Genomic DNA, 72,089 nt, shown 5'->3' on the forward strand with positions numbered 1-72,089 from the left:
TTGTTGTGACAATGCAACAGAAGGAAGCGAATCCAGGTCATTGCGTCACTGTCAAGTTCAAAACTTTCAATGGATCCGATATATGCTGTTTGACGTATGCTTGTTTGAGCATTGTATCAACAACGTAATTTATGTCGGTCTATGTCAATACATTTCCATCCAACGTATAGATAAAATTGCTAGCAGTACGATGAAACTGTCACGATCCGAAAACTCAGACACATAGATATGCTGTATTGTGTTAACGAGGGTTAACTTGGACGGATCCGATCTTTAACCAAACGCTGTATACACCTCGCGAATGATTAATATTCGGACCTTTCATTATTGTCACACAATTTAGATACACGTTAGTGATTGTTATGAATGATCTTCAGAGAATAACAACACGAGTTAATAGGGTGGATAAAATGATCGATAATGAGAAATATCGATAACAGGAAAAGTATTACTAATTTTGATATGAAAATAGTGTCTTAGATAATTTCGTATGTTAACTTTGTAACAGAAAACTGTTTTAATTTTCTCACATACTTTACAGAATTAGGACTTTAGTCATGATCTGCTTCTAACTTATGTCCAGGACGCTGTTTCGTTAATAATCCATACAAAACCATATGTAAGACTTTCATTTCTTTGAGATATTTTTGTCTCTTGTTCAAAGTTACGTTTTCGATATTATAGATAACAGATCGATAAGTTGTTAAATATCATCAATCTCTATGATCTATAACCTATAGTCAGTTTTTCACCTTACTACATACGTTTTCACTACTACAGTAAAAGCCGGATTGGGTAGATGCCGGTGTTCACAGCTTCCACTGTAACTTGTGGAACCTGCTAATCAGGAATGTTGATTTTCTGATTTTATGTTTATCGTCATATTACGACCTCAATGATATACGGGGCGGTGGGGTAGCCTAGTGGTTAAAGCGTTCGCTCGTCACGTCGAAGACCCGGGTTCGATTCCCCACATGGGTACAATGTGTGAGGCCCATTTTCTGGTGTCTCCCACCGTGATATTGCTGGAATATTGCTAAAAGCTGCGAAAAACCAAACTCACTCACTCACTCACTCAATGATATACTGATATATGTACCATCGCCATGTCATAGAGATTCATATTTTCTCTCGCTGACCTTTTGACAATTGTCCTGTTCACCATGGTGTAGATGACTGCTCATAATGTCAATCACTGGTTGTTGCTCGTCTGATTCAACTGTTCAAAGAACGTCATATATATACTAGAATACTGATATGTGGAATTGAATAACAAACACAAGCACACCATAAATCTTCCTCCTTGTGACTCAGACCTAGATAGTTTGCCTCATCATTCTTTCCAAGAATTATTCAATTCTCTTCAAAATGTAAAATTCATAAAGCTCGGATTCATATGTAACACGTGCCCGCCACAAACCAGGACACTGCTTGACTGTGATTCGATGAACATGTCACATGACCACATTCAGCTGTACATTAACTTAGCTGAGCCCCGTCTCATATCACGAGTGGTCGACGCGTAGAGGAAGGACACATTTCAGGCGGACAGTCAAAGTTCGTTACCAGGAGTTTGTTACTGAGTTCAAAACAGACAGTGAGGAGCAATTCGACTCGTGAATTCATACAATGAACAATTGGACACGTTCATAATCTTGAAAGGTGACTATAAATCTTTAACTTGAGTATTAGGTGCAGTAAACAGTGAGCTCTCACAAAGACCTTTTAAGAATACACTTTGCAGAATGATAACTTACTTGATTATGAAATAGGGTTATTCATATTAACAAAACCAAATATACTGCATTTGCAGCAGTAGTTACGTCAAAAATGTGCAAGCTGTTTTTTCCTTGTATGGGTTGTAACTATTTTTAACCTGGGCTTTCCAGCTTTTTAGATACCCGGGTGGGCATTTCTTCCTGGTACAAATGAGTACATTCGGATCAGTGTATAACTGTGGTATGTGCATAAAATATCAAGGCAGATTCCCGTCGCCTAATAGCTTTCTCCCCGCTGCTACTTAACGTTAAAAGCATAGGGTACATAACAAAATCTGCCCAAACTATTTAATGTCATTTTGAGATGAGCTTTTCAGCGAGTTATCACTATATCATAAAAGCTTTATTTTCATAAAGCTCGGACCGTGTGAGATAGCCTTACTTTGCAACACGTAGACAAGTTCGAACATGTCTTGAAAGAAATATAACACATGTCGTTATGACATGGTGTGCCGAATGAGGTGTAAACAGGGTAGACAGGATATTGTTTCATGCGACAAAATGATACTGGTATCGATACAGTAAGGTTCATAGCACAATTAAACACTGTATTCATCGTAAAACTGGGATTCCTAATTCATGTGTAGGAAACTTGCCATGATGGTGTATTCAATATTTCAACATATCCGCATGCATTCTATACGAATAAGAGAATATTTTCACATATTTGCATAAATTCAAAATCATCGGCTTTAGCCTAATGTTGGACACGGTCTAGAGCTTTCAGAAAAGTTTAAAGGACATGCACAGGTTCATTCCACACTGACCAGATATGATATGTGGTTATTGATGACAGTACATGCTAATTTCATTGTATGAATTGATTGCTTTATCCATCCATCTGAGAGAATACACACAGAGAGCATTCACCTTTACTGGTTAAATCAATTCATGGTAACCTGTTATTTGTTGGAGATTAAACGAGTGTTCATTTTCCTCAAACCTAAACCAAACATCTTGGCCACACAACCTTGTTTTGACTTCGACATTCTGAAATGCTGATTCAATCCGAGCAGATATTTTGATTCAAATATGAAAATAACCAGATCCACAAGATCACAACAGGGACGAATGAACAAAAGTATTTTGAACTCAAGTAATTGTTGTGGTAACAGTTCACATTAGTCTTCCTAAATTCTCAACCATATGTCAATGGTTATCATTTATACATGGTATTCAAGACGTCTGAGTGAGTGAGTTTAGTTTTACGCCGCACTCAGCAATATTCCAGCTATATGGCGGCGGTCTTTAAATAAGCGAGTCTGGACCAGACAATGCAGTGATCAACAGCATGAGCATCGATCTATCGATCTATCAAATGACAGGGAACCGATGACATGTGTCAATCAAGTCAGCGAGCCTGATCACCCGATCCCGTTTGTCGCCCCTTACAAGTATAGTCGCTTTTTATAGCAAGCATGGGCTACTGAAGGTCTATTCTACCCCGGACCTTCACGGGTCCAGAACATCGGAACAGTAACGCAGAAAATGACAAATAGACATACACACTGATCCAAATCTTACCTAAATCTCTCCCATGGTTTACCGTGGTGTCTAAAAACTCGGATCAGTTACGTCTCCTTATTCGATAGGTACCAAATACCCATGAGAATTGTCAGGTGAGAGTCACTTCAACTTATCCACCAAACGAATGGGCACAGTATGTTGTGATATAAAAAACTCAGATCGGTTGTCATACAGATCGGTTAGCCCACGCTTTTTAGTTTGAGGCGAACAGAATGGGTGCGACTGGATATTGCAAAATCACGTGATGTCACGACTATACTGTTGCCTTCTATTTCACAGCTTGTTTCTCTGTCAACAGTTCTTCACATTTTAGAAACAGTATCGCGAATTTAGTTCTCGCCATGTCAGACAAGTTAATTGGATAGAGAAAATATATGAATGGTAAAAAAAAACAAATTCATAAAGCTCAGATACTGATGGTTTCACGTTTTCCTTGTACACTATGACATATTGCTTGACTGTGATTGGATGATACAAGTCACGTGTCCCCAATCGGGTATATAGGGAGAACCCATTTAGGTAGCTTGACAGACATGATGACACCTTCAAGAAGTTCCTTACTGTATACCACGTTGGTGCCTTAGAGAAATTAGGCTTTGAGTGTTCATAATTTAAGTGAATGGATTAACGCATGTGTCTTTTAACCGTTCTGGAAATGTGAGTAGTTTAGCATGAATGTGTAGCACTTGTAGCAAATATTCACTGAAATCAAACGAATCTGTTTAATGCATATTGACTTTATTCTCTGAATGAAAACAAATTTGATGTTGAAATCACATTGGTTCCACTTTCAAACCCATACCATATTCCTTTTAAGGCGATAGTGTTAAAATTATTACTTAGCGCGAGTTGTACCAAAGTATAGCTTGGTTGTCCAGGTCTATGCGCGTCATTGTGCGCATTGCTTCCTTAAGCTAGGATATTGGAAGAAACTATAACTCAATATTAATGACATATTTTTCCTAAAAATTGGAACTTGTTAGGTATGACTAGTTTGAAAGTTAAAGACAAACAAGATTATGCTTGAATATTGTATGACAGCTGTTCACGAAATAGTCCAATCAAGCCACTATACAAGAGACATATGGGTTTCTAACAGATAAATCTTTTATCTGTTGAAGAATTTGCATGGTTGGCAAGATAAGATTTGAAAGATAACACGAATGTATAAATTTTGTCCACCGTTTCAATGTTTAGAAGTCATTCATAACATTGGGATCATGAGCATGTTACTAGGTATCTGTTGAGGTTATCAAATCTATACAGAGTTCATTTATATTTCACAACTTCTTTGAGTGCATACATTACTTGTACATTACTCGCTTTGTCAGATTTGTTATATAGATACGGGAATGAATATATGGTAATCGATTCCTTTTCCAAACACAAATCATAAAGATCGGACACTGACTGTAGCACGTAGTCCTTGTACACTATGATATCATGTTTGACTGTGATTGGATGACACAAGTCACATGTCCCCAGCCGGGCACGTATAGAGTACATGGTTGACTTTGCTGTCATGGCGGCGTCCATTACATGACATGAACAAGGCGTTCCGTACTGTATACTTCCCTGATGCCTCAGAATTAGGCTCTGTGAGTTCATAAAGTGATTGGATTTTTGGATGTAACCGTTCTTGAAATGTGAGTTGTTGAACATAAATTTGTAGCAGATTTTCACTGATATCAAACAAATGTACTTTAATGCATGTTCACTTTATAACAGGACGGGGGAAAACGTCAAGTTGAAATCACTCTTGTTTCCACTTTTAAAAAAATCTCACAGCATACCCTATATTCGTGGCGATTGTACCAAAAGCACTCATGCTATTACTTCCTTGTATGAGTTGTATCATTCTATTCATAGCTTGGGTTGTCGAGGTCTATTCATAGCGCATTCCTTCCTCCTTATGGAAACTATCGGACCCATGGCATTACACAGTTGAGATAACTCCTCGTTGGCGTGACCAGTTTTGATGTTTAAGGCAAACTAGAAACACAGAGGTTTCAAACTGATAATTCTTTTATGTGTTAATATTTTGCTTGGTTGGCAAGATAAGATTTGAAAGATAACACAAATATATAAACTTTTTTCCACCAGTTCAATGTTTCGAATCAATTCATAACATTCGGATCGGTTAAGACAAGTCCATTTGGATCATTAGAATGTGACTGGATATCTGTTGACTTTATCACATCTATATAGAGCACGTAGTCCTTGTACACTATGACATCATGCTTGACTGTGATTGGATGACACAAGTCACATGTCCCCAATCGGGTACATATGGAGGACACACTTCACTTTGCTGTAATGACAGTGTTCATAATGATATGAACAAGAAGTTCCTTACGGTGTTCAGCCGGGGTACTTGAGAGTAATTAGGGTCAGTGAGGTCCTAATAAGAATGGACTAGCGGATGGGTTTTGTAACCGACCTGGAGATGTGAGTACTTGAACCTAAATGTTAGCATATGCAGGGAATATTCACTGTTATCGGACGGATCTCATTACATTGCATCTTGACCTTATGAGAGAGAAAACGAGAGGAAACTCCATGTTGAAATCGCTACTCCTATTTGTGAGTATACATGGTTGGACTTTTCTTACATGATGTGTATCGTTTCATAACTTAGCTTTTATTTCATATCTAGGTTGTATATTGCATGTCAGGTGATCTCAGTTTTAAACCTTACCCAGAATAAAGTAACGTTCGTCTGATTTCTACAGCAATTGGATCAGAGCTGATAGAGATAGATTAATTCCTCTGAAGTTGAAATCACATTGTTTTCATTTACAAACTGATTACTCACTCTTCTCGTGATAGTCATAAAACAACATGCACGACATTGTTCTTTATCTTGCACAGAGACAGTGTTCATTATGACACCTTCACGCGTTGGTGCCTCGGAGTAAATAGGCTCTCTGAGTTCATAAAGTGAATGGATTATTAATGGATAGGCCCTTTAATCGATCTTGAAATGTGAGCAGTAGCAAAGAAATTTGTTTTAAATCATGTTGACTGTGTGACAGGACGAGAGTTAACTTGAAGTAGAAATCATATTGCTCCTATTTACAAACCCATGCCATGCTCCTTGGTGATGATGGTCTAAAAAGTATTCATGCTGTTACTTATTAGTGTTAGTTGGGACTAATTATAGCATGATTTTCCAGGTCTATTCATATCACAGTGCGCGTTGCTTCCTTAACCCATGTTTGTTGGAAAGTGTCGGATCGATGATATTACACAGCTCCCCTTTGGGGTCAATCGAGTCCCCTACACACCTTGTATATTTAATCTTTGAGCGACAGTTTTTCAGGCTGCACGCCCTATGTATTCAATAATCAATTTTAGGTGTTTGTTTAATGTAACTACTCATCCTGTAAACGACCTACCAAACCTTAAAGGAGAATAATAGAGAATTTCTGTAATATTCTGGGTGAAAGATAAATTCACATTTAGCTCAGGAGAAAAAAGGTGGTGAAATGGATTTGCACGTGATCATGTTATCATTCTGTTGTGGTCGAGCATATGTCTACAAGGTTCGCTTCAATTTTCCGAACTTATGCAGGAGTGAACATTTCCTGTACATTTCATGTTCAAATGAACTTTGTTATGAAATGCTATTAAGGCTATATTTAAGAAATGTAATACATAGCAAGGTATATAGTTGATGGGTGCTTTGACGCAAATGTCCGTTTATGGTACTTTCAAGATATGTGATACAGTTTTGGAATCGATAAAGATTACTTTAAGCCCGTGTCATTATTATCAGGAGCGTTCAGCCATTCTATATGCCTGTGGCCTGTGACTTTCCTGTGGCCAGGTCCAAACTATAATCTCTATTATGTTTATACTTCTTCCCTTTAACACCCTCAAGCAAACTAACACATGTATACAGATGTATTGTCCCCTCATCTAACACCGTTCCTTTAGATATGTTTGTAACAATTTATTCCTTTCAAAATAAGGGAATTCATAAAGCCTCGATACCAAGGTCACTACGACTTTGTTGTAAACCATGGCTTAGGGCCAGAAAATGGTTCCCAAACCTCGGATCTGTTAAGCCAGTATGACGTACCAGCCACATAGCCGTACTTTGATGTAATATTTAGTTTCCTGAATACATCTTTCGAATAGATACACGATGGTCCCTAGTATGGCGATCTAACTTCAATTGTTGGCCAGGAATAGCCCGTTTTTATGCTGTTTTGTCCTCTATAGTTGAACTGTTTCAGATTTAATTGCTAGTTTTAAAATCGATATCTGTCATACACTATTGGTTTTACTGTTCTTCGTCAACAAGGTTTTCGTTATTAATTCTCTTGATATACAATGTAATTATTAATTGTTCTCGTCACGATATTGCTGCAATATTGCCGATAAATATTTACTCACTCACTCGCTGAAACAAATGCAACTTGCATGCTAGCCGATGAAAATAAATAACGCCAGATTTGTGGAGAAAGTGAGTATGACAGCAAACTGCATATCTCGTGATAATACCTTATCAGTTATTGAACTCGGATCAGTAAAGTGGACAGAGATTATTTTATAGCATGAACCAGCATATATTGTAAATATAAATTTCCTCGACATACATATCAAACAAATAAGGAGCGTGTGTTATCAAAAGAAAAACGCATAACATTAGGACCTGTTAAAATAAGCGTATTGTCCTACAATACCGGGTGTGTGTGGTTGAACATTGCATATCACGTGATCTCATAATTCTGTCAGGGTAAATCAAATTAATATAGGGGTCTCTTCTGTTTCACAAATTGTTTGTGTGTCCACGTGTCTTTTACATTTTCGAAATGATGTCACGAATATATTTTCCATATTGCCAGATATGGTAATCGACTCCTTTCGAATTCAAAATATCAATTCATAAAACACGGATACTGAACACGCCTATGACATAATGCTTGACGGTGATTGGATGATCACATGACCCAAGTTAGACATATATGGATATCCTTATGACATTGGGCACCTGCACAGACAGTGTTCCTTATGATAGCACCATGAAGTTCCTTACTGCCAACGCTTCGAAATAACAGAGGTTATACGAGTTCATAAATGAATGGATTAACCGATGGGAGTCGCGCTCGATATGTGAGTAAATGCACAGAACTTGTCGCGAACATTCTTTATTATCATACGGATCATTTTTCTTTGTATGTTGACTTTTAAGACATAATAGCATCAAACGTGAAGTTGAAATTACCGGTGATTCTATTAACAAACTTGTATCATACTGCTTGATTCTCCAGATAGTTTTACAGTTATGCTTGCTATTGTTTCAAAGTGTAGGTTTTCCACATCAGTGCATGTACATGTGTAGTCCTTTAGACAACTCCCAGCTGGTTTCAATCCAGTCTTCATTCATAGCTGTTTTTTGCATGTTGTGTCAATGATACCTAGGTCAACTACACACTAAAATGAGCTGAGTACTCAAAATATCACATTCACATATATAAATGACGATATTCCGTCAGCTCCATTTTGCAGATGCACGTTCAGTTTTGATATCCATCGCATAAAGAGTTTAACAAAAATGCATATTTGGCAAATCATATCAACAAATTAAATAATAAATCAAATATGCAGTCAGATCATGTTGGATATGATATCAGTGATTTCTATACGACACGGTTATAGATGTTATTGCTACAGATATTCTCACATCTCTATAACAAAATCTATTTCAGCAAAACCAGTGATCATTTTTAAAGTATAAACTTCAATACAGCTTGTTAACTAAATGTACCACAACATTGCCATAAACAATGCTTTACAAGAATGGATTGTCACATTAAGGTGTAACTGAGGACACACCACAATTAATAGGGAAATCCAAGAACAATTATTACTTTCAGTGTTCAAAACAAACAAAAACCATACTGTACCAAAATCAGTCCTTGCCTGATTCCCAGTACAAAGAGGAACAAATCAACTGTACCTTGGCAGTCGAGTCAAATTTGATTGGGAATGCGTATTGCGAAGTGTCTTGTAGTGTGGATTGCAAACTTCAAACAAGATCTCAGTCGGAACCTACTTTGGTGAGTGACCTGGATAATAATGACAATCTTACCTACAAATACCTTCTCACATATATGAGAATTTTCTGCAGAAAACAGAGTGGAATGTTCAGTTAGGAGCAGGTATCTGTCAAAATGTGATGATTCCAGGGATTCACGAAAAGGCAAGCGTACCCTGCCTCACTGATCTCACTCGTTATAAACACATGCCAAGGCTGGTCAGTTTTTCACATGTAGAAAAATGTAGAACACCTGACACAGGTCTAAATAAGCAAATGAATTGCCTTTTCTTCACTTATGATTCAACTATTCATTTCTTGTCCACAATAAACGTTTTGAAAACCTTACTGAGTCCTTGAATGCTATAACTTTGACCACACAAGCAACAGTGTAAATCTCAAAGACTTGAGCTGTTGGAATATTCCTCGACATGAAAGGTAAATCTCCTTTTTATGCAGCCTTTTGATCTGAGTGCATTCAGCACTCGATATACAGTAAAGTTTAACATGTGTTTGTAATTCACATGTTGCGACTGAATAGTCATAGATCAGCAATGTCAAACACGTGTTGGTGTTACAGACAAAACTGAATTGCTAAACACATATTGCCAATGAACCAGTTCATCCGCCCTGGATACTACCTGTAACATATGGCATGCTAGGATCGGGTCAGCCTGCCCCGGTTTTATATGAATTTGCAAATTACGCCGTCTCCGTCAAGTGTTACAAACACTTAGAGGGTAGGGGGCACGAGAAGAAGTTTATTTCAGTTTGTAGGCCACTGACCCATGTACAAAAACAATGTGTATGATACTTTGCATAATGACAATAGGCAGACATTTGTGTTGTCATTATAAAGCAGATCAACATTTAAGTGCTGATTTGATAAATTTAGCACAATTCAATAAAAGTAACTTGTCATTAGAAATTATTATCTTTATGAGTTTACAAGAATTATTCCATTGAAGTAAATATGATTTTTGAAGCGTTGCATACGTATCACATTCAAATAGGAAGTGGAACCCATCTTCGTTTCTATTACTATTGCAAATCCTACAAATGACATCAGAGTTCATAGTTTTTTCCCACTTAATATTACATCGTAACGGTAATGCATTGAATCTTAACAAATATAAACATCTTCTTAAGTCTCTTACATTAATTCTTAAAATATGATTGTCAAACGGCAATGATGATAAAGTGAGTGAGTGAGTGAGTTTAGTTTTACCCCGCACTCAGCAACATTCCAGTTATATGGCGGCGGTCTCTAAATAATAGAGTCTGGACTAGACTATCCAGTGATCAACAACATGAGCATCGATCTTCCCAATTCGGAACCCGATGACATGTGTCACCCAAGTCAGCAAGTCTGACCACTCCATCTCGTCAGTCGCCTCGTACAAGCACAGTCGCCTTTTTATGGCAAGCATGGGTTGCTGAAGGCCTATTCTACCCCGGGACCTTCACGGGTCCAATGATGATAGAATATATTTAAAATATACAAGACTGGATGATTCCAAGACATAGCTACTAATATATTCATTTGAACAATCAATTAATCTCTGTTTAAATAATGTTAAAAATAATGGCACATTTCCGATATCTTGGGAAAGCCAAACATTACCAAATCCATATTCATTTAAGAGCTTTCGTTTTTGAGAAACCCACGTAATCCTACCAACAGAAACCAGTCTAAGTATATAACTATAACATTGTTTGGGATAATGATCATTAGACATTCTTAATAGTTTACACCAAAATGTAACACATCTAAGATGATAATCTACATTCATACTACATCTTCCATATTCAGCTGATGCAGCATTATTGATATATGTTTACCTACCCCTAAAATAAATTTACAACCGTTGTTATGAAATTTTGAACAACACTTCTCTCCTAAAATCCCACACCTCTGTCCCGTACAACAGTATCGGTTGTATTTTACAGTCAAACAATTTAAATAACACATGGATGGGAATACATAGTAGTTCTAAAATTATGTTGTAATTGTTTTATAAGTAATAAGGCTTTACTGGCTTTTGCCCCAAGCATCTTAGTGCAAACAATCCAACACAGCCTAGTAGAAAACATGATACCGAGATAACTATAATATGTAGCCGTTTTCAGTTGTATGCCATCAAAAACATTTTTCATAATTACGAAGGTATCCCCTATTTCGAAACGCTCATATCGCTGCAGGGGGCATGTATATGTAAAGTAGCTTGGACCAGTATTTTTGCATTATGGCAACCTACATCCGAAGTTTAAAATTCAAATTAAAATTCTTCATATTTTCAATTATGTATGGTAAAGACAAGAAAAGAGACAACTGGCTTCTTTACCACTGCAGTAAAAAGAGTAAAATATGCAGCTTGAAATGTGGATACTACCTTACGCTGTAAGCTTCTGAATAAAACAGACTCCATCACACTTATATACAGATCGTCACCTCTCTGAAAAAGCGTACCCTACCGGACAAGGATGGGCGTAACCATAGAAACCTGGAGAGCCCGGATTGGACTATACAGCCAACCCAACAAGAGCCATAAGACAGACACCACTCAGGTCATGGCAGCAGGAGGGGGAAGCTTCTCGTGTCGACCGCGGCACGTTCTCCTAGTCATCGGGCTTCTGTTGCTTCTCAGTGGAAACATAGAAATGAACCCAGGGCCATCATCAAGACGACAGCAGGATCTGCAGCAGATGATTCCCTCGAAGTATGCATGATCTATCAAATACATCAAAGCGACAGAACGCATGTCACATCCATAATAAATATCTGCAGATTCAGTTATGACAACTTTGTGAGGAACTTCATTCGGGAATAATCCACATTCCTGTTTATCAGAAATAGATGGGTTTATCGAAGAGTCACATGACCTGAATAAACGGGCAAGGTGTCGAAACATCTAGATGATCAGTTTATGTAGTATTTAGAAAATTGTAACTACAGACACATGAAACCATTTCTGATTATGTATTTAGGTTCATGATAATGATGTGTTAGGAAGATGCAATGCTTGTTTGCTTGAAACTGAGATACATTTCAGCCGACCGTATACCAACAAAGACGAACCATTCACCACCACGGAAGTGCTTGGCATCCTCCGAAATCCTGACTTCAGCAGAGTCACCACCCAACCTCCCGTAAAACCCAGGGCAGGACAGGTCTTTCTCTATCACTTCACTGATGTCAACAAACGAGGTATGATCTTTATAACCGTGTCATTTGTTTTTTTCACACTGTCAATTTGAAAATGCCACACTGATTTTTAACATATGAGGGGCGGTTGGGTAGGCCAGCCACGGGTGAAAGAGAAGACCACCACACATGGGTGCAATGTGTGACGCCCATGTCTGATGTCCTTCGCCTTGATAATGCTAGACTATTGCTGAAACTGACGACGTAAACCTAAACTCACCAACTCATTTAACGTGTGATTCATTGTCTAGTTTAAAAATGGGTTTAAACACTAAATCCTCTTTTACAGATGTGATCTCTGTGACGTGGGTTTCTTGTAACACTGTGGTCATTATTTATAAACACGTTCAATTTCTAAAGGATAATTTGTTTCTAATCAAAATATGTTTACCTTCTGGAAACAATGTCCAGTATTCCATTACATTCTGCAGTTTTGCATTTCTTACCTGTCCTTGTGAAAAGAAAATTAATGTAATTCTCCCTCTCACATAAATAAGAAAATTACTTAAGCTGTAAGATTAATGTTCACGCAGATGACTGGAGATGTGACCAATACCACTTCCACCACGATGCCACACGAGAACAACCCAAGGCAGATCCAAAGTTCAAGAAGTTGTTCTTTGTTATAAAGACCAGGGCAGGCAAGGACAAGAGGTTTAAGAAGCAAGCCTACATCCTTTTAGGAGAAGACAATCATCTTGTGCTATTTCAGTACATTGGAGATGAGAGAGTTGCTGAAGATCTTCCTCATGGCAACTCCAAGAATGCATCCGTTCCATACATTCGACTTTGCCCATCTGTAATCAGAGCCATCAAAGATGTTTCCAGTAATTTCACAGACACTTTAACTTCTTTGAATCGACAAGCTGCTAGTTCGGATATTCCAGAAGTATATAAACCACGATCACGTCTTCAAGCCATGAATACCAGATACAGAGGGCAAAAAGACTGCATAAAGGAAGGTCACCCCAACAGGTTGGACAAAACTGGAGAGCCCACCCTATGCAATCTTGTAGTTGCTTCAAAGAACGACACTGAAGTGGACCACAAAATAGGCCCCGAGAAAGGGAAAAGGAAAAAACCGAAAAGGCTAAAGAATCTACAACGCATAGGCTGTAAGCCAACAGTTCGAGCATCATCTCATTCTCCTGACAATGAAGACAATCTGGGCTCAGCAGAAGACAGTCATGTTCTTCCAGTAAGAAAGATACAGACACCTTTAGACTTTGGTTTAGAATACAACACAGCATTATCTGCTGTAGGTGCTGATAACAAACTAACTTTACAATCAGAGACATCAGATCATCTTCATCCTTTGACGGGTGATGGAGCAAACGTACTACAGACTATACGCAGAGAAGACACAGACCAAGAAGCATCAGAGGCTGTTGATTTCCTTGAAACCATTCTCCAAGATCAACGTATTACGTCCAGCAGTTCTATCACACATGATGATCTCTTGCAGACGGTTAGGGAAAACGGTTTGGTGTGTTCCCCTTCCAGGGATGGTACCTGTCAAATCACTTGTCAAGACAAACAGCCAAATTCAGACACCGCAGTACAGACACCAGGAGATGTCAAATTGGCTGAAACTGCACCAGGTCCTCCCGCGCTTGCGAATGTCAGCTGTGAAAACACACAACCTGTGTCACTCGAAGAATTCATTCACGCCACTGTCAAAGATGGCAGGCTTGTGAAGATTATTCAACTACTCCTCCAAATTCAGAGTACATGGAATGTACATCAGCAGCAATCCTATGAGCAACACAAAGCCGATGAACATCGATCATCAGCATCTACTCATGGGTCATCTGGGAACTCCTGTATCAAAGATAGTTGCTCACAGTGGTTTTCATCGTCTCTACCTATTACAGCTTCCACACTTATCACACAAGTGAGGAATCTATGGATGGCTGATTTCAATATGACCACTGACCTTCTTCTCAAAACTGAAAATGTTTCCTCAATTTGTCAACAAAACACAAACTCATGTCACCTACTTCCTTTACTTGCATCATTAGTGTTAGGAGCATTTAAAATGCAAGCAGACGTTGTTCAAATTATGGAAACTCTCAAGGAACGACCAGGTCATTTAAATCCTGTGGGCAACGATAGCAGTGTTGAGGTATCAAAACATGTACGCCTCAAAATTGGCAGATATACAGTGACTGGACAGGACTTTATAAAGCTGAACGAATCATCATGGCTTGACGATAGCGTAAGTTCTTTCTTGACTTGAAACCATTTTCCATCAAATTCATAAAAGCAGTTCAACTCAGTTTGCTGAGAAATGATTTTCATAACAATAACTTGACGTTGAGATTGTGCTTAATATTAGCCAGACAGAAATAGTTTTGCCTACATTAATCTTGGGTGAAAAATGTGATGGTTAATGTAAGATTTCATGTGGATGTATTTGATATCACTGTGTGCAGAGTTAAACAACAGTACGCATTATGTTTATAATCATCACATTCGTTACCAGCTTATGCAGGTATTTCAGAATAACCTTTCCAAGGATTGCAGTCCTCGATCTATCTAATACTGGACCAACTTAATTTCATGCAAAACTACAAAACTGTCATCTTTACTATTCTTAACACCTTTCCTCTTTCTCAGTAGTGATTTCAACTGTAAATGCTATCTGATTAAACTGTTTAATATGTATATTTTGCTGCTCAGTTCTAATATCACCGTAACTGGAGTTTAATGTCACTAAGTCTTACATTACGTACGTTGCAGATTGATATCGACTCGTTGCTTCAAGAACCCCAATCAAGCAGGATTCTTCAAGGCCCTACGCTTTCGCTACCCTTAATTCACATGAATAAACAATACAAAATCCTTATACATGAAATTTAACATTTTTCAGGTGATCCATGCCTTCCTGCATGTGTTGGAAGAACGATTCTCTAAAGAGGGCACGAAAGTATTTATCTTCGAATGTTTCCTTGCTAAATTATGGGAAAAGAAGAATTATGGAGAGTGGCTGTATAAAGAGGTAGGCACGGAGCAATCACTGTTTATTGTACAGTAAGTTGCTCGCATATGGCTAACATAACCATGTCTTGAAACTGTTTTAATGTCAATTATCCGATGTACCATGGCTGCTTACACTCGTCCACTAGTCTAATGACTATGTTGTATGATAGTATATGCTGTCTGTATATTTCCTGGCTGTAGCCACCGTGACTATATATAACACATTTTGTTAATAATTTCAGGTGCCTCTGATGGAGTATACGTGGATTCTGATGCCGATATGTCGACACAGTCACTGGATACTGCTTGCTGCGAACATAAAGAATGGGGATGTGTGCGTGATTAACTCAAAACCCTCAGACAGTACACAGAGAGAAATTCTTCAACACTGGAAGTAAGAACCGCCAGATGTTTAGAACAATACTGTGTGTGCGTTAGGACATGGGTCGATATAACTTCAGCGCTTGAAACTGACATACTTTAAGAGCATGCTTGAAAACCTAATTATTTTGATATCATTTAGAGGATGGGTGGACTGAGGATGGAATGTTCTTATATTTCCAATAATTTCGGAGGGTAAGACACGTGTCTTATCATGTCATCTCAGCATATCCACATAAGCACCATGCGAGCAAATTAGTGTCAAAATGCAACTTTATTAAATTATACATCATTGATCGAAAGGTTCCGTAGGTTACTCCTCTTAATACAGATGATGTCCTTTCTGCTTAGCATTCAAGGTTCATTTCCACTATTGAACCTTGAAGGTCCCGGAGTAGAATAGGCCTTCAGCAACCCATGCTTGACATAAAAGGCGACTCTTCTTATCGTGAGAGGCGACTAACGGGATCGGATGGTCAGTCTCGCTGACTTGGTTGACACATGTCATCGGTTCCCACTTGCGCAGATCGATGTTCACGTTGTTGGTCACTGGATTCTCTGGTTCAGACCCGATTATTTACAGACCACCACCATATAGCTGGAACATTGCCGAGTGCGGCGTAAAACTAAACTCACTCATTCACTCATTTCCGCTACAGTAGGCATTACAACGTAGAGTGAATGTTACATTTTAGCCTCGTCATGTGCATAGTGACCTGGTTCAACATTAGCCAAAAGAGCAAATTCAAAAAAAGAAAGGGTCTCAGATATAAAGAAGACTGAACCTTAAGAGCTCCTTGAAGTACGAATTAAGATGAGGTTGTGATACCTTTCAGTTGTATTACAATCGTTCTTCTTGTTAACCTCATTTTCATGATCATTTGAGATTAGACTTCAGTATCAATGTATTGATCAATGTTTTCAGACAGACTTTATGCAGAAAACCTTTACGGATTTGGTTACAGGGCGTACATGGAATGTAGAACTCGAGAAACGAAAGAGAATCTTTCTGTCTGGAGGGAAGCCCATGGTCCTGTCTTCCCACAAACTGACGGCAGCAGCTGTGGTGTGTTTATTCTTATGGTAAGTGAGTGAAGCACGTATTTTTTATGAAGTAACCCCTCACATAAATGTAAAAGAATTTATTCTACTCATTTTAGTTAACTATGAGGAAGAAGCAAGAGATTCTCAGCAACATGATATGAATAAAGATGTTTCAAGGGTATTAATGTTCCTTGCAGGCTGCGGAGGCGCTGCTGTCAGGTGTCTGTCCTGCTATTATGAGGAACTGTCACGTATCTGGATATCGGGAGTATGTTAAACAACAACTTCTAGATGCAGCAGACGTAGAGACGAACGACATTGAAGAAAACAGCATCCCCTCTTCCGAGGAGGTTAAAATCGTAGAGATCCCCAGTCCCAGCAAACAAGACGTTGAAGCGCAGGATGTTCTGGAGAGGACATCGACACAAACATCTGCCATCGACTTCCACAAGCAAAGTGTCAACTGTGAAGAACTATTGAGAGATATGTCTAACGTGGAAGTGGAACCGTCGACTGATATTGCAGAAGAACGTTTAGATAAACGCGGAGGTATGGTTGACAACACCAACATTATTGTAACAGATGGTAGTCACAACAATGAAGACAGGAGATCAGTGGAGATTATATCAACAGGTCACATGGTGTCCTCTTATCCGGATGATACGTCAGGTAAGGGAGATAAGTCCTTTCACGCTATTACAGAATCTGTGATTGTTCATTTCACGGCTAATTTTGTTCGCTATACAACTTTAATTAATTCCTTATATGAGAACTCTCACACACTCACCCGCTCTCTCACACACTCACTCTCCCTCATTTTATCTCTCACACACACACTCTCTCTCTCACTCACACACTCTCTCTCACACACACTCTCTCTCTCACACACACACGCACTTACTCTCACCCACTCGCTCTCGCTCACACACACACACTCTAACTCACACTAACTCACTACTTTCCCGCGCACGCGCACGCGCACATACACACACACACTCTCTTTCTCTCACCCCCTCTCTCTCTCTCTCTCTCTCACTCTCTCACACTCCCTCTCTCTCTCCCCCACTCGCAAGATAGATTAATACTCAAACTCCCTCTTCAGACCAGCAGTTAACAGCATTAAAATTAAAGATAAATTATTGCACAAACCTACTCTCACTGCCCTCTCACTTTGTACTATGAAGTTAATACCTTCTACTCCCAGCAGCAGTAACGTTCACACCAGCATCAGCAGCCACCTTTTCGTTTTGACAACGTTCACAGATTATTCCTACTGTCTTCTATTCACATTAGCAGATTGACTCTTCTGTTTTGACAACTCACAAGTTGTTCCAGACTGACCCTCACGTTCACACATTCTTAACGAATTGTGGTCCCTGAATGTGGTTCTTACGTAATAGACAGAGGGAATACTCTGGGAATACACCCACCCACTCAAAATCACTCACTCACTCTCTCTCTCTCACACACACACACACAAACACACACACTCACTCACTCTCACCTTCACACACATCCTCTCTCTCTCACACACACACACTATCAAACACACACTATCACACACACTATCACACATACAGAATCACTGACTCACACTCACACTTAAGTGGAGTTCAACGGCGACAGTATTTATTATCTATTTTGAACCGAACGCCATCATTCTCTGTATCACATATCCATCATGTGATCACTTATTTCATACAAATGTCAGTATATATATTTCTCACCTGCCTTTCATTCTGAGACGTGTATGGCACTTTTTATTACAGTATTTTGTTTCAAAACAAATAACGTTCACTTAGCTTACATTATCTCATTGATATATTTCAGCTTCATAATATGCGTTTATGTTTACACTCAATGTTTCAGCGTTTGCACAGACCTGCCATAATGGTCCTATATTTTCAGGATTGTGTACCTTTCATTTTAGACCTGTCTTGGCACTTTTCGTTATATCAGCATTCTTTTCCAAACATTTAACATTAATTTAGTTTCAGATATGAAGTATTTTATTGATGTATACTCTCAAAAAAAACACGCATATACGAACTTCAGCTTTATTTTCATGTTTATTTTGAAATATCATGTAGGCTTTATACGTCAATGGAATATAGCGAAATTGCACACTGAGAATGTAGATTTGTCCGTCTTTGGCACCAACTCGAGGAAAGTCAGTTTAAGTGCTACATGGAGACTTGTGGTGGTATGAAATATATACGAAGTGTGACCACAGTGGGCATCCAAAACTGGACGGCATGGCCTCGGCATCAAACGAATAAGTCTCAGAATCTCATGTTGCTCAATCGCAGTCCACTCTGCCTGTAGTGCCTGTGCGAGCTGCTGAATTGTCTGGGGCTGAGGGTTACGGCGTCACACCCGTCTGTCCAGGACATCCCACATATGTTCAATCGGGGTTTAGTCCATGGGAGCACAGTGACGTTGGGCCTGGCATCGTCCTTTTGAAACAACTCCCTCTGACGATCAAGGATTTTGTCACAGTACCGTTGAGCTGTTAGGTTGCCCTGGATCATCACCAAATCACTTCTCATACGGCAGATGATTGCGTCGTTCCAATAGAAATCTTGATTCATCACTGAACCAGATTCTAGGCCAATTCGGCAGGTTCCGGGCCTGAAAGTTGGTGCACCATTGAACTCGAAGTAGACGATGTTGGTGTCGAAGTACAGGACCAAAATATGGTCTTCTGACACGTAAACCAGCCTATATCAACCTGTTCCTGATGGTTCGCGCAGAACGTCATCAATAATGTTCCAAATACAGTGAATAATGGACAGACAGCATCAAACTTTTATACCCATCATTGAGACTATCTGATCCTTACTTTTCACGTGCATTACATGTGAATTGTGTATTCTATGGCACTTCACTCCGAAATTGAAAACCATGCTGTTAAATACGGGTACTTTATTGATGGTGCGTTTTGTTGTGATGTTTCAAGACATAAACACTACAGAACTCATAAACAGAGCAAACCCATCTGTAAACTGAATCACGTTTTAATGCATTGCTACATGAAATTGCGATTTTCATTATGCGTTTATTTATGAGGAGAGTATAGTCAAGCTTCATATATGTTGGTTTTTTCCGATATGTGAACCAAATGTACTCATGATTCAATATTCGTCATAATACCTTTATTTTATTTCAGGATTGTGTCCAGAAGACTTACGCTCATATTGTGAAGACCTATTCCGAAATCAAAAGTCTTCCTTTGTAGCCTTGACACTTGTTTGCATCATGAACGGACGGCTATCCTTAACGGCTCTTGATGACCAAGAAAATACTTCCCCACTGAAAGAATATCTCAGTTGGGGCTGTCAGCTATGTAGCTGTGAGGCAACTACAAACACTGAAATAAGGAATGCGTTCCTTGGATTAGAAAAGTTTGTCTCGATATCAGAACAGAACACACTTGTCATACTTAGGAATACAGGCATACAACGAACACTAACTACAGTGATTGCAGATCACCTTCAAGAATACATTGACATTATCGATCTGAAATTCATCTACCTTCATATCAGGGTACATGAACAAGATGGGGGGTTCTATGTGTGTCTAAAGAGGAAAATGGTTGAGGGTTTGGCAAGACGATTTGCAAAAGAGGTTTTGCAAAGTAATCTAGCGTTAGTGTTGTCTCACGATTCTTTTGGCTATTTTCATTTCAATTTGTTGTTCTTGACAGCAGTTAAAAATCAGTTAAAATCTAATGATATCCAAAACATTTTGGAAAATACAGACAGAACGTTTGGGGGAACATTCATCCATTGGATGTGCTTTGGGAGCAATGCTGAACTGTTCAAGTCACTGTCGTTCTGCTTAACAGCTAACCAAAAGGCGGCTTGTCTCACACCATGTTGTATTTCTGGTAATTCCAGCATTGTGCAGTTACTCTGCATAGAGACCGACTTAACTCACCGTCTGAAGAATCCTAAAAGTGAACTGACCCTACCGGGCATTGCACACAATATGGAAAGCTCTCTGACAATTATTGAGTCATATGACACCCATGCCTTACCTCCCCTCCACCTCTCCAGTCTTTACGGACATGCTGGCGTTGTGTCTTATCTCCTGGAGAGTGGATTTGATGTCAATGCACAGTTAGTCGAAAACTCCGGAACCAACAAACCGTTCCTACCAGGGAGTACTGCTGTTTTAGCTGCTGCATCTAAAGGGAATATAGATGTTGTGGAATGTCTGATACAGCATGGTGCAGATCTAAATCTCCACGATGTCATGTTCAACGCACCAATACACTCTGCTTGTAGATCAGGTAACCGCGATCTCATGGCACTGATTGCAAGACAATGCTGCATCTCAGAAGGGGATGCAGAAGGAAATACGCCCCTGCATATTGCTTGTGAGCGAGGGGAATCAGATAATGTATCCATGCTGTTGGCGAGAGGAGCTGACTGCACAATGCTGAATTACAAGAATGAAATGCCACTGGATATAGTTTGTAAGGAGGGATTTCTTGACGTCGCTAAGGTGATATTGAGTCAAAGAGGTTATCCTCTCCCTTACGATGGGTCTGATACACCCTTACATAAAGCGTGTAAAGCGGGGTTTACCGATATCATTGCGTTACTGTTGCAGTATGATGCTGATAGGTCTGTTACTGTGGATGGCCAACACCCCCTTTTCATTGCTGCATATTCAAACAATGTTGATGTGGTTAGGATACTGGTAAATATAAGCTCGGCAAAAGTTGTCATGTGTGATTCCAATATTGTATCAGAATGTGTAAGACATGGACATGTTAGAACGGTAAAACTTCTGCTGGAGAAAGGGGCTAGTATCACTGGTACCGACAGATATGGGTATTCACCACTAGCTACAGCTTGTTTCAGAGGACATCTAGAGATAGTTAAGCTGCTGCTGGAGAAAGGGGCTAGTGTGTCTGGTACCGACATGGATGGGTATTCACCACTAGGTAGAGCTTGTTTCAAAGGACATCTAGAGTTAGTTAAGCTGCTGCTGGAGAAAGGGGCTAGTGTCACTGATACCGACATGGATGGGCATTCACCACTAGCTACAGCTTGTTTCAATGGACATCTAGAGTTAGTTAAGCTGCTGCTGGAGAAAGGGGCTAGTGTCACTGATACCGACATGGATGGGGATTCACCACTAGCTACAGCTTGTTACAGAGGACATCTAGAGATAGTTAAGCTGCTGCTGGAGAAAGGGGCTAGTGTGACTGGTACCGACATGGATGGGGATTCACCACTAGCTACAGCTTGTGAAAATGGACATCTAGAGTTAGTTAAGCTGCTGCTGGAGAAAGGGGCTAGTGTCACTGATACCGACATAGATGGATATTCACCACTAGCTACAGCTTGTTTCAATGGACATCTAGAGACAGTTAAGCTGCTGCTGGAGAAAGGGGCTAGTGTCACTGGTACCGACATGGATGGGGATTCATCACTAGGTAGCGCTTGTGAAAGTGGACATCTAGAGTTAGTTAAGCTGCTGCTGGAGAAAGGGGCTAGTGTCACTGATACCGACATGGATGGGTATTCACCACTAGCTACAGCTTGTTACAGAGGACATCTAGAGATAGTTAAGCTGCTGCTGGAGAAAGGGGCTAGTGTCACTGATACCGAATTAGATGGGGATTCACCACTAGCCATAGCTTGTAAATATCGACATCTAGAGATAGTTCAACTGTTGCTGGAGAAAGGGGCTAGTGCCACTGGTACCGACAGATATGGGTATTCACTGCTAGCTACAGCTTGTAAATATGGATATCTAGAGATAGTTAAGCTGCTGCTGGAGAAAGGGGCTAGTGTCACTGGTACCAACATGGATGGGTATTCACTGCTAGCTACAGCTTGTAAATATGGATATCTAGAGTTAGTTAAGCTGCTGCTGGAGAAAGGGGCTAGTGTGACTGGTACCGACATGGATGGGCATTCACCACTAGCTACAGCTTGTGAAAATGGACATCTAGAGATAGTTAAGCTGCTGCTGGAGAAAGGGGCTAGTGTCACCGGTACCGACATAAATGGGTATTCACCACTAGGTAGAGCTTGTGAAAGTGGATATCTAGAGTTAGTTAAGCTGCTGCTGGAGAAAGGGGTTATCGTCACTGGTACCGACATGGATGGGGATTCATCACTAGGTAGAGCTTGTTTCAATGGACATCTAGAGATAGTTAAGCTGCTGCTGGAGAAAGGGGCTAGTGTCACTGGTACCGACATGGATGGGGATTCACCACTAGGTAGAGCTTGTGGAAATGGACATCTAGAGATAGTTCAGCTGCTGCTGGAGAAAGGGGCTAGTGTCACTGGTACCGACATGGATGGGGATTCACCACTAGGTAGAGCTTGTGGAAATGGACATCTAGAGATAGTTAAGCTGCTGCTAGAGAAAGGGGCTAGTGTCACTGGTACCGACATGGATGGGGATTCACCACTAGGTAGAGCTTGTGGAAATGGACATCTAGAGATAGTTCAACTGTTGCTGGAGAAAGGGGCTAGTGTCACTGGTACCGACATGGATAGGGATTCACCACTAGCTACAGCTTGTAAATATGGATATCTAGAGACAGTTCAGCTGCTGCTAGAGAAAGGGGCTAATGTCACTGGTACCGACATGGATGGGGATTCACCACTAGGTAGAGCTTGTGGAAATGGACATCTAGAGATAGTTCAGCTGTTGCTGGAGAATGGGGCTAGTGTCACTGGTACCGACAGATATGGGTATTCACTGCTAGCTACAGCTTGTAAATATGGACATCTAGAGATAGTTAAGCTGTTGCTGAAGAAAACAGGTACTGTGTCAGATGCCGATTTACTACTTGTAAGAGATTGTAGAAAGGGATTTTTTGTCTCAGACGTTTATCAGTTTATCCAACGGTCCATTAAAGAATGGCAACATGTGAGTAGAAATAACGAGATATCGTCATTTCTCAAGTGGGTTCTTCGAAACAAACATTTCGTTGTATTTAGGATGCTGCTACCGATACTTCCTCCAGATATAAGTCTAGAATTCACCCTTAAAGAATTAGGCTGCCTTGACTCACCACAAGCTCTCTTATTGCTAACGAAAATGTGTAATTTAACTTGTTTCCAAAATACCCTCACAGCAGCGAAAGGTTTTAAAAATATGAAATGCATTGAAATACTTAATTTACTCAATACTCTTGATGTAAAGGGTACCCTCCTCCACAAGGTTGTTGCATGTGGCAGCACAGATTTGGTAAAACGCTATTTTGAGAAATATCCATCCGGTCACCATTCAGACTCGTGTCTAATAATTGCATCAAGACATGGACACACGGCTATTGTCGACTATTTATTGCACAAATTCTGTAATGACATAACTTACAAAAAACATATAATCAGATACAAAGTTCCACATATTCGAACTTTGCTTCCTGACTTCCATTATAGCGGTGTAAATAGGAAATATACGACACCTCTTTATGAAGCATGTTACCAAGGACATACTGACATTGTCAGATTATTGTTACAATTTGAAATGTGCAGGTCGGATCAGGCTGTATCTTCATCCCTTTATTTGGTATGTGAAAGAGGAAACATTGACATACTACACTTACTGTTAGACTCTGGGGCACATGTAGATCATGTGGATCAATCTGGGAGCACTGGTCTCTATATATGTTGCAGACATGCAAGAGATTCAGCTGTGCAAGTGTTATTAGAGAATGGTGCAAATCCATGCCATGTAAACAATGAAGGTAAAACGCCTATTCATGCAGCCATGGAAAGTAATAATTTCACTGTCATAAAATCAATCCTCGTGTATACAACTTCATTGTTACATGTGCCAATTTCAATGTTAAATAATGCTCATGTGTTCAAACTTGTATCTGAAAATGTTCACAAAAAGTTGTTGGCAAGTGTAGATTCTGATGGCAACTCACTTCTTCATCATGCTGTGAGATTTGGCTTTCCCGACAGTGTTGCCACCTTACTAGAACGTGGTGTTGATGGCTCTCTGACGAACTGCAAGAAAGAAACTGCGATGCATATTGCTGCTGAGAGAGGGTGTCAGAAAAGCGTGAGGCTTCTCATTCGATATCACCACGCTGGTAATGTTGAAAATATGGACAAACAGACACCACTTCAGTGTGCTGCCTCCGAAGGATATTTGAATATAGTTAAAGATTTAATTAATTGCGATTCAAATGTGTCTTTGAAAGGTTGTCTGCATCTTGCAGCAAGGTCGGGTCATACAGAAACTGTGCAAAACTTGATAAACAAAGGGGCTGCAACAAATGAAATTGACTGTCAAGGTGATACTCCGCTTCATCATGCATGTGAATCAGGAAACGTGCAAACTGTTAATGCGTTACTTTCATCAAATCCAGATGTAAATGCAAATGGGCATAAAGGACGCAGTCCTCTCCATATAGCATGTGCAAGAGGATATGACGTAATAGCTGAGTGTTTATTGGAACATAATGCAGATCCAAACCTCAGAAACAAATTCAACAACACACCTCTTCTATCAGCTGTAGTAGAGGGCCACCTTGATGTTATCAAAGTAATGGTGTTAAAGGGGGCTAAGACCGAAATCTCGGGAGCAAATGGCAGTAACTATTTGACTGCATGTTGTACACGAGGTCATCTCCATGTGGCGAAATACTTGATAGAAAATGGAGCTAGCATTTCCTCAATTGGCCTTCAGTGTTTTTCCCCATTTTCCGTGTCTTTGAGTGACATATTTGAAGAGGAAAGAGAATCCATAGAAGACATTCAAAAGACAGTTAAAAGTGGAATTGAGGGTATGACGTCATTGCATGCCGCAATGGATGGTGACCACTTTGGCCTGGCAGAGTATCTTATAAATCAAGGTGCTGATGTGCTTGAAAATGACCAGTATGGTAAAAGCATGCTCATGAAAGTATGTGAGAAAGGTAATTCGCAGGTCACAAAAGTTTTTCTTTCTTCTTGGTCAGTGTGTCAGTTGAGAAAACATATTATTGAAGGATGCACCATACAAAACACTCCAGCTTCAAATCAAACTGAGAAAAAGTTGAATGATACGGTAACTATGAGAGAAACAGGAACTGTGATTGAAGTGATTGATGAACCAGACAGAGATTCTATTTCTGTACCTCCAGTCAAAGTAGCTTGTGACTGTGGTCATGATCATGTAGCTAGCATACTTATAGCATACAGTGCTGGATGGCTGTCAGACATGGATGACAGTCATCTCTATGCCAGTAAATCTCCTTTACATCTTGCATATGATGCTGGATTCATGGATGTAGTTGCTTGTTTGTTGCCGTCAGCTACCAATTCATTTGCTGTCGATTCAAGTGGTTACACAATCTTCCACAAAGCATGTGAACATGGAGACGTGGAAACATTACAAAACATAATGAAATTCAGTGTAGAAAACAAACAACAACTTTGTATAAAATCTAACGATGGGGAAATGCTGTGCCATATAGCATCTCGAAGGGGGCATATAACTATTCTTCAGATGTTACTCAAAGAAGTAATGGATCTCGATCATTTAACAGATGAAGGTGACAATGCCCTCCACCTGGCGTGTTCCTATGATAAACACATAGTATGTACGTTCCTTCTTGATACCATTCCTAATCTGGCATGGATAAGAAACCGCAAAGGTTTAACACCGCTCGATATTGCAATGAGGAGAGGCAATCACAAAATTGTTCGGATCTTCTTCGCCCATTCAAAGTTGACCCAATATGGTAGAATGCAAAACACTATCTGGATGTACCTCTGTGAGTCAATGGACAACAAAAACAGGTTGAATGTTTTAATCAGGTGCAGCAACGTAATGGAAATGACAGATGATCACGGCAACACACCATTTCATATTGCCGCAAAGACAGGCAGTACTCGTGCTATTGACTATCTTCTAAAACACGATAAGAAAGATTGTGTAAAGCTTAAAAATAGTGACGGAGATACGCCACTTCATGTTGCGTCATATCACGGGTACTCATCCGCTGTTCGCAGTCTACTGTGTCAAAGTCACGTTAACGATAAGAACAATTACAATGAAACGGCACTTCACCTGTCTTCTTTTAATACGCATCTTGACACTGTAGTGGCGTTATTAACAGGCGGTGCATCTGTAGATTGTAGAAACTTTCAAGGTGATTCGCCTCTTCATCTTCTTTTCCATGGACTTACAAACAAACCAAATGTTAACGTTGCACCCGTTGTAACAATTCTTCGACCTTATTTGGTATCTGACGCTGACCCTTGTCAAAACGACTTTGGAAATACACCATTGCATGTAGCCTGTTGCACAGGCGAACTTGCAATTGTTGGTGAACTACTTCCATGGTACAAAGATCTTAGCATGAGAAATACACATGGCAAGACACCCCTCCACATTGCATGTGAATGTGGCCATGGTGTCATAGTCGATCTCTTACTAGATGTCATGTGGTTGAGGAAATCATTCGGTGAAGAGTTTGATGATTTCATCAACCACCAGGACACTGTTAACAGATCAACACCACTGCATCTGGCAAGTCGTTTGTGTAGCCAAGCAGTCACTGTTCTGATAGAGCATGGGGCAAATACAACTATCAAAGACAATGATGGTAACACGCCTATATTTGTTGCCTATCTGGCTGGACAAGTACAGATTGTCAAGTACCTGTTGCCCCATACACTCTGTCTTGACGTCAGTGGAAGTGGTGACACACTTCTTCATGAAGTGTGTAGATCAGAACAAGTGGAAATGTTCAGGGTTATAATTGACTGGCTTGGAAGCATTGATCCGAGGATTGCGTGTAATGCAGTAAATACTAGTAACTCTGCCAAGCAAACACCCCTTCATCGCTCCTCTGAAAATGGAAATTCATACTTTGTGGAACAGTTGCTACTTATGGGCGCTATGCCAAATAACCCAGATACACGGAGACAAACACCTCTGCATTATGCCTGTATTGGAAGGTGTTTACTGGTTGTGAAACATCTCTTGAAACATGATGCCCATACTAATGCATGTGATGACTTCATGCGGACACCACTTCACTATGCCTGTGAGATTGGACGACTAGACATTGCTCAGGAGCTGATAAAGGCTGGAGGAGATCCTTACATCCATGATAGAGATGGGCGAACTCCACTTGACATGTGCTGCACTGAACACAGAGCTACAGTGATGAAGAGGTGAGATTTGTTGGACTGTGGGATTTAAAATAGCGCATCAAAGTGCGTTGTTATTGCATGTACGTATCTGATTGCATGAAATTGTTTCTCACATTACAATTGCCAATTGTTATTCAGCATTATTTAGTCGAATTTAAATCTGACCCAGAGATTGAATTTAGATTGACAATGTTGTAGAATACATAGATGTTGAAAGTTAAATACCAACAAATGTAACACAAATTTCAATGTTTCAGCTTGCGGTATCTAAGGAAACGCCAGGCGACCTGTTCTGAAGATCCACCTTACTCCTCCAAACGGACAAAGCGTGATCCCTCAAATGGACGAGGATGCACCTTTGAAGATGCACAGACCTGTCCACGTTCCGGAAGTGCACCACGGTTAAGACGCAGCGAGTCAATGGGTGAGACACGATGTGTGTCATCAGATGACCGGTGCCTTCAGAAGGAGTAAGACAGTCAGTTTGAGAATACATTTCAATAACTCATTCAAACAACTATTGAACGTTTCTCTCCTCAATACTCAGCTATATGACGGCGGTATATGAATAATGTGTCTGGATCAGACAACCCTGTGACAGTTTAAACAAACCTCAATCTGACCCCCGATTCTGTCTGTTACCTTCTAGACGAAGCATGGAATTGCTGCAGATAAATTCTAGTCCGAATCTCCATGGGTCCAAGCAAATATTCAAAATATTGTTATTTAAATGTTTATGTTTATATATAAATGCATGTAGTGTAAGATAGTATAAGTAGATATATCTCAACAAGACTGATGTACAAAATGCATGTAGTATAACATAAGTTGCGTGCCAAGGCTTTAATTATTGAACGTGTTTGTATAAAGTGTGTCTAGTGCCAGTGTCCATGCAGTAAATGTGTTAAGAGCTAAGTGCCCAGGAATTAAATGGGTGTTGCGCACAAAATGGCTACGTATAAAATGTTTAGCATTATTGTGCTGGTTATAAGTTGTGTTCGCCGAGGATCTGCTAGATCAACAATGATTTTAATGAAAGTTCCTTATTATAATGTGTTATTTATTTATGTATCCACAATGATTTGGTAATATTGTGCTGATACTCAAACCTATCATGCTAGTACTAAGTGTGTTAAAGATCTGTTAGATCAGTAAGGGACCGTTCATTAGTTATGGCGTCGGGTGCGGTACCATTTTCTTTTGGAGAGGTAAGGCGAGGCATGGATTTTAACAATATGACAGGTATTGGAAGTGTGTTGGTGGTGGGTGTGTGTGTGTGTGTGTGGGGGGGGGGGGGGCATCGGTTTTGCACATTACAATGGGGCGGTGGGAGGTTGGGGGTTGGGTGGGATGGGGAGGTGTACATACGATCATCTCCATAAAAGTCATCATCGCCATAAATTATGAATGGTCCCTAATGATTTTAGTTAAACCTACTTATATATGTGTTCTTGGTAAGCATCCACACTGTTGTGATAATAATGTGCTGGCGTTTCCTGTTGTCGGTACTTACGGGTATCGGCTGAAAAATAATACAAACAGTTCTTTTCGTATGAATGCTTGCTCTTTTTAAATGAACACAAAGACACACACACACACACACACACACACACAAACAAACAAACAAACAAACAAACAAACATCATATTCATCTCTCAACTGCTTGATCCACCAGGTATTACCACTCTTGAGGTCTGTGAAAAAAACTAGGTCGTCCGCCACTGACTTATCGACGCGTCTCCTATTCTCGCTGCATTAAGAGGTACTAACGTTATGATGCATAAGGAACTGGAATCCTGTCGGAAAGGCTGGGAAAAAGTTATGATTTGCCCAAGTTGGTAAAAATTCACCAATTACATTGCAAAATATTAATCAACCGCATACTTGGGCCACTTCGTAGTTACCGGTCTGTGATGTTAATAACCGCTAAGTATCACGCATCGGCGATCTCGGCAGAAAGCGTGTTTACGGCGAGAATAGGAGACGGCCCTATACATCCACTTGGAACCCTGTACTACAGGCGTCCAGTGGTAGTGATTCTGTACAACGAGCACATCAGTGTTAGTGATCGGAAATTACGCACGCAACCGGTTGATGAAAATATCTCTATGTATAATCACAAACAAATCATAACTAAGCATAGTGCGTGCACGTGTAGGCATCAAAGCATCACCATATCATTTATAATGTATGTAGGTGTAAAATTGAGAGAGTTATCGGCGAGATATAGATTAGTAGCATTCTGTAACACATAGAAAAATATGGATTGTGTCAATATAAATTTGTTAGGGAAGAAATAGAAAATATAATTATATAGCCTTGCATGAGTTTGGTGCTCATTTGAGCTAATTTTCTAGTTATTTACTTCCCTAATTTTAGAGAATTTATCAAAAATGTTTGATGAAGTGATCCTGATCGTCTAATTGTACACGCTCTGTACAGCTCTCAGCGATCGTGTTTTTCCTGCAGTTATCAGAGTTAGCGCTTATAATCACATGCTTTAGTGGGTTCATAAGGACTAAAATTAACATCTTAATCTCAGATTCATTATTACTGGAAGCGAAATAGAAGTAACTGTTATGAAACAGACCAGGCATGTTGATGACAAGGGGCTTACAACCTGTACATACAACATACATACAACATACAACAAACGTACCAAGTACTACAAGACTCATGACGTGCTCAGTTTGACCAGCACGTTGCAGCTCTGTAGTTTTACCCCGCTTTTAGCAACATTCCAGCAATATCACGGCAGGGAACACCAGATATAAGCTTCACACATTGTATCCAAGTGGGTAATAGAACCCTGGTCTTCGGCGTGACGAGCAAATGCTTTAACCATTATTAGGCTACCCCACCGACCTTACGAGGAAGGGATTTATCTCGAGTGCGTGCAGAGCATGGATAGGTTTGCATTGTAACAACCCACCAAAAGAATGTAAGATGGAACAAAATCCTGGTCCCACTTCAGCGAACCCGCTTCCAATGGGTTTGGAATAGTTGATCTATTTGAGTAAAATAACTGGAAATACTGATGAAGAAAACCGTCCAACACTCCTAAGATTAGTTGGTGTCACCAGAAGTTATGTAGGCCTAGAACCTTTTGACCAGCCCTCGTATAGGAGACATAACATTAGTCTTTCACTCTTTCATTTTAGTTTATGGTTAGATTGTCTATAATTGCTACTAGCTGAAGAAATAGTGTAGATCCAGTTATTGTCCATGCTTAGAATAACAAGACGACCGGGTTTGCGAGTGGAGTCAATAAACGTAACAGTGGCATTATGTTCTATCTTTGCACCACATCCACCCGTCGTACTTAAAACAGATATTTTCAATGGTCTCTCCTCCCCATCACCGGCTTTCACAATTTTTTCATGAGGTTAAAAGTTTCCAAAGGAACCCTTCAAAAGTGACTTTGACCGATTGCAAATACTTGATATTACCCTAGATTCTTCTAGTTTATGTGGCACAATGTGAAACAGGGTTGGTAAGTATCGGTATTTGCCGTCACTTTATACCTTTTGATGTTGGTGTCTCTGTGGAACAATAACCACACGTTCCGATATTTCCACGATACCTGATCTGAAATTGACAACAATCGCTCTTTTGAAATTTAATTAATCAACAATTTTGATACTTTCATAAAGATATCAATCTCGTACAGAAAGTCACTATCACTGAAAGCGTCTTCACATCACGACCATTGCTATATACTGATCACGATCACTGTGAAGTATGTACAGTGTGATTTAGTTTCAATAACTTCTCAAAGAATGAGTGAAACGCTCTGAAATTTAGACAATGTATTTTGTGAAGCCAAATGTTCGAGATTCTTTAATAGTTTGGTCAATATGGTTCTCGGTATTTACATTGTGAAATAGGATTTCATCGTCACCACCCTGGCCAGTAAACTACATACAAATACGTCAGCAATGTGTTAAAGGAATGACATATGAAAAGACCACACTTTCAGCTTCACATCAGTCCTAAACAATAACTCTGTATCACCCATATGTTACTTCTGAGCACCAATTTTTACACACCTGCCGAAAATATTCTCGAAAATGCGATCACTATCACTGATGCGCTAGCTGCACAGAACCACTATCACTGGACGCATGCAGCACAGGGTTCCAGGGGGTGTATATAAGTCGTATTTTTATGGGCTGTAATCAAACTACATGTGACCAAGTGGCAAACAGTCATTCAGTCAGAGCATTTGGTTGTGGTCCTTCTATACACCACATTATGTGCTCAGGCTAGTTTACTTAACAATGTGCACGTACAAAGGTGGCAACATGTTTTTCATGAAATGTAAATATGCAAAATATATTTAATATAAATTAGTGTATGTTTAGGATAAAGTGTAGTTGTGCAAAAGTGTATTGTCAAGCAAACCCAGTGTAAGTGGTATAGAATATATACTCTTGTTGACGTGATGATAAATGTGGTTTTGAGTTTAAGTAACAAGGTATCTTGCAACACGATGTGTTTGTTGTAGGCTTTTCCGTTCTTGTCAATAGTTCAGTTCAAGTCACAAAATGTTAAAAGATCATTATCTGGCACCATTGATTGTTTTATTAAATTTCCAGGGGAGAGGAAATTGTGTTTTGTGTCAATAGCAAACGATGTATTTCAGTAAAGTTTTGTATACAATTTGTGTATCTGTTCTCATATTTGTAAAACAAGGAAATGAATGACAGTGAGTGTATGAGGACAGCGAGACTGAGTGAGTGAGTGCGAGAGCGTTTCATGAGCAGATGGATGCTTTCAGTGCGTGAGTATGACAGCAAACAAACGAAACCATTTGGGTGGGCAGGTGCACACTTACTAACTCTTTCACTACCGACTGAGGATGAAACCACAGACTAAGACAGACAGGTGTCGACCAGCACTCACTCACTCACACACGCACCCTGAGCACACTGTTAGGGAACGAACAAAGCAATTACTCAGTCACCAACAATAAATCTCAACCCATACCTCAAAGGAATATTTCCACAAGGCCCACTTACCTGCAAAAGTACACCTGTACGAGAATGGTACCTTGAAAGAAACGAGATTTAAACGTTAACCAAGTACTCTGAAGTTCGTTGTCTAAACTTAGTCACCTGTATTCCATATTTGCCACTTGTCTGTACAACCAATCCACCAAATCACTCACCCTGTCCACCTAATCCACTACATAACTGACCCTGTCCATCCAATCCACCATGTCACTGAATAGGTCCACCCTATCCATCAAATCAATAACCCTGTACACCAAAACCACCACATCCCTGACTCTGTCCATCCAGTCCACCAAATCACTGACCCTATTCATCCAACCCAACAAGTACTACAGTATACTACAAACATATCTTAATATCTTGACAAAGTACTGTACCTCTTTCAGTGTACTTAAAGAGATAAATATACCTTGATAAAGTACTACAACTCATCAAGTGTTCTCCACAGCATACATTTGTTACTTGATACTGTAACCCATCCAGCAGTTTTCTATGTTTATGTACTATCCCCAAAAAGAAACCATAAACCAGAAATCTGTTGCAAAAATGTTGTATTTTCGAACATCTATAACTTGTCCACAAATGGATTTTGGTGCATGAATTTTAAACCAGTGTACAAGGTGTCGTATATACAACCAAGTGGATACTTTCAGATAACGTAGCCACAGAGCACGATGGTGAGGATATAGCAAGGTCCTGAGGTCGTGTCTCCTGGCTCTCAGACCAATCTCTTTAAACCTGTTCCTTACAGTTTGACCGGGTATCCTCTGAAGTCCAGGCACCCTGGCTACTGTGCTCTCACCCATGACAATAAGATCACGCAACTGTAGTACCCAGAAAAACCGATCCTGGGCTGCAGTGGTAACTCGAGATCTGCCTGTACGGGGACGGTCATTTGCTATACCTGTTTGGTTGCAGTGAGTTGCAACCCCTGACATCTTGGTCACACTCACATTAAGACACCTGGCAACAGAAGTTTGGTAATCTCCAGCGCGCATTCTTTCAATGGCAATGTTCCTTGTTGCCAAGTCAAGACGTGGCATACTTACTTGTGCAACTGTGTAAAATCATGATATCAACACTTTTGTTACATGTTTTGATGATGGTTTGAACACAAAAGGTATTTAATAGATGTTTTAAAATACAAATTGCCTATGCATTTCTTTTTTGGGATAGTATATCTTGATAAAGTGATAAAATCACACTACTCCAATCACAGTGATGGATGAACAAACTTAGCAAACATTCTGAGACAACTTTAATATCTCTTATTGCTATATGTTATCCACTTATTGCTATATGTTATCCACTTATTGCTATGTCTTAACACATTCTTTCAGCAGCTGTAATATGCAGACCTTTAATAATAAAATGTAAATGTTTTGAAATCACAAAATGTGAGGCAATAACATGCGATAAAATGCAATAAACACGTCACAATTTAATTCTGGACTCACAAAAGTCCAGAAACTCTAAGCACTGTGGCCACTCTCTCACAAGGGATTTGGCAAAATTAAACATGCAGCTGTTATGTATATGTGCTAAGGATGAAAAAATGAAAAAAAAGTTTTTTCGAAAACTCAAAATTTAAACTCGCTCGCCCATGGGCATTCCCATGGGCCAACAGTGGCCAATGGGCAGGCCCATGGGCGAGAGGGTTTAATTTCGTCCAGAATAAATGTTTTGGAGGTTGTAAATGAATGAAAAAATGTTAATAAGTATCATGACACAAATTTCAGCTTGTTGTGACTTCACTCTGCTAACTGACAGCGATTTTAAAAAATCTCGCCCATGGGTGAAAAACATATTGGCCCAAGGACGAGGATAATTACATTCATTGAAAATACATGTTTTCTCCATGCTTTGCAGTTGTTAAATACTAGTAAATGAACGTGTATTTATTAGTGCCGTGACACGAAATAAGCTTATCTTGACTTAATTCGGCTAATTTAGAGTGATTTTGTTAAAGGTCTCACCCATGGGCGAAAAACATTTGACCCATGGGTGAGAATATTTACTCTTACTCAAAATAGATCTTTTTCCATGTTTTGGAGGTTGTGAATGGATGACAGTATGTTCATACGTACTATGGCACAAATTTCAGCTCATTTTGAATTAATGCCGTTAATTTAGAGCGATTTAACAAAATTTTACCCATGGGCGAAAAACTATTTTGCCCATGGGCGAGAATATTTCCTTTTATCCTAAATACATCTTTTCCAATGTTTTGGAGGATGTAAATGAATGAAAGTACATCTATGAGAATCATGACAGAATTTCAACTTATTTTGACTTAATTCCTCTAAATGAGAGCCATTTAAAAAACTCTCGCCCATGGGAGAAAGACATTTTGGCCCATGGGCGAGAATATTTGCCTTCACTCAAAATACATCTTTTCCTGTGTTTTGGAGGTTGTAAATGAATGAGGATATATTTATGAGTATCTTGGCACAAAATCCAACTCATTTTGACTTAATTCTGCTAATTGAGACCGACGTTCAAAAACATCTCGCCCATGGGCGAAAAACATTTGGCCCATGGACGAGAATATTTCCTTTTCACTCCAAATACATCATTTCTAATGTTTTGGAGGATGTAAATGAATGAAAGTGCCATTATGAGTATCATGACACAAAATTCAACTGATTTTGACATAATTTTGCGAATTCAGGGCGATTTTTAAAAAGTATGCCAGAATAATTACTTTTACTCAAAAATACATCTTTTCCTGTGTTTCGGAGGTTACATTTATAAGTATCATGGCACAAAATTCAGCTCATTTTGACTTAATACCGCTAATTTCTGACAAGTACAAGAATCTGGACTTCCACTTAAATTTTCATAGTTTTATTTTATTGTCTTGGGAGTTGTAAATTTATGAATGAAAGTGTGTTTATAAGTATCATGACATAAAAAAGATGAAATCATTCCGGTCTTAATTCGACTAACCTCGCTCGTGGACGAAAATATTTTCGTTTGCTTGTTTTCCTTATTTTGCAAACATATGGTTTAAAAATAGGTGAAATTCTAATGACAATTCAGTTTAATTTCGTGAGTTTAGTTTTATGTCGCACTCAGTAATATCCCAGCAATATGGCGGCGGTTTGTAGATAATCGAGTTTGGACCAGACAATCCAGTGATCAACAGCATGAGCATCGATCTGCACAATTGGGAACTGATGACATGTGTCAACCAAGTCAGCGAGCCTGACCACCCGATCCCGTTAGTCACCTCTTACGACAAGTATAGTCGCCTTTTATGGCAGGCTTGGGTTGCTGAAGTCCTCTTCTACACCAGATCTTCACGGGTCCCAAACACAGACCTTTACTTCCAGCAACATATACAGTACACTTAGAATATTAAGCCTTGAGATTCTTTTGAATTTAGGTATTCTATAAATATAACAAAATTCAAGCTATATCTATGAAGTTGAACTTATTTGTGAAAGCCCTAATCAAGAGTGACCGAACTTCAGTGACTATGCTGGGACACATTAATAAACAGTGTTGTGAGATCTTTAAACTGTATTGAAATATGTCCTGTCAATCCCACTGACATTCGCCAAATATACTTACCTAGTAGTTTTAAGTGTACCTACCCAGTTTAGCATGTTTCGTATTAATAGTGTGGTCTCCATTTTTAGTACTTCCCGTTTGCCCGTCCCGGCTTTTCTTCGTCTGAGGTTTTATGGGGTATTCTCCTATTTGTCAGATCAGAAATAATCTACAACAGGGATAGGTCACTCGCTTGTTTTCTTTACCATTTGTACTAATTAGTATGTGCCTTGTCATGCTTCAATGCACACAGTGACCTGGTTCGTTTCCATCGCAACTTCGGCTGCGTTTAACAGTACTTCAGCCAGTTTACTGTATCAGTCGAAATCTTACAATGAATGAATGAATGAATGAAGAGCAAGAAATATATGTGAATGAATGAAAGAAATAATAAAAGACAGAAGTGCATATGTGAATGAATGAGAAAGAAATATTAAAAGAAAGAAGTACATATGTGAATGAATGAAAGAATAAATGATACACCACGGCCACCCCTTCCAAAACATGCTAAAGAACGCAAAACTATCGTTAGATCACATGTGTTAACATCAGCTTGTTATCGTCTCCCTGGTCAGACATAACAATTGTCAGACAGGTTAAAACAACAAACTATCTGGTTGACTGCACAGCTGCCTGACGTAGTATACCCACATCACCTGCTTTTCCTGCGTAACCTTCATCTACATCACCATCCTTAATATATTGAGCAGAGAGCACAGAAGGCCGTATAGCTGTAACCACTGAACCGTGGCGTCTCTCTGCTCCCAACTTCACAAGTGGGGGTGTCCTTTTCTACCTCTTCCATTAATCTTTAAAACATCTAACAAGCTCAACGCATACAACTTTTTACTAAAATGTGATGTTATACATAATCATAAGAGTATTTTTAGGTATTATTCAGTTGATAAATTATCATTTTATGATACATATATGTACAATATTTTGCTTTGATTCTGTAACTACTCACATTATGACATTGAGACCATTCTGACTTATCGAGTAAAATACGATTGAATAGTTTTGAGTTTGAATCTTGGCATATTTTACCGGTTTGCACTCTACCTTTTTAAAGGGGGCGTGCATATTTTGGTAGTTTTTAGTATTCCATCTATTCGTTTAGATTTATTGATTTATTTGTTTTTGTTTTGTTTTTCGCTGCTAGTGGTCCTGCTATTCTGCTTTGATAACTGTAAAAAAATTCTGACGTTTGACGAGCGGAACATGAAGTGTTGTTATCATGTATCTTATGTAATTATATTATTGGTATGGAGTGGCATTGATATACATGTTTATGCTTGCCAATCCAGTCACGATTACTTGAGGAGATTCGTTTAAACTATAGATTAAAGTATCCATACTATTAATGTGTAATCTTTACATTGGGCTATGAGGAATACGTAATATAATCAGGATTGATTTTGCGCGTACTTTTCTATTTTTAAATAGATTTTCACCATTTTGGCTACAGTCGAAAAGATTTACTTTGGCTTTCGTGATTGTGGTCTCTAAGTATTTTAGAAATTATGTTGTTGATACAGCTAGGAACTGTTGATCTGCAGTCTTTCAAAATTCATTTTCACGAGATACATTCTCCCTTTTTACCATTTCTCAAAATGAACATATAACCGTTTACACAAAGGTATCTTCCCGTAAAATAAGTAGGACAAAACGTGAAGTATAGCAGCGCATTTGCCATAACTGAAGTTGTTAAAATGATAATGAAAACTGTCATTTCTATCATTCACTTTGCAAGCAATTTTATCAAGAAACTAAATAACTCATTACTAATGGAAGGAGTGAACTGAAAGTCCAATTTATTAACTGAAGTCACTGGTTGAACTCGCTAACATCGATTCACTTACATTCTGGTACACGTGTCTTATTTCGTTTCCGGAGGATACACATTTTACTTTTTTTTAAGAAAACCCGTGTCTAATCCCTTAAAACAACACCGTTGTCACTACACCAAACGATTTTGACCTTGACCTAAAACAAAGGTTTAAATTAACTTACAGATTTACCCCGTAGACATCCCTTTCTGAATAACAAGTTTAACAGCTGCGCCGAAATGCTGCTTACCTTATAAGAAGTTGTATATCCATAGAACTTTCTCTGTTTTTTTATCAAATGATCATGACCTGAACAGATATTACTTTGTCAGAGACTTCATGAGTGATTTTCAAGTTCTAATCCGCAAACTGATTTCCACTTTTTCATCATTCTGACTTTTATCTCAGTTTGTTGAGTATCTCAGCATAACTCGCAAAGACAATGAAAACTGAGCGGAACGATGACGCTTTCTGTTTCTTCCGCATTCACTTACGTAATTTCCGCAAAGCGCCTGCGACAATTTGCGCCGAAAAAGTCGTGTCTCGTCCGCTGGTCTTGTTTATTGGAGTAAAACAGCTGCCGCTTTCAAGTGTATTTTACTTGTCATATACACAATTCATCCATGGGTCACATTAGGTCATTATGTGACACCAGATTTGAAATGAACAGGTGTTCGTGAATGTATATGGATGAATAAGACTGATTGCGCAAGACGCACAGCCAAATATCTCACATTCAACGGAAATCTCGAATTGATTATTTTATAAGGCGTCGAGCTGACCAGTTGGTTTTGGTGTTGTGTATAAACCTCCTTTGCAAGAACTTTGTCAAGCATACCTGCTTTGCCCTTTTGCAAGACCTGCACATATTAGTCTTTGAAAGACATTGACATTTATGTGCATGTGCTCTGGAAAACCTTGTCCGACACGATATTCCTTCCAATTTAGTTATTGTGTGCATGCTGTATTTCAATTTTGGAAATGTGCTTAAAACATATTTATTTTGATTCTCAAAGAATCTGTTTGTCAGGTTCAGTCCGCCCAACACATTCTTATTACATAAGACGCTCGTGCATCCTGAGCAGCATGCAGAGGCGAGATTACGACGAATCACCATGCTGGTTTAGTAGATGATATTCTATGTTGTTTTGTTTTCCACTGTTGCCATTCTTGTTGCAGATGAAAGATTCCACCTGTAACATGATTTTATTTTTTGTTCATTCCTGTTTTCTCATCTTTGTGAGATTATCTACTTGCACTTCTGTCAGAGAGATACATTGTTCACGTTATCTACCCATTAGCATACAGATATGTTTGCCTTTTTCTCTTAACATATCAATAGCTTTACATACACAGTTATATTGCATTTCAGTCGCATGTCGGAAATCAAATACGATTTGTTTTCTCACAAGTGAACCCACCCAAGTTATGATGATTAAACTATTCGATAATGATTGATATTGTACAGTATAGACACGTGGTGGGTTCCTTTGTTTGTCACATTCAAAACAAATCTGCCAACAAGCTTAAACATACTTCTTATTCTTTACTACTCCTTTGCCTATACAATGCCAACGTCTCCCTGGTAGTGTCTCTTATTCTCTTGGTCTGCGGCGATATTCATTCTAACCCAGGTCCAACTAATAGTCGTGAACTAAACATTATTCATTTAAATGTGCGTAGTCTTAAAGATAAAATTGACATACTTGAGGCAGAGTTTGGCTCATACGACGTCATATGTCTTACTGAAACATGGTTACATGATGGTATCAGTAGTAATGATATCCTAATTCCTGGCTTTCATTCACCTCTCAGAAATGATAGACAGAGAAAAGAGACAAGAGAAAAATATATAATTATACGCTAGTTGATTTTGACGAGATTAAAAATGCCCTATGTACTCTTGACTGGCATGCTATCTTCGCCTCCGAAAATATTAACCGTATCGCAGACGACTTTACAGGTACAATTCTTGACGTATGCGATAGTTATATTCCAAATAAGGCCCCGGGATGCCCCCTGGATGAGTAGTGAGGTACGTAAATTGATTCGTAGACGCAATCGCCATCATAAAATCGCAAAAAGGCGTAACTCATCATCTGATTGGGCACTTTTTAGATCGAGTAGAAATAAAGTTATATCCGCGGTAAGAAATGCAAAGAGGAAGTACACGAATAAAATTGATGAAAAGATAAACAATGAACACGGTACAAAAACATGGTGGCATCTAGTTAAGAATTATGTAAAAAGTAAACATATCACCAATATTAACACTTTTCCTTCGATAATCCATAACGACATACTATACGATGACAGTGCTGAAAAAGCAAACATTATGAATGATTTCTTTGCAGATCAGGCAAGAGTAGATGCTCCAAATAGGGATATTCCCGAAATTCACTCAGCGGTAGATAATCCATTATGTGACCTAACACTTAGTTCGCAAGAAATCTACGATATTCTCTTCTCTGTTGACACCACTAAAGCAACAGGCCCAGATGGTATTGGCAACAAATTCCTGAAAGTGAATGCAAGAGAATTAACAGTTCCCTTATCTGAAGTTTTTAAGATATTGTTAAAGAACAAAGTGTTTCCCGATATTTGGAAGGAGGCATTAGTTGTTCCTATTCACAAAAAAGGCAGTATAAATGAATGCTGTAACTATCGACCAGTCGCACTAACAAGCTGTGTAGCAAAGACTTTTGAACGATGCATTTTCAAACACGTATTCAATCATTTTAGGGATAATGAAATACTTACAAACTTACAATCCGGTTTCGTGCCAGGTGATTCAACAGTAAATCAACTAACGTACCTGTATGACTTTATAGCGAGTGCAGTCGATAGAGGTAAGGAAATTAGGGCTGTATTTTGTGACGTGAGTAAGGCTTTTGACAAGGTCTGGCATAAAGGTATTATACACAACCTAAGACGTTACGGTATCGGGGGTAATTTGTTGGAATGGTTTGAGAGTTATCTAGACAACAGAGTTCAAAGAGTTGTTATAAATGGTTATACGTCTGACCAAAGATCACTCTTAGCCGGCGTTCCACAAGGCTCTGTCCCAGGACCCCTGCTGTTTATAGTTTATGTCAACGACATTGTTGAAGGAATTAACAGCAATATCCGTCTCTTCGCAGATGACACATCACTTTATGCTATAATAGACGATCCTGCCGAAACTGCCCTGTGTCTTAATAATGATCTTCGTAAAATTTCTGATTGGGCCGACAAATGGCAAGTTACATTTAATCCCAATAAAACAGATTCTATACAATTATCTCGTAAAGTGCGACAGAGCCCAAAACTAAATTTAACAATGAAGGGTTATAACATTAATGGTGTTAATAGCCATAAACATTTGGGACTTACTTTACAGCATGACTGCTCCTGGACAGACCATGTTAACTGCATCGCTAAAAAGGTCGCACCCATGGTAAACTGTCTTAGAGGTTTTAAATATCGTCTTTCACGGAAAACTTTGCAAACAATGTACATACAATTTATTTTGTCTATTTTCGACTACTGTTGTCACATCTGGGACAACTGTACCAAACAGCAAGCATTAACACTTGAAAAACGTAATCTTGATGCACTCAGAACTATTTGCGGTGCTGTACGCGGTACGAGTCATAAGAAAATTTATGATGAGGCAAATTTCCAACCACTATGTACTCGTAGACACATCCAAAAACTAACATTTTTCTATAAGATGGTTAATAATTTCACTCCAAAATATTTGAGCAATCTCGTCCCTCCTAAGGTATCTGACACAGCAAACTACAGTTTTCGAGATCGTTTGAAGCTCCAAACTATCGATGGCAAAAGTGCAATTTATGCTAAGTCATTTCTCCCAGATACTGTAAGATTGTGGAATTCTTTGTCTACTGATCATAGAGAATCGGCTATTCTGGGTAGTTTTAAGAAAACAATTAGTGTGTCATATAATAATCCAACCTACTTTAATTTAAACTCAGGATCAAGATTCTGTCAGATTATTCATTCGCGGCTCAGGCTCGGTTGCAGTGATTTAAACGCACACAAATATGAACGATTTTTATCTTCAAATTCGTCTTGTTCTTGTGGCTACTCTTACGAAGATCCAATTCACTATTTTCTTTCGTGCATAAATTACTCTGACATAAGACACAAAATGCACTTCTATACCAAAGGATATGATATCAAATCAATACTATACGGCCACCCTAGTGGATCTGCTAACGATAATCACGAACTATTAGAATCTATCCATTCTTTCATTGTACTCTCAGGCAGATTTGTGTTGTAATAGTAAAGTGAAACTGCACTTCCGACATTAACGATCTTAATGTTATAAGTGGCTATGTTATCACGTTTTGATTGTTACATTCACAGAAAGCTATTGTTTATTGCTTGATATTTGCATGCTTTTCTCCTCACGACTGCTTTATATAAGTTACTTGTATCCTGGAGCGGTATTAACATAAGCAATATATTGCTTGTTTACCAATCCAAATCCCCTTCTGGAAATAAATATGTTTATACCAATCTGGTTCGTTTAGCAAGCAAAATATTGCTTCGATTAACACTTCACCAGTACTATACAATTTTACAGAATATACAAAACCGGATACACAAAAACGACAAATTATAGCATTGTGATTAGGGGTATATGGGGTTATAGGAGTCCCTTTTAATCCACCGAGCCAAGTCCTACACGCCCTGGTGGGGTGTGGATTCACGGGAGGGGGAATGGAGGAGATGACCAAGCCAAGGAAGACACAACTACTCCATACGCTATCATGGTCTTCCTTACTGCTTGAAGATTGACCTTTTCTCACTGTGGCCTATGATGACTTCGGTGAACGGAAAAAAACTTATTCACCGTGAAAACCAGAAAATAGTTGAATCCGTCCACGATTTTATCATACAACAGAAAGCTTGATTTTTATTTTGTTAACAGGAAACTAATTAACTTGTCAAAAACCTTCTCACAAATGTTCAGTGTTTCTACAAAGAGCTAGTCAGACACAACAAACCGTAACTTTATTTTTCATGTTTACTTATATGATAGTTGTATTTGATGTAATGATATGTGAGTGAGTGAGTGAGTGAGTTAAAGTTTAACGTCACATCGGCAATATTTCAGCCATATCGCGACGGGAACGTAACATAAAAATGGAATATATTAGTATTATAAAAACCTGTCGACGAAGGACAGTAAAACAACTAGAACATCACAGAAAAGAATGTAAAACTAGTAGCTATGCCTAAACCAATTTATCTATAAAGGACAATACAATATAAAACTGGGCTATAGATTGCTAACAACTGAAGGGAGATCACCATACTAGGGACCATGGGGACTTACAGTACCTTTGCTACCTTCATGGACCCTAGCTGGATTTACATCATCCCCTCAGCCATCAGCAATTTGGGAAATCTAGCCACACAGTAAAAAAAACACTTATACTACGATTAAAAACCTGGAAATTTAGAAATTACTTTGAATGTTTGTGGACTTACGTACCCTCTCAGGAGGACAATAGTTTTACAGTACTTCAACCCCCTTTGAGGATACAGCCACTAACAATTCTAGTTACTAATCTAAACTACCAATTATTAAAATACATATATCTACAGAATCGCAGTGCTCAAATATCTACCATGAAATCAATTTCCTTTAAAAAACAAATGATTAAATGAGAACTAACAGTTGTAAAAAGATCCTTGATAGTTTTGACATTGAAATACTTATCCCTTGTGATGGAGAATTCAACACAGTCAAGCAGAATATGCTTGACCGTAACTCTCTCATCACAAGGGATACAAAACGGAGGATCCTCACCTTTTAACAGATACTTATGGGTATATCTTGTATGGCCAATACGACATCGTCGTATGATTACCTCTTCAAATCTGGACTGACAACCCAAGTAAGTATAACCGATATAAGGTTTTATTTCATGTAGTTTATTGATATCTACTTGGGTGTCCCACTTCTTCTGCATCAGATCAAGGATGTAAGTTCTAATGCTCGCTTTGTAATCAGAGTATGGAATAAGAAGTGGTGTCACAGATTTGTTGAGTGCTGCCTTGGCAGCAAGATCGGCAATTGCGTTACCGGAAATACCTACGTGGCTGGGTAACCAACAAAAGACGATGTCGTATTGGCCAGTGGCAAGATTATTATACAATTCAATAATTTCAAATAAAAGTGGATGTTTACAAGAAATATTTTTAATAGCCTGAAGGCAAGAAAGAGAGTCGGAATAGATTATATATTGTTTACGTTTAGGGTGTCTTTCAATATATTTAAGAGCTGTTAGTATGGCGTTAGCTTCAGCTGTAAAAATGGAGCTGTTACCTGGAATTCTAGAAGATATTGTTCTGGATCCAATGACAGTGGCACAAGCCACTGCACCACCGTCCTTGGAACCATCTGTAAATAAGGGTTTGTAATTGTTATATTTACGTTTTAATTGATGATATTCTTGTTTATATTGTAATTCATTAGTTTCTGATTTTTTAAATGAAGTTAATGTTAGATCAACTTGTGGCCTAACCAACTGCCACGGAGGAGAAGAAAGAAGACGGGAGGGAGCTATGTTTTCCAGCTCAATGCCAGCCGAAGAAAGAAAGGGTTTAATTCTGTGCCCAAGAGGTGGAACAAGAGAAGACCTCTTGTCGTATAAATTTTCATAAAGTGGATTAAACACACAATTATATGCAGGATTAGATTCATTAGAATATAATTTAGTAATGTACTGTAAAGACAATTTTATACGACGTTGAGTAAGAGATGGTTCATCGGCCTCAACGTAGAGACTGTCAATAGGTGAAGTTCTGAACGACCCAAGACAAAGTCTTAGGCCTTGATGGTGGACAGAATCAAGAAGTTTAAGGTTGCTTTTACAGGTTCCACCATATACGATGGGGCCATAATCGAGTTTCGAACGAACCAGTGATCGATATAGGTGCAAGAGGGTAGTTTGATCCCCTCCCCACTTTGAGTTGGAAACAACTTTCAACAAATCTAGTGCCTTCAGGCATTTAGCTTTAAGGGATTTAATGTGCGGTAAGAAGGTTAAATGAGAATCGAAAATTAAACCCAAGAACTTGGCCTCCTTAACAACTTGGATGGGAGTGCCATTTAAAGATAGTTCAGGGTCTTTATGCGGTTTATATTTTCTACAAAAGTGTATACAATTAGTTTTGGATTTAGAAAATTTAAAACCGTTTTCAAGACACCATTTATTTATTTTATTTAAACACAACTGTAATTGCCGTTCAATAGTACGCATATTTTTACCACGACAGGAAATATTAAAATCATCCACAAAAAGTGATACATCAATTGAATCATTTAAAACCTTGGATAAACTGTTGATCTTAATACTAAATAAAGTGACGGACAAAATACTACCTTGAGGGACACCCTGATCCTGACTGTAATGATCAGACAGGGTTGAACCCACTCGGACTTGAAATTGCCTGTCTTTTAAAAACTGTGATATAAACTGAGGCAAACGACCTCTTAACCCAAAGTCATGTAAATCCTTTAAAATGCCATGCTTCCAGGTCGTATCGTAAGCTTTCTCAAGATCAAAGAAGATCGATAGAGCATGTTGTTTATTTACCAGAGCATTTTTAACAAAGGATTCTAAACGTACCAAATGATCAGTGGTACTACGGTTTTTCCTAAAACCACACTGTATATTTGTGATCAGGTTATTGGTTTCAAGATACCAATTTAATCTGTTATTCACCATACGTTCCATGGTTTTACAGACACAACTTGTTAAAGAGATTGGTCTGTAATTAGACGGATCGCTATGATCCCGGCCAGGTTTTGGAATGGGGACTACAATGGCATTTCGCCAGGAAGCTGGGAAATTTCCTGATGTCCATATTGTATCAAAAATGTTAAGCAACGTTTCGAGACATGATTCGGGCAAATGCTTTAGGAGCTGACAGTGGATATCATCAGCCCCTGTTGCTGTATCATGAGCTTGCTCAAGGGCGCACTGTAGTTCATATAGTGAAAATAATTCATTGTAATCTTCACCGTTGTCTGAGTTAGAATTTAATCTTTTCTTCTCCTGCTGTTTCTGAAACTTTTGAAACTCAGGGACATAATTGGATGAAGATGAATGCGTGGCGAGAGTTTCGCCAAGTTTATTAGCAATGTCAGATTTAATAGTTAGTAAATTATCACCATCCTTCAGATGGCGGACAGTAGATCTAGAACCCTTGCCCTTTATTCTTTGAATCATATTCCACACCTTTGACATAGGCGTGCGTGAATTTATTTTAGAAACGTAATTTCGCCATGACTGGTGCTTATTTTGTTTGAAAGTACGTCTGGCTTTGGCATTTAAAATTTTTACTTTATCTAAATTATGTACAGTAGGATGTCTGCGAAAATACTTTTCCGCTTTCTTCCTACACTTTCTGGCCTGTTTACATTCATTGTTGAACCATGGCTTACGAATGTGTGGAACTGCAGAGGACTTGGGTATAGTTTGGTCAGCAATGTTATTAAGTGTATCAGAAAACAACTGCATAGGATCTTCGCTATTCACGAAAACATCAGGTTTTAATTGTTCAGAACAAAGTGTGTTATATAATGACCAATCAGCCCTAGAGAAGTTTCGCCTGGATAAGGCTGGATCATCCCCTGGGATAATGCTTTTAAGAATGGTGGGGAAATGATCACTACCGCATAGGTCATCATGGACCTCCCAATCAAATTCATTATATAAATTAGAATCAGCAAGAGATATATCCAGGGAAGAGTATATTCCCGTAGCTGGATGTAAATAAGTGGCTGAATCATCATTAAAAATACATAAGTTATTATCGGATATGAATTCCTCGATGATTTTACCTTTAGTATTTGTGTTGACACTTCCCCAAAGTGGGTTGTGTCCGTTAAGATCACCCATGACGAGACATGGCTTCGGAAGTTGATCATATAGATTTTGAAGATCTGATTGTTGAATATTTGAAGAGGGAGGTATATACAAGCTGCACAGTGTCAGGGCCATATGTAAAGTGAGACGAACAGCAACAGTTTGTAAATTTGTATTTAGAGTGACAGGGCTATGACTAACGCTCTGATGAACCAAAATAGAAGTGCCTCCAGTAGCTTTATCTCCCACAGGAGAAAAAGAATGATAATCACTATATTGTCTCAAATTAAAGTTATCTGTATTTTTTAGGTATGTCTCTTGAAGACATAATGCTGACGGTTTAAGATCTTGTATGAGTAACTGTATTTCGTTTAAGTTACTCTTTAGTCCTCTGCAATTCCACTGAAGCAAGGGCTGAGAACTTTTCATCTCTTAGGCGGATTAATTGGAGATCTCGCACGCCCATTACGTTTAGGCGACAAACTTGTTGTTCTCTGAGGGATGCTCTCTGAAACATCCATCCCTTCAAATGATCCAAATTTATTGTAAAGTTTGATGGGATCATCAGAACCTTTTGATGCTCTATTCGTTTCATTGTTTCGAGATGAGTCACTTTTATATCTGGATAAAGCATTTTTTCCTTTCTTGGAATGTGAAATTGGTGCTGAGTCATTCTGTACCCCTGTTTGTTGATTTGGGGTTACAGAAGCAGGAGACGATACAGGAATCTGTACAGCTGAAGAAGGCTCAGCAGTAGTTTGTGTGCATGAATCGGACATGCAGGAGGGTTCTGGGTTAATGCAATGTATCCACGTCAAATCTGTTTGGCAGCCAATAGAAGATGTTATCAATGCTGGTCTTTTAGTTACGGAGGCATAGGAACCATTAGGATCACAGGAAGGTACAAGCTTTCTAGCCTCATTGTAGGTAATGTTCTGAACAGTTTTGATTTTATTAATCTGCATCTCTCTTTTCCATATGGGACACTCTTTTGACGAGGACGAATGATCACCAGAACAGTTAACACATTTTTTAAAGTTGCTATTGCAGTCCTCAGTAACATGTGATTTCTCACCACAGTGGGCACAAGTAATAGTACTTTTGCATGAATTTACCCCATGACCAAACTTTTGGCACTTAAAACACCTCAGTGGGTTGGGTATATATTGTTCAACTGTAAGGCTGCAATAACCTGCTTTGATAGTTTTGGGTGGAGATGGAGAGACGAAAGAAAACAGGTATGTGTTTGTGTTAAGTACGTCTGAATTTTGGCGCCGAGTAAAACGTTTCACATTTGTCACACCTTGAGCTTTTAACTCACAAACTATGTCAAGCTCCGACATATCATCTAGGAGGTGATCACGGTCCTTTACAATGCCTTTGCTTGAATTAAGTGACCTGTGAGCAGATACAGAAACAGGGAGACCAGCTAAGGAATCAACAGACAGCAAGTTGGTAGCCTGTTGTCTTTTGGCACATTCAATGAGAAGTGATCCAGACCTCATACGTTTGATAGTCTTAACATCTCCTGCTATACCATACACACCTTTCGAAATCGCAAATGGATTCAGTTTGATAGGCTGCTTGTCCGGAGATTCTAGAACCAGAAATCTCGGCCAGTACTCAACTTGTGTAAGAGGTATGCAACCTTCATTCGCACCATGATCATTGTCAAGTTGACGCTTTTTTTTCAAGGGGGTTTCAAGAGCCATGTCGAAATATTAAAGATTCATCAGCCCAGCTCCCCACCCACCACGGAGTATCATAAAGACAATGCTATATACAAGTGGATCTCCAACTTGCAGCACCAAGGATACTGGGATGATATACTCCAGCAGAAGGATTAAATTGATAATCAGTCTACCAGATTGGCCCATGAGCCACCGCCTTCTGGGCATACGATTCTAGGCAAAAACAAACATATCATGATACATTTGAAATTATGGAATCCAAATAGTTTGGCCAAGCATGAAAAATCAAATCAACAGTTTCATAAAGTTTTGAGCATATCATAGTTTCAGCTCAGGGCTTGGCGTGACCAGCCGATTGATAGAACTGGGCCAGTTCTACCACCCGTCTAGGTGAAGTAAGGGCCGAAGTGGTGTGTTGAGCAAAAGGAGATAAAATGTCTCCTACTGCCCTCAACCACCAGACTACCGTCCTCCACCGACACGGGACGCAACCCACGGCAAACAGGTTGCCCAATTTGGTCGCCTCTTACGACCAGCAATGGGGTGCTGTGGACACATTCTGCCCCGGGTCCACACGGGAGAAGAGCACTTAGCGTTACCCAGCACCCACCACGAGGAGGTGGCTCTTCATGGGTGCCTGTAATGATATGTATGCATATGTTATTACATAATAGTTCATATGGATGACGACATATGCTTCATTTATATTTTGTATTATATGTTGTATGGGTGAGGTACTGTAAAGCTTGTTCACTAGTCCCAATCACAGTTTCAAAACACACAAAAATACAACAACATAGAGATGTGTGGAGACAACAGAGACATATGGAGAACAGCAATGTCATAACTGAACAGAAATCATTCCCTCTATTGGTGAAGGCCGTGTGGGATTAGTTAAACAAAGAAATCTAGTCGACCATACCGCCTAATCCTCTTACTCCTCAAACAAACAACTTGCCTGGGTATTACGTAAGGAGGTAATCAGACGTCAACACTATGGCGTTCGATGCTCCGGACATGAAGGAAAACAAAATACGTTATGCAGTACAGTAATGTGGTCACTATGAGCGAGGTAGACAGTCTGATGAGTGAGTGAGTGAGTGAGTGAGTTAATATTTAACGTCACATCGGCAATATTGCAGCCATATCGTGACGAGAGCATTTAATGAGTAATTAGGATAATACAAATGAATTAATAGCACTTACATTGTAAAACCCTGTCGACGAAGGACAGTAAAACTAACTAGAATATCACAGAGTAGAATGTAAAACTAGTGAATAGACCTAAAACAATGCATCTATAGAGGACAGTACAATATAAAAATGAGCTATAGGTTGCCAACAACTGAAGGTAGATCACCATACTAGGGACCATGGGGACTTACAGTACATTTGCTTCCTGCATGGACCCTAGTTCGATTTACATCATCCCCTCAGCTGTTAGCAATTGTAGACAAATCTAGCCATAAACTAAAAACACACTTATTCTACGATTAAAAAGATGGAAAACTGAAATTTACTTCAAATGTTTTTGGACTTATGTACCCTCTCAGGAGCACAATAATTTTACGGTACTTCAACCCCCTTTGAGGGTACAGCCACGAACGATTTGAGTTTCTAATTTAATCTTCCAATTTTAAAATATTTATCTATTTACAGTTCAATTAACAAATCTAATTCCTTTAAAAATGCAATAATTAAATGAGGGCTAATATTGCTAAAAAGATCCTTCATAGTTTGTGAATTAAAATACTGATCCCTTGTGATGGAATACTCAACACAGTCAAGCAGGATATGCTTGACTGTGATTCTTTCATCACAAGGGATGCAGAATGGAGGATCCTCACCTTTCAAAAGGTATTCATGAGTATATCTCGTATGGCCAATACGACATCGCCTCATAATGACCTCCTCAAATCTGGACTGACAACCCAAGTGGGTATAACCAATATAAGGTTTTATTGCATGTAATTTATTTACACCCATTTGGGTGTCCCACCTCTTTTGCATCAGATCTCGGATATACGATCTAATTGTAGCTTTATAATCAGTGTATGGAATAAGAAGTGGTGTCACAGATTTGTTGAGAGCTGCCTTGGCAGCAAGATCAGCCATTGTGTTCCCGGAAATGCCTACGTGGCTGGGTAACCAACAAAGGACGATGTCGTATTGGCCAGTGGCAAGATCATTATGCAATTCAATAATTTCAATTACAAGTGGATGTTTACATGAGAGGTTTTTAATAGCATGAAGGCAAGAAAGAGAGTCTGAATAGATTATATACTGTTTATGTTTAGGGTGTCTTTCAATATATTTAAGAGCCGTGAGTATCGCGTTAGCTTCTGCAGTAAAAATAGAGCTGTTATCTGGAATTCTAGAAGATATTGTTCTGGTTCCTATGACAGTGGCACTAGCTACTGCACCACCGTCCTTGGAACCATCTGTAAATAAGGGTTTGTAATTGCTATATTTAGTTTTTAATTGATTATATTCTTGTTTGTATTGTAATTCATTAGTTTCTGATTTTTTATATGAAGTTAATGTTAGGTCAACTTGTGGCCTAACCAACTGCCAAGGAGGAGAAGAAAGAAGACGCGAGGGAGCTATGTTTTCCAGCTCAGTGCCGGCTAAAGAAAGAAAGGGTTTAATTCTGTGCCCTAGAGGTGGAATAAGAGAAGACTGTTTGTTATATAAATCCTCATAAAGAGGGTTAAAGACACAATCAAATGCCGGGTCAGATTTGTTAGAGTATAGTTTTGTAGCATATTGTAAAGATAATTTTAAACGTCGCTGAGTGAGAGATGGCTCATCTGCCTCGACATAGAGACTGTCAACGGGAGAAGTTCGAAAAGATCCAAGACATAATCTTAGCCCTTGATGATGGATAGAATCTAACATTTTCAGGCTGCTTTTACAGGCTCCACCATATACAACGGAACCGTAGTCAAGTTTGGAGCGAATGAGTGATCTGTATAAGTGAAGTAGGGTGGTTTGATCGCCTCCCCATTTTGAGTTGGAAACAACTTTTAACAAGTCGAGTGCCTTCAAACATTTAACCTTGAGGGATTTAATGTGCGGCAGGAACGTCAAGTGGGAGTCAAATATAAGACCCAGAAACTTGGCCTCCTTTACAACTTTAATAGGTGAGCCGTTTAGATACAGTTCAGGGTCCTTATGTGGTCTATATTTACGGCAGAAATGTATACAGTTAGTTTTACACTTAGAAAATTTAAAGCCGTTTTCCAAACACCATTTATTTATCTTATTTAGACACAACTGCATTTGCCGTTCAATAGTATGCATGTTTTTACCTCGACATGAAATGTTAAAATCATCCACAAAAAGTGATCCATCAATTGAATCGTTTAAAACCTTGGATAAACTGTTTATCTTGATACTAAAAAGTGTTACAGACAAAATGCTGCCTTGTGGAACACCCTGATCCTGATTGTAATGATCAGACAGGGTAGAACCCACTCGAACTTGAAACTGCCTGCCTTGTAAAAATTGTGATATAAAAAGGGGCAAACGACCCCTTAAACCGAAACCATGTAAATCCTTTAAAATGCCATGCTTCCAAGTGGTATCGTATGCTTTCTCGAGATCAAAGAAGATCGATACTGCATGTTGTTTATTTACCAGAGCATTTTTAACAAAGGATTCTAATCGTACCAGATGATCAATTGTACTACGATTTTTCCTGAAACCACACTGAATATTTGTTATAAGATTATTGGTTTCAAGATACCATGTTAATCTATTGTTTACCATTCGTTCCATGGTTTTACAGACACAACTTGTTAAGGAGATTGGTCTGTAGCTAGACGGATCAGTATGATCCCGGCCAGGCTTTGGAATAGGCACTACAATTGCATTACGCCAGGAAGGTGGGAAATTACCTGAAGTCCAAATTTGATCAAAAATTTCTAAAAGGATTTCCAAACACGATTCAGGCAAATGCTTCAGGAGCTGATAATGTATGTTATCAGCCCCTGTTGCTGTATCATGAGCTTGCTCAAGGGCAGTATGGAGCTCATGTAACGAAAATAATTCGTTATAATCTTCACCGTTGTCTGAGTTAAAATTAATCCTTTTCTGCTCTTGTTGTTTCTGATACTTTTGAAACTCAGGAGCATAATTAGATGATGAAGAATGTTTGGCAAGTGTTTCGCCTATTTTATTGGCTATGTCATCTTTATTAGTTAATACATTATCACCATCCTTTAGATGCTGAACAGTCGATTTATATCCTTTACCTTTTATCCTTTGGATCATGTTCCACACCTTTGAAATTGGCGTGCGAGAATTTATTTGGGAAATATAGTTCCGCCAAGACTGACGCTTATTCTGTTTAAACGCACGTCTAGCCTTGGCATTGAAGATTTTAACTCTGTTTAAATTATGGACCGTCGGATGTTTGCGAAAATATTTTTCAGCTTTCTTCTTACTCTTTCTGGCCTGTTTACACTCGTTATTAAACCATGGTTTGCGAATGTGTGGAGTTGCAGAGGACTGTGGAATTGCTCTGTCAGCTATTTTATTTAGAAGATCTGAAAACGACAGTATGGGATCTTGACTGTTCCTGAAAAGATCATGCTTCAAGTGTTCAACACACAGTGTTTCATATAATGACCAGTCAGCCCTGGCGAAGTTCCTTCTAGATACAGGTGGATCATCACCAGGATTGTTTGTTTTCAGAAGGGTGGGGAAGTGATCACTCCCACATAGGTCATCATGGACCATCCATTCAAATTCAGTATACAAGTTTGAATCGGTAAGTGACAGATCCAGGGAAGAATATGTTCCCGTAGCTGGATGTAGATACGTGGCGGAATTGTTGTTGAAAATGCACAAATTATTATCGGAAATAAATTCCTCAAGGATTTTACCTTTAGTATTAGTGTCGGCACTTCCCCAAAGCGGACTGTGTCCGTTAAGGTCACCCATGATGATAAATGGCTTTGGGAGTTGATCATACAGGTTTTGAAGATCCGACTGTCTGATATTAGAAGACGGAGGGATATACAAGCTGCACAGAGTCAATGCAATATGCAGGGTCAGTCGAACAGCTACAGCCTGAAGATTGGTAGTAAGTGGAACAGGGCTGTGTATTATACCCTGTCGCACTAAGATAGAAGCACCTCCTGTTGCTCTATCTCCTCGGGGAGAAAAGGAATGGTAATCACTGTGTTGTCTTAAAGTGAAGTTATCTGTAGATTTTAAATATGTCTCTTGGGGACATATGGCTGACGGCTGTAAATCTTGTATCAGCAGTTGTACCTCACTGAAATTATTTTTTAGTCCTCTGCAATTCCATTGCATTAATGTAGACAACTGAGTCATGGCGCCTCAATTGGTGATCTCTCTCGTGAATGTGAGGAGGATAAGCTTCTCCGCCTATCTTGTGAGGATGGAGTTACCTCCATAGCTAGAGGTCCAAATGAGTTTTCAAGAGGAAGCTCTGGAACTGTGGGGACAACAGGTAGTTTATCCCTATTAATCTTTTTTCCTTTCTTCTTTTTAGATTTATCGATGGCTGGTTGCAAAACAGTCTTTTGAGATGATGACTCGGATTCAGTTTCATCAGTCTGAGAACCAGATGTAGAATGAATAACAGTGGCAGTAGGTATAGTGGCTGAAACTGAAGAGATAGGTGTTGCCGTCTTGACCCAAGACAAGTCAGTCTGAGATGCAGTAGAGGACACTACCACAGAGCAGTTCACTGCCGTAGCGTAGGTAATGTTTGAAGGAGTAGAGGTTTGATTTAGCATTTTTTTGGCATCCATGTATGAGACATTTTTCTCGCATTTAAGTTTCATAATCTGAGACTCACGCTGGAACACAGGGCACGATTTTGAAGAAGCGGGATGTGCACCATTACAGTTTGCACACTTGTAATCTTTCTTGCAGTCAGACCCGTCATGACTATCGCCACAACGATAACATACGACAGAGTTCCGGCAAGAATTTGAGCCATGTCCAAAATGCTGACATTTGTAACATCGCAGTGGACTTGGGATATACACATCCACTCCGATATTGAAATAACCTGCTTTGATAGATGTTGGAAGTGAAGAGCGGGAAAAGGTCAAGAGATAGGTGTTAGTTTTTGTAACAATGCCGTCTTTCTTAAAGGTGAACCGTTTCACTGCTGAAACTCCTTGATCTTGTAACTCTAAAGCAATGTCCTTTTCAGACATATCAGCAAGGCAACGTGCCCTGTCACGAATAATGCCACGGCATGAGTTTAATGTTTTATGTATAGAAACACGAACCTCTACATTTGCAAATGTTTTGATGGATAACAAATTTAGAGACTGTTGTTTCCGTAAACATTCCACCAAAAGTGAGCCACTACGGAGACGAGTAACGTTTTTCACCTCACCACAAATACCAGATATAGCCTTTGAAACGGCAAAAGGGTTGAGTTTGAGAGGAAGAAAATCCGCAGCTTCTATCACAAGAAACCGAGCCCATGAATCTATATTTTTCTGACTTTGCTCTGTGGGGTGATCTATTTCGTCAAGACGTCTTTTCTTTTCATGACGAGATGAACCAGCTTGTTGTTGAGCCATGATGAAAAGAAAATAATTCAGCATCCTTGCTCCCCACCCACCATGGAGTGTCAACAAGGACGGTGTCAAATAGCATCGGATATCCTAGATGCCGACACCAGGGATACAGGGATGCTATACTCTAGTGAGTATGACACAAATAGCAACATTTGTATACCATATTAAATGCCAGGGTGGTTCAGCCCGTGACAAGAAATTGGACACATGTTGAATCTGGAGGTCAACGTCACCAGATTGGCCCATGAGCCACCGCCTTCTGGCACGGGACTCTAGGCAATGTAATTATATTACAGAGTAGAACACACAAGCGTAAAGTTATCAATAATTTAATGTCCAAATATCAAATCAAAAATGTCCAAGACCCAAATGATAATGTACTGTGCAAATATAATCACCATGCACAGGGCTTGGCGTGACCAGCCGATTGGTCGAACCGGGCCCTTTCGACCACCCGTCTAGGTGAAGTCAGGGCCAAAGTGGTGTGTTAGGCAATAGGAACACGGTTCCAGGCCCCTATTGCCCTCAACCACCAGGATCCCCTCCTCCACCGACACAGGGCCGCAACCCACGGCTAACGGGTTGGTGGACCAAATATACCCCCGGGTCCACAACGGGGGTGTTGGCGAGCTCTTGGCGTTACCCAGCACCCACCACGAGGAGGTGGCTCGCCACGGGTGCCGACAGTCTGATGAGCACAGCTCATTATGGAAATCTCTTGTCTTTGAAGCTGGTCGTTGAGACGCTGAAGCCTTCTGTCAAGTTCTCCTTTACTCTTTATTGTGGCCACTGTGGTACAATATGCAGTTTACATTGCTAACAGACCCTCGATTCACGATGATGCCAACTTTCTCGACTACTGTTCGTGCGGCGACTATCATTCAGGAATTGGTTCCACAGCTCATTCTTTCACCGATGCCTTTGTGTATGTGTTTTAGCTCGTTAATAAAGTAGAGACGAGTCTTCTGCTATTCCCGGGCACAAGTTCTCCAAGGCAGTCGACGCTCCGGGTGTCATTAGAACAGTGTTGAGCACTGTCACACTCCACTGCTTTTCGACAGTCCTGTTGTGTATCTGAGGACACCACCATTCTCATCGGTGGATGAAATGGGGTGAAGAAACCCCGCATACTCATCACATTGCTACACCGCATTTACCATAACGAATGTTTAAATATCACTTTATGTAAATAGAGCATCAAAACAAGCTGAAATCATGTATTATATTAAGATGGTACAAACTATAGTCGATTCGAACCACTGCTTTACAGTTCACTGTCTGCCGTGGATGCATGCTTTTCCCAGTTTTGGCGAGTTAAAACTTAATGACCTATTCTCCCCCGCAAGGCCACGTGAACTGGCCATCAGAAATGGACATTCTTAAATGGGGTAGGAGAAATGTGCCCTGTACGTTCTTATGAACCTTGAACTTTCAGAACTTTCAGGTCCTCACTCGCTGGGCCACTAGCAGTAAAAAAACCCAAACAAAGCAAAAACAAATAAGTGGAATACTAAAAACCACCAAATTATGCACGTCCCATTTAAAAAGATAGAGTGCTAAAGTGGCAAACGGGTACAATATGCCAAGATTCAAACTCAAAACTATACAATCGTATTTTACTCGATAAATCAGAATGGTCTCAATGTCATAATGTGGGTAGTTAAAGAATCAAAGCAAAATATTTTACATGTTTATGTACGATTTATTTAGCAAAGCCAGAAGAATCCCCAACAAACACGGCCGCTTCTCCTCAATATGTGGGTTTGTGAGAGTGAGGGTACTCCCTACAATGCTCACTCCCATTAGTTAAGAGGGTGTCCTCCCTTTATGTATTTTTTACTCGATAGGTACGGAAAATTAATTAGGCGATGTGGGTATGTCATGCCTGGTTGATTTCTCAGGATTAAGTGAATTGGGTATGGGAGAGTCGATATACTATGATCATAGGGGATTTAGTGAGTGAGTTAACATTTAACGTCACATCGGCAATATTGCAGCCATATCGTGACGAGAACAATATAAGTTATAGTAATGTTAGGATGAAAAAAGAGAAAAAGTAAAACCTGTCAGCGAAGGACAGTAAAAACACTAGAGTATCACAGAACATAAACTAGCATTGAAAGATAAAACATTGGAATTAAAGAAGACAATACAACATAAAACCGGGGCTATAGATCGCCAACAACTGAAGGTAGATCACCATACTAAGGTCCATGGGGACTTACATTACTTCTGCTACCTGCATGAACCCTAGCTGGATTTACACCATCCCCTCAGCTATTGGCGATAATCCTGAAATTTAGCCATTACTTAAAACAACAAATATTCTACGATTAAAAACTTGTAGTAGATTTAAATTGACTATGAGTGTATTGGACTTACGTACCCTCTCAGGAGGACAATAATTTTACAATACTTCAACCCCCTTTGAGGGTACGGCCACTAACAATCTAAGTTACTAATTTAAACTACCAATCATTAAAATACAACTATCTACAGAACATATCAATTACAATTCAATAAGAAAATCAATTTCTTTTAAAAATCCAAGAATTAAATGAGTACTAACTGTGCTAAAAAGATCCTTCATTGTTTTGACATTGAAATAGTTATCCCTTATGATGGAGAATTCAACACAGTCAAGCAGGATATGCTTGACCGTGGTTCTCTCATCACAAGGGATGCAAAACGGAGGATCATCGCCTATCAGTAAATAACTGTGGGTGTAACGCGTATGGCCAATGCGACATCGTCGCATAATGACCTCTTCAAATCTGGACTGACAACCCAAGTGAGTGTAACCAACATAAGGTTTTATGGCATGTAATTTATTTATTCCCACTTGGGTGTCCCACTTCTTTTGCATCAGATCACGAATGTACGTTCTAATGCTAGCTTTATAGTCACTGTATGGAATAAGAAGTGGTGTCACAGATTTGTTGAGTGCAGCCTTAGCAGCAAGATCGGCCATTGCATTCCCAGAAATACCTACATGGCTGGGTAACCAACAAAAGACGATGTCGCACTGGCCAGTTGCAAGATCATTATACAATTCAATTATGTCAATTAAAAGTGGATGTTTACAAGACAAATTTTTAATAGCCTGAACGCAAGAAAGAGAGTCAGAAAAAATTATATACTGTACATGATTAGGATGTCTTTGAATATATTGAAGAGCCGTTAATATTGCGTTTGCTTCTGCAGTGAAAATGGAGCTGTTATCAGGTAATCGAGAAGATATTGTTCTGGATCCAATGACAGTGGCACAAGCAACTGTGCCACCATCCTTGGACCCATCTGTAAATAAGGATTTGTATGTACTATAATTATTTTTTAATTGCATAAACTCTTGTTTATATTGTAATTCGTTTGTGTCTGATTTTTTTAACTTCGTTAATGTGAGGTCAACCTGTGGCCTCACTAATTGCCAAGGAGGAGAAGAAAGAAGACGAGAAGGCGCTATACTTTTCAGCTCAATGCCGGCAGCAGAAATGAATGGTTTAATTCTGTGCCCAAGAGGCGGAACAAGAGAAGGCTTTTTGTTGTATAAATGCTCATAAAGAGGATCGAAAACACAGTCAAAAGCAGGGTTGGATTCGTTAGAGTATAGTTTTGTAATATATTGTAAAGCTAATTTGATACGGCGCTGTGTAAGAGATGGTTCGTCGGCTTCGACATAGAGACTGTCAATAGGAGAAGTTCGGAACGACCCAAGACAAAGTCTCAGACCTTGGTGGTGGATAGAATCAAGGAGGTTTAGATTGCTGTTACAGGCTCCACCATAAATGATGGAGCCATAATCAAGCTTCGAACGGACAAGTGAATGGTATAGGTGCAGGAGAGTAGCTTGATCCCCTCCCCATTTTGAGTTTGACACAACTTTCAATAGATCAAGTGCCTTCAGGCAGTTTGTTTTCACGGATTTGATATGCGGAAAAAATGTTAAATGAGAGTCGAAAATCAAACCTAAGAACTTGGCCTCCTTAACGACTTTGATAGGAGTGCCATTTAAAAATAATTCTGGGTCCTTATGTGGTTTATACTTACGGCAGAGATGGATACAATTAGTTTTTGTCTTAGAAAATTTAAAACCATTCTCAAGACACCATTTATTTATTTTGTTTAAACATAATTGCATTTGCCGTTCAATAGTATGCATATTCTTACCGCGACAGGAAATATTAAAATCATCCACGAAAAGTGATCCATCTATTGAATCGTTTAAAACCTTGGATAAACTGTTGATCTTGATACTAAATAAGGTCACAGACAAAATGCTGCCTTGTGGAACACCCTGATCCTGATTGTAATGATCAGACAGGGTAGAACCTACCCGGACTTGAAATTGCCTGCCTTGTAAAAACTGTGATATAAAAAGAGGTAAACGACCCCTTAAACCGAAACCATGTAAATCCTTTAAAATGCCATGCTTCCAAGTGGTATCGTATGCTTTCTCGAGATCAAAAAAGATCGATACAGCATGTTGCTTATTGATAAATGCATTTTTTACGAAGGATTCTAAACGTACCAAATGATCAATGGTACTACGATTCTTCCTGAAACCACACTGAATATTTGTGATAAGGTTGTTAGTTTCAAGAAACCATGTTAATCGATTGTTTACCATACGCTCCATGGTTTTACAGACACAACTCGTTAAAGAAACTGGTCTGTAATTCGACGGATCAGTATGATCCCGGCCAGGCTTTGGAATAGGAACTACAATAGCATTACGCCAAGAAGACGGGAAATTTCCCGAAGTCCATATTGAATCAAAAATATTTAGCATTGTTTCCAAACATGATTTGGGCAAATGTTTCAGGAGCTGATAGTGAATACCATCAGCTCCTGACGCTGTATCATGAGCTTGCTCAAGGGCAGTGTGTAGCTCATGTAATGAAAATAATTCATTATAGTCTTCGCCATTGTCTGAGGTAAAATTTATTCTCTTCTTCTCCTGCTGTTTCTGGTAGTGTTGAAATTCAGGTACGTAATTGGACGAAGAAGAATGTTTGGCGAGAGTTTCACCAAGCTTGTTGGCAATATCAGATTTATCAGTTAATAACCGGTCACCATCCTTCAGATGATGAACAGTAGATCTGGAACCTTTGCCCTTAATTCTTTGTATCATATTCCACACCTTAGCCATAGGTGTACGGGAATTAATTTTGGAAACATAGTTCCTCCAAGACAGACGCTTACTCTGTTTAAAAGTGCGTCGAGCCTTGGCATTTAAAATTTTTACTCTATCTAAATTATGTACTGTAGGGTGGCGGCGAAAATACTTTTCCGCTTTCCTCCTACTCTTTCTGGCCTGTTTACAGTCATTAGTAAACCATGGTTTGCGAATATGTGGAATTGCAGAGGACTTGGGGATAGTTTGGTCAGCAATGTTATTGATTATATCTGAAAACAGCTGTATAGGATCTTCGCTGTTTACAAAAACATCAGGTTTTAAATGATCAATACAAAGTGTTTCATATAAGGACCAGTCAGCCTTCTTGAAGTTCCGTCTGGATAAGGGTGGATCATCCCCAGGGATAATGCCTTTAAGAATAGTTGGGAAGTGATCACTCCCACATAGGTCATCATGGACCTCCCATTCGAATTCATTACATAAATTTGAGTCGGCAAATGATATATCCAGGGAAGAATACGTTCCCGTAGCTGGATGTAGGTAAGTAGCTGAATCGTCATTGAAAATGCATAAATTATTATCGGAAATGAATTCCTCAAGGATTTTACCTTTAGTATTTGTGGTGACACTACCCCAAAGTGGGTTGTGCCCGTTAAGATCGCCCATGATAAGACATGGTTTCGGAAGCTGATCATATAAATTTTGAAGATCTGAATGTTGAATATTTGAAGAGGGAGGTATATACAAGCTGCACAATGTCAGTGCCATGTGCAGAGTAAGACGAACAGCAACAGTTTGTAAATGTGTATTCAGAGCGACAGGGCTATGGATGACGCTCTGATGAACCAAAATAGAAGTGCCTCCAGTAGCTTTATCTCCTGCAGGAGAAAAAGAGTGATAATCACTGTACTGTCTCAGATTAAAGTTATCTGTATTTTTAAGATATGTCTCTTGAAGACATAATGCTGACGGTTTAAGATCGTGTATGAGTAACTGGATTTCATTTAAGTTATTCTTCAATCCTCTGCAATTCCACTGAATCAAAGGCTGAGAAGTATTCATCTCTTGGGCGGGTTAACAGGAGATCTTGTTCGCCCATTACGTTTCGGCGATAAACTTGTTGTTCTCTGAGGGATGCTCTCTGAGACATCCATCACTTCAAGTGATCCAAACTTATTATAAAGTTTGATGGGATCATCAGAACCTTTTGATACTCTAACCGTTTCGTTGTTACGAGAAGAGTCAGTTTTATACCTAGATAACGAATTTTTCCCCTTCCTAGACTGTGAACTGGCTGAATCATTCTGTGCTCCTGTCGGCTGAACTGAAGTTACAGTAACAGCTGATAATGTAACAGGAACTTGTTTAGCTGAAGAAGGCTCAACAGGCGTTTGTGTACTGGACTCTGACGTGCAGGTGGGCTCGGGATTGATAGAATGTGTCCATGTCAGATCTGTTTGACAGCCAATTGAAGATGTTACTGCAGCTACTTTTCTAGTTACAGAAGCATATGAACCATTTGGATCACTGGATGGTACGAGTTTCCTAGCCTCATTATAACTAATGTTCTGAGCAACTTTGATTTTACTAATCTGCATCTCTTTTCCATATAGGACAATCATTAGATGAAGATGAATGTTGACCAGAACAGTTAACGCATTTCTTAATGTTGCTGTCGCAATCTTCCGTAACATGTGTTTTCTCTGCACAGTGAGCACAAGTAATAACATTTTTGCATGAATTTACCCCATGACCAAACTTTTGGCATTTAAAACACCTCAGTGGGTTGGGGATATATTGCTCAACTGCAAGGCTGCAATAACCTGCTTTGATACTTCTTGGTGGAGACGGAGACACGAAAGAAAACAAGTAAGTATTGGTTGGAATTACTTCCGAGTTTTTACGCCGAGTAAAGCGTTTCACATTTGTCACGCCTTGATCCTTTAATTCACAAACAATATCAAGCTCAGACATGTCATCTAGGAGGTGATCTCGGTCCTTTACAATGCCTTTGCTTGAATTAAGTGACCTGTGAACTGACACTGAAACAGGGAGTCCCGCCAATGTATCAAGAGAGAGTAAGTTGGTAGCTTGCTGTCGCTTAGCACATTCAACTAGAAGTGATCCAGATCTCATACGCCTGATGTTCTTTACATCTCCTGCTATACCATACACAACTTTTGAAATCGCAAATGGATTTAACTTTATAGGTTGTTTGTCCGGAGATTCTATGACAAGAAATCTCGGCCAGTACTCAATTTGTTTAGGAGTTTGACAAGCATCATTGTCATCATGATCATTATCAAGTTGACGCTTCTTTTTCAAGGGGGTTTCAAGAGCCATGTTGAAGTTGTAAAAATTCATCACCTCAGCTCCCCACCCACCACGGAGTATCATAAAGACAATGCTATATACAAGTGGGTCTCCGACTTGCAGCACCAAGGATACTGAGGTGATATACTCCAGCAGAAGGATTAAACAAGTAATCAGTCTACCAGATTGGCCCATGAGCCATCGCCTTCTGGGCACAAGACTCTAGGCAAATGAAAGAAGACATATTTCAAAATTGAATGACATTGTACAACCAAAAGAACGAGCCAAGACCTAAGTCAAAATAAAATTCATAAGATAAATTGTACAGATACAAGTAATACCACAGGGCTTGGCATGACCAGCCGATTGGTAGAATCGGGCCCATTCTACCACCCGTCTAGGTGAAGTAAGGGGCGAAGTGGTGTGTTGGACAAAGGAACGCTATTCCTGGAACCAGTGTCCTCAACCACCAGCCTACCGTCCTCCACCGACACGGGACGCAACCCACGGCAAACAGGTTGCCCAATTCGATCGCTCCTTGCGACCAGCAATGGGATGCTATGGACCAAATTGACCCGGGTCCACACGGGGGTTGGCAAGCTCTTAGCGTTATCCAGCACCCACCACGAGGAGGTGGCTTGCCACGGGTGCCATAGGGGATTTAGCAACCATGTTGGAGTGAAAGAATGACAAAACTCTGTGATAGATTAATGAGTGTCTTTTTTAAGCATTATGAAAATGGGAATGGTAAATTAACACAAAAATGCCCTATACCTGCTCAGCATGTCATACATACATGTATCATAAAATGATAATTTATCAACTGAATAATACCTAAAAGTACTCTTATGATTATGTATAACATCACATTTTAGTAAAAAGTTGTATGCGTTGAGCTTGTTAGATGTTTTAAAGATTAATGGAAGAGGTAGAAAAGGACACTCCCACTTGTGAAGTTGGGAGCAGAGAGACGCCACGGTTCAGTGGTTACAGCTATACGGCCTTCTGTGCTCTCTGCTCAATATATTAAGGATGGTGATGTAGATGAAGGTTACGCAGGAAAAGCAGGTGATGTGGGTATACTACGTCAGGCAGCTGTGCAGTCAACCAGATAGTTTGTTGTTTTAACCTGTCTGACAATTGTTATGTCTGACCAGGGAGACGATAACAAGCTGATGTTAACACATGTGATCTAACGATAGTTTTGCGTTCTTTAGCATGTTTTGGAAGGGGTGGCCGTGGTGTATCATTTATTCTTTCATTCATTCACATATGTACTTCTTTCTTTTAATATTTCTTTCTCATTCATTCACATATGCACTTCTGTCTTTTATTATTTCTTTCATTCATTCACATATATTTTTGCTCTTCATTCATTCATTCATTCATTGTAAGATTTCGACTGATACAGTAAACTGGCTGAAGTACTGTTAAACGCAGCCGAAGTTGCGATGGAAACGAACCAGGTCACTGTGTGCATTGAAGCATGACGAGGCACATACTAATTAGTACAAATGGTAAAGAAAACAAGCAAGTGACCTATCCCTGTTGTAGATTATTTCTGATCTGACAAATAGGAGAATACCCCATAAAACCTCAGACGAAGAAAAGCCGGGACGGGCAAACGGGAAGTACTAAAAATGGAGACCACACTATTAATACGAAACATGCTAAACTGGGTAGGTACACTTAAAACTACTAGGTAAGTATATTTGGCGAATGTCAGTGGGATTGACAAGACATATTTCAATACAGTTTAAAGATCTCACAACACTGTTTATTAACGTGTCCCAGCATAGTCACTGAAGTTCGGTCACTCTTGATTAGGGCTTTCACAAATAAGTTCAACTTCAATTGTCTGGTCCAGACTCGATTATTTACAGACCGCCGCCATATAGCTGGAATATTGCTGAGTGGGGCGTAAAACTAAACTCACTCACTCACTCACTAATTTTCTTGACCAGAAAGACACAACACAAGGGTAACGAACAAAAGCTGTCGTAAATAGTTTCTGTAAACATCTTCAGTATTTCTTTATATTCACAGAACGTATTAAGGCTGAACTGATAATTTAGTGTCATGTGGAATTAATGCCATCAAGGGTTTGCTATATGTGTAAGTGTGCATGAGTGAGATGTGAAGTAATATCCGTTACGAATGGCGTTAAGAATTGACTTCTCACTATCACCTGTTTCTACATATCTTCGTTATGCACTGCACCATCAAGGTGACAGGGAAGTTTTGCACTCCCGGCACTGTGGGCGAGTGACTCAACATATAAAATAATCCATGCACAATAAGATAAAAGGCATTCGTGAGATCCCGTCATGTGCATATATAACCACAAAGAAAAGATCAACATGCTCAGACACGGATGACATGGGACGACAGTTTTTGAATTGGTTATCGTTACAACATGTAAACAGTGAGTGTTCGACAGCAACAACAGTCAGCAGTTGACAAACTGAATTCAAATAGTCAATGGTTCTCTATTCCGCTATTATGTTACAGTTAGCATGTATTATGTTGTAGAAACGGTACATTTCGAAGAGTGAAAAAGATTTTTTTCCTTTGTTCCATCACACAATGTCAATGTCATCCCTGGGCGTGGGACAGGATGTGACTGAAAAGCAGATCAGCTCGGAATACATTCTGTGTTTCAAAGACAGCTTTTTACCATGAAATACATGCTAATTTGACAGTAGTTACTTTTCTAAATACGGTCGATACGGTTTGTCAAGTATGAGAGGTTAGGTTAAACAGGGATTACCATCGTACCTAAGATTATGTAGCTCATTTGACGACGTGCATTGTGTGTATGTGTGGTCCAGATTCTTGTACTTGTTACAAATTAGCGGTATTAAGTCAAAATGAGTTGAATTTTGTGCCATGATACTTATAAATGTATCCTCATTCATTTACAACCTCCAAAACAGGAAAAGATGTATTTTGAGTAAAAGTAATTATTCTGGCATATTTTTTTAAAAATCGCCCTGAATTCGCAAAAGTATGTCAAAATCAGTTGAATTTTGTGTCATGATACTCATAATGGCACTTTCATTCATTTACATCCTCCAAAACATTAGAAAAGATGTATTTGGAGTGAAAAGGAAATATTCTCGCTCATGGGCCAAATGTTTTTCGCCCATAGGCGAGATGTTTTTGAACGTCGGTCTCAATTAGCAGAATTAAGTCAAAATGAGTTGGATTTTGTGCCAAGATACTCATAAATATATCCTCATTCATTTACAACCTCCAAAACACAGGAAAAGATGTATTTTGAGTGAAGGCAAATATTCTCGCCCATGGGCCAAAATGTCTTTCTCCCATGGGCGAGAGTTTTTAAAATGGCTCTCATTTAGAGGAATTAAGTCAAAATGAGTTGAAATTTCTGTCATGATTCTCATAGATGTACTTTCATTCATTTACATCCTCCAAAACATTGGAAAAGATGTATTTAGGATAAAAGGAAATATTCTCGCCCATGGGCAAAATAGTTTTCGCCCATGGGTAAAATTTTGTTAAATCGCTCTAAATTAACGGCATTAATTCAAAATGAGCTGAAATTTGTGCCACGGTACTTATGAACATACTTTCATCCATTCACAACCTCCAAAACATGGAAAAAGATCTATTTTGAGTAAGAGTAAATATTCTCACCCATGGGTCAAATGTTTTTCGCCCATGGGTGAGACCTTTTACAAAATCACTCTAAATTAGCCGAATTAAGTCAAGATAAGCTTATTTCGTGTCACGACACTAATAAATACACGTTCATTTATTTAACAACTGCAAAGCATGGAAAAAACATGTATTTTCAATGAATGTAATTATCCTCGTCCTTGGGCCAATATGTTTTTCACCCATGGGCGAGATTTTTTAAAATCGCTGTCAGTTAGCAGAGTGAAGTCACAACAAGCTGAAATTTGTGTCATGATACTTATTAACATTTTTTCATTCATTTACAACCTCCAAAACATTTATTCTGGACGAAATTAAACCCTCTCGCCCATGGGCCTGCCCATTGGCCACTGTTGGCCCATGGGAATGCCCATGGGCGAGCGAGTTTAAATTTTGAGTTTTCGAAAAAACTGTTTTTTCATTTTTTCATCCTTAGCACATATACATAACAGCTGCATGTTTAATTTTGCCAAATCCCTTCTGAGAGAGTGGCCACAGTGCTTAGAGTTTCTGGACTTTTGTGAGTCCAGAATTAAATTGTGACGTGTTAATAAAATACATGTTTTCAGCTTCAAGGACGGATATGGTTCATATTATGAATACATGTATATTTAAAATGAGACATTAATATTACATAACTCATTAAGATATACTATATGCCATACATTAGTCAGAGTTCTGATATCAGCTATTATTTTGCCTATCACATTTACAACAGGTTATTTAGTTACAAAAAGTATCTAAATTAAAAATTTTATTTCACACTTTCAGATTCAGCTGATGTGTGAAATACATATTAACAAGAATTAGGAGTATAATCAATTTTAGATCAGATCCAAAATTACAGTGATTAATACTGGATATATCCATGTTATATGCCGCAAGTCTTTCATATCACAAATAGCTTGACATACGTAATCCCCATTGACCAAAAACAATAGCTCAGCGTGTCAGTCTCTGTGGACATGGACAAGGTGGCAGAGGACGGATTCCTGTTAGTAACCGTGTATTCTTTCCTTCACATTCATCATCTGAATGCTCAAAAATACCAAAGGGATGCATCAAAGCAAAGATGAACTCACTATCAAAACTCTTCACCCCCAGGCCTCAAACTTTAGCAGTCCCCAAGATCTGCTTAGCTTTCATTTGGCAAGTGATCATTCCGACATGTAGCTGTGGAGCTCTCTGCCTGTCAACATTTCTGATTCTGTCGCAAGTTTCAAATCTAGCCTCAAAACCTCAACAGCACCTACTACTGAGTATCACTTCAAACCTACAACGAATAGTTATTGTATACGGCGCAGTCTGTCTAATTCAGACCAGCTTGGGACCGACTAAAACGTCCGAATTAGAAAGCAGTCTAAACCAGAGATTACTTCATGATTATGTAAATCTTCAATAATTGATGAAACAGTACCAACTGATCTGGTACTATGAAGAAACAGAATACAATGTAATAGATGCTGCAACATGACCTTTGCATGCTAATTGACCCTTGGTAGTTGGTTGGACGGAAGTATGTGAGTGAGTATGATTTTAGCGATATTCCAGCATTATCACGACAGGGACACCATGGGTTTACACACTGTGCATACATTGGAAATTGAACCCAGATTTTTGGTCTAAGCTAACACCCTAACCACTAGGCTACCCCAGTGCCCTTCATGTTCATCAGTGACAGAGGTTCAGAGTGATGTGATGGAAGTAGGAGCGCAACAATGCAGTGGTAAGGCATCTGCCTATCACACTGAAGGCCTGGGTTTGATCCTCGGTGAAGGCACCTAAGTTCGGGTTCTAAGGTGGGCACATTTGTGTAGTATCCTTAGACAAGATACATAGATCCACATTGTATCAGTTAACCCAGCTGTAAAATGGGTACCTGTGAGGATGTGCTAGTAATGAGACTGCTTGGTTCATTTTGTCTTACTGGCAGCTTGGCTATATGTTCCCCAGGGAATTGAAAAAGTATCTGAAAGTACAGTGGTGCGTAGGCACAATGTGCCTGGATGTAAGCGCCATCTAAACAGACTGTTACTATTACTAGGTAGCAAATTGACGGACATCTACATCCTGCACCCAGTCTGCAGGATCATAGACTGGGTGCATCAGGTCATGGTCACAGGATTTAATCGCCATTCTAAACCAAACTTCCCTGTCAGTTTTTATAACGTGGAACATGGAATAATGTCAATTTAAGATATGAAAAATCACAGACTGCCTTTAATTTCAGTGCGTACGGTTTATCCTGCTTTTAGCACCATGAAGCAATATCACAGCTGGGGGCCATCAGAAATATGCTTCACACAAGGTACCCATGTGGGGAATCGAACCCAGGTCTTAAGTATGATGAGTGGACGCTTTAAACAATTGGGCTACCCCACCGAACCTGAAATTTTATACAACCATGGTAGTATAAGTTCACTGCTGCACAGACGTCAACATCCAGTATATCCCACATGTATGTCATCTGACCTTTAGGTAAAACAAACCCAAATATAGACTGTAAAATACAAATACAAACAAATACAACATGTTTCTGTTTTAAAGTTCAAAATAACAATGAATAAATAACAGATAAATATTACATGGGTGTCGCATATAAGGTCATGCTGACAAAAAAAATGTACATTGTACTAAATTTGCTTCATCATACTGGCTCCTAAACACCATTGAAATAAGAATCATACATTATGATTTAATATATGCTAACTGACAAATCCTAAAAATACATTTGTGATTCAAATTGCCATCCTCACTAAAACATTGTTATTGGACTGTAAGAAACACTTGCCAGTAAGTCTTCAGTTTCATTGCCAAATTTGCACACAAAATATTCTATTCCCGATTTGTACAATTTGTTTGGACATCTATTTTCAGCCTCACGTCAAAAGAATCAAGTTCAAAACAAGCATATGAAAGAAACAGATTCCAAGTAATCATCATGATTAAATGGAGACCATATTATCTGTATTTCATGACGATGATAAAGTGTATATATAAACTCATAACATCTATGTTTTAGTTTTACGCCACTCTCAGCAACATTCCATCGCCATATAGCGACGGTCTATAAATGATCAAGTCTGGACCAGACAATCCCGTGATCAACAGCATGAGCATCGATGTACGAGGGGATGTCAATAAGTTTTGAGCCTTGCATAGAAAAACACAAAATATTGGTATGAACCACATTTATTTTTCAACATAGTCCCCTTGTGAGTCAAGGCACTTGTTCCATCTTTTCTGCCAGGCGCTGATGCCATCTTTGTAGAAGGCGCCATTTTGGTCCTCAAACCAAGCCTCAGTAGCAGCAATAAGCTCATTATCATCCTGAAATTTACGATCACGCAAGTGTTTCTTGAGATTTGGAAACAGGTGATAATCACTTGTTCACTTGTCACCAGGTCTGGAGAGTAGGGGGGATGCGGCAAGATTTCGTACCCGCATTCCTGGACAGTAGCGGCTGCAGCGCGAGAGGTGTGTACTGGAGCATTGTCTTGATGTAGAAGAATACCACGTCTGATCTTGCCCCGGCGCTTCTCCTTGACTGACTGTCGCACTTGCCTCAACAAGTTAGCGTGATAGTCCCCATTCATTGTTCTTCCTTTTGGTAAGTAATCTATGTGGATGGCATCTTTGCTATCCCAGAAGACTGTCGCCATTACCTTCTGCACTGATCTGGAGGCTTTGAACTTTTTGGTCCTGGGAGAAGTGACATGTTTCCATTCCATGGGTTCTTGTTTGCTCTCAGGATCATAGTGGTGGATCCAAGTTTCATCACAGGTTACTAGCCTAAAGTGAAAATCTTCTGGATTCTTGTATCTGGTTAGCACGGAGTTGCTTATGGTCACCCTTGTTTGCTTCATTTCATCTGTAAGCATTCTTGGCACCCATAGTGCGCACACCTTAGACATGATGAGATGTTAATGAAGAATTGTCTCCATGGATCCGTGTGAAATGCCTGTGGAGTGTGATTCGACGATTTTCAAGCACAAGTCTGAGCACTCTGTCAATGTTTTCCTGACTAGTGCTTGTTGTTGGGGGTGGATGGATGGATGGGGGTGATCTTCAAGACTCTCTCTGCCATGCTTAAATTCATTGACCCATCGTTTGATGGTAGCAGATGAAGGGGAAGACTTCCCATAAACTGCTGAAAGCCTTTCTTCAATGTTCTTCGCCGAGTTTCCTTCAAGAACTAAAAACTCCATTACTGCTCTATACTCAATTTTATTCATTTACACTGCCGTGAGGGGGTCTCTTTCTGTCAATGTCAGCTGTTCAATAACTTCTGAGAGTAGGATACCAAAACTTATATATCACATCAGCTACACCCCAAGGTTCAATGTCGTACCATATGCTGTGACACCTGGGTATGAAAAATGCTCAAGGCTCAAAACTTATTGACATCCCCCCGTATGCAAATAGGACATGATGACATGATCCTGTTAGTCACTTCTAACAGCAAGCGTGTGTTGCTGAAGATCAGTTCTAACCCGGATCTTCCTGGTCCAACTCTGAGTGAGCAGTAAGAAACAAGACAACTCACATCAACATCTCGATCACTGTAAGATCCATGCATTTTTCTATACTTCCTAGTTTTCCGTCTAGTGCGTGATAAACTTCGGTTCCTGAAAAGACAAATAACGGTAATTAAAAGAAACCTTTTTGGACAAAGAAACAAAAAGAATGCTTTTGAACATCCTGACATCATCATAGCATCAGCATTGTCAATGTCATGTTGTTTTTAGTGTAATGTCACATTGAGCAAAAGTACTGCAGTATGATGGGTGCCCGGAACTGGTCCAGACTCGACAAACTTGGAGTATCTTAAACAACATCTCAGGCCAAAACATGAAATCAACAAAATCACAGACAATCCTTAGTGACCCAAACCCAGGAGAAAAACGTAGAGAATCTCCGTTACAGTTGGTCTCCAGCGACACTTGCTTGTTGTAAGGGCGATTCTTTCCTTACATTCTTCACTTACATGCATCCAGTATGGCTGCCAAATCCAAGATGGACAGCAAAAATGCCAAAAATTCATTGTTTTCTGTGTTTTCTCCCAAAACTTATTTCAGTAATGTTGTAAACTTGCAGATATTATCCAGCCCCATAAACATGTAGTTAACAGTGCTGGGGTTGGTAACTCACATATCCAGGAAGGGCGGGTGGAGAGTTTGACCCGGGATATATTAAAATGTTGTATTTTCTTTGAAGACTTAGACATATGTTACAGTCACCTATTTTGAATATGACACATAGTTAAGATATCGAATAAACTCAAAATTGTAGCCTCCGAGCTGAGTA

At 39.3% G+C, this 72,089-nt stretch overlaps 1 protein-coding gene across 1 annotated transcript; it reads left to right on the forward strand.

Moving 5' to 3' along the window:
* Positions 1-5,572: 5,572 nt before the first annotated feature.
* LOC137273611 (uncharacterized) lies at positions 5,573-29,136 on the forward strand. Its single transcript, XM_067806370.1, has 10 exons — positions 5,573-5,888; positions 11,796-12,071; positions 12,405-12,559; positions 13,090-14,774; positions 15,429-15,557; positions 15,781-15,932; positions 16,885-17,002; positions 17,161-17,632; positions 20,133-28,116; positions 28,353-29,136. Exons 2-10 carry the CDS (start codon positions 11,836-11,838, stop codon positions 28,567-28,569), a joined length of 11,148 nt encoding a protein of 3,715 aa, XP_067662471.1. The 5' UTR covers positions 5,573-5,888; positions 11,796-11,835; the 3' UTR covers positions 28,570-29,136.
* The last annotated feature ends 42,953 nt before the right edge of the window (positions 29,137-72,089 follow it).

This window comes from Haliotis asinina, chromosome 2, assembly GCF_037392515.1.
Source record: "Haliotis asinina isolate JCU_RB_2024 chromosome 2, JCU_Hal_asi_v2, whole genome shotgun sequence".
Lineage (NCBI taxonomy): Eukaryota > Metazoa > Mollusca > Gastropoda > Lepetellida > Haliotidae > Haliotis > Haliotis asinina.

Bases quoted from the DNA above. Each gene is read 5' to 3' on its own strand.
- LOC137273611 (XM_067806370.1), top strand. From the start codon at position 11,836: ATGGGCGTAACCATAGAAACCTGGAGAGCCCGGATTGGACTATACAGC. The intron at 12,072-12,404 runs GTATGCATGATC...GATACATTTCAG, and splicing joins CAGCAGATGATTCCCTCGAA to CCGACCGTATACCAACAAAG. The intron at 12,560-13,089 runs GTATGATCTTTA...ATGTTCACGCAG, and splicing joins CACTGATGTCAACAAACGAG to ATGACTGGAGATGTGACCAA.